The 71,461-nt window shown below is 37.7% G+C and overlaps 6 protein-coding genes across 7 annotated transcripts in view; 5 read left to right on the top strand and 1 right to left on the bottom strand.

The window, feature by feature from the left end:
• LOC122083623 (U-box domain-containing protein 35-like) overlaps positions 1 to 2,741 on the top strand; it is an 8,781-nt gene extending 6,040 nt beyond the window's left edge. Inside the window, exons 7-9 of the mRNA XM_042651489.1 lie at positions 1 to 335; positions 1,419 to 2,171; positions 2,280 to 2,741. The exon at positions 1 to 335 is cut by the window's left edge and continues 94 nt beyond it. Of these exons, the coding sequence (XP_042507423.1) occupies positions 1 to 335; positions 1,419 to 2,171; positions 2,280 to 2,459 (1,268 nt within the window). The 3' untranslated portion in view covers positions 2,460 to 2,741. The remainder of the gene's footprint in view (positions 336 to 1,418; positions 2,172 to 2,279) is intronic.
• An 11,797-nt stretch (positions 2,742 to 14,538) lies between these two features.
• On the top strand, positions 14,539 to 16,360 carry LOC122084829. The gene is made up of 2 exons (XM_042653254.1): positions 14,539 to 15,886; positions 15,975 to 16,360. The coding sequence occupies exons 1-2, from the start codon at positions 14,539 to 14,541 to the stop codon at positions 16,358 to 16,360; spliced, it is 1,734 nt and encodes a 577-aa protein (XP_042509188.1).
• A 3,172-nt stretch (positions 16,361 to 19,532) lies between these two features.
• LOC122083672 (homeobox-leucine zipper protein HAT4-like) lies at positions 19,533 to 21,710 on the top strand. The gene is made up of 4 exons (XM_042651540.1): positions 19,533 to 19,830; positions 20,291 to 20,601; positions 20,704 to 20,783; positions 20,893 to 21,710. Exons 1-4 carry the CDS (start codon positions 19,656 to 19,658, stop codon positions 21,242 to 21,244), a joined length of 918 nt encoding a protein of 305 aa, XP_042507474.1. The 5' UTR covers positions 19,533 to 19,655; the 3' UTR covers positions 21,245 to 21,710.
• Positions 21,711 to 26,361: 4,651 nt separating this feature from the next.
• On the bottom strand, positions 26,362 to 41,148 carry LOC122083274 (actin-related protein 2/3 complex subunit 5A). Its single transcript, XM_042651022.1, has 5 exons — positions 41,122 to 41,148; positions 34,731 to 34,854; positions 34,516 to 34,588; positions 34,311 to 34,411; positions 26,362 to 26,671 (listed from the first exon to the last, which is right to left on the bottom strand). The coding sequence occupies exons 2-5, from the start codon at positions 34,826 to 34,828 to the stop codon at positions 26,536 to 26,538; spliced, it is 408 nt and encodes a 135-aa protein (XP_042506956.1). The 5' UTR covers positions 34,829 to 34,854; positions 41,122 to 41,148; the 3' UTR covers positions 26,362 to 26,535.
• A 2,339-nt stretch (positions 41,149 to 43,487) lies between these two features.
• On the top strand, positions 43,488 to 45,721 carry LOC122083404 (serine/arginine repetitive matrix protein 1-like). Of its 2 annotated transcripts, XM_042651203.1 has the most exons (2): positions 43,488 to 44,289; positions 44,392 to 45,721. In XM_042651203.1, exons 1-2 carry the CDS (start codon positions 43,674 to 43,676, stop codon positions 45,534 to 45,536), a joined length of 1,761 nt encoding a protein of 586 aa, XP_042507137.1. In that variant the 5' UTR covers positions 43,488 to 43,673; the 3' UTR covers positions 45,537 to 45,721. The 2 variants fall into 2 exon arrangements, with proteins under 2 accessions (XP_042507137.1, XP_042507136.1); XM_042651202.1 differs by having other exon boundaries at positions 43,488 to 45,721.
• Positions 45,722 to 54,311: 8,590 nt separating this feature from the next.
• On the top strand, positions 54,312 to 60,818 carry LOC122084699 (phosphatidylglycerophosphate phosphatase PTPMT2-like). The gene is made up of 7 exons (XM_042653140.1): positions 54,312 to 54,785; positions 54,867 to 55,146; positions 56,320 to 56,442; positions 57,720 to 57,813; positions 58,217 to 58,299; positions 58,394 to 58,483; positions 59,721 to 60,818. The coding sequence occupies exons 2-7, from the start codon at positions 54,937 to 54,939 to the stop codon at positions 60,111 to 60,113; spliced, it is 993 nt and encodes a 330-aa protein (XP_042509074.1). The 5' UTR covers positions 54,312 to 54,785; positions 54,867 to 54,936; the 3' UTR covers positions 60,114 to 60,818.
• The last annotated feature ends 10,643 nt before the right edge of the window (positions 60,819 to 71,461 follow it).

Raw genomic sequence — 71,461 nt, 5'->3', positions numbered from 1 at the left:
AGAAAGAGAAACATGAAGCAGCGAGGAAGGAAGCTGAGTACATAAAAGAATGTGCCGAAAGAGAAGCTTTAGAAAAGAAGCAAGTCGAGATTAAAGCCGACCAGGTTGCCAAAGAGAGAGAAAAGCTTGAGAAAGCCCTTACAAACCCTGATCACCCATATGAGATTTTCACATGGGAAGAAATTGTATCGGCGACCTCATCATTCTCTGATGATCTTAAGATTGGAATGGGAGCATATGGTGCAGTTTACAAGTGTTGTTTGAATTATACAACCTCAGCTGTTAAAGTCCTTCACTCTAAAGAGAGTCGGTGGACCAAGCAATTCCAACAGGAGGTAATGAAATTCTTTTTCATCCGAAAACTCTGAATCATTTTCTCTCTGAATTGATCTATTCTCTTCACCTATATGAATATCAGCCTATGGTCATTCATGGGGCCTTTATGTATCACAAGTCACACCCTTATGGCTGTTTGAGTTGCATGCAGACCCTTTGGTCTTCCAAGTTTAAATGAACATTCAATGCTTCAATGCTTAACAGACAACTAGAGTTGTAACACTGTGAGGGGTGAAAGATACAGATCAGATTTGAATCCATTGTAATATGATTCTAAAACTGGTTCAGGAACTAAAAGGTATATGAATTGAATCCCCATCCCCAAGTATCTAAACTAGAAAATCGAAATTTTCAAAATTCATTTTGGAAAGAAAATTTACAGATAATAATTTAGAAGCAATCAATGTATTCTTTCATAAAGTGAAGTCTATGTGAGAAAATGAGGTGGCACTCATAAATCACCATTATTAAGTATGACAATCACAAGTTCACATGGTTCTACCATACTGTGGACACGCTCTAAAATGTTGACAAGAATATGGGAATGGTGTTAGATGAGGTTTATTAATTCCTTAAAGTACTGTTTTACTATTTTACTGAACATATTGAAGCCAAATGTAAAGCTACATTGGATTAATTTCTTTTTTTTTCACCACCTTCTCCATTTGTGCTCAGGAACTCAGTTTGCTTTTCTTATTGATTTCACCTACCCCAGAATGAGTTAAATAGAGATTCTCGTTACCAGAAAACAGAAGTGTGAGCCTTAGCGTGTTGCACTCTGGAGCGAGGCGCTACTATTGAATAAAAAATCCCTTAAAAAAGGGACTCTTGAAAATTTTGCAACTCAACAATCATAAGTTTCATGATATGATTCAAATTATAAATTCATAGTTGCAAGACAGAACATCAGAGGATTTGTTATCGAAAGGGATTCATGCATGTCAAAATTGTTTAGGTTTTTGAAGATTTAGTAAATATGTGAGCTTTAAAGCCTTTTTAACTTTATTCTGCACTGAGAAATCAATGTTTCATCTGATCTTTTTTGAGAAAACATTCATGTATGTTTTGTTCAATGCTTCCAGGTTGAAATCTTGAGCAAAATCCATCATCCACATTTGCTTCTTCTTCTTGGAGCCTGTCCTGATCATGGCTGCCTAGTTTATGAGTACATGGAGAATGGGAGCCTGGATGAGAAGTTGCTTGGGAAAAATAATGCACCCCCCATCCCATGGTTCGATCGGTACCGAATAGCTTGGGAAGTAGCCTCTGCATTGATTTTCCTACACAATTCAAAACCAAAACCAATCATCCATTGTGATCTGAAACCAGCAAACATCTTGCTTGATCATAACTTTGTCAGCAAGATAGGTGATGTAGGCCTTTCCATGTTGCTTCCTTCAGACCCTTCTTCTGTAGCTACCATGTACAGGGATTCGGGCCTTGTTGGGACTCTTTGCTACATAGATCCTGAGTACCAACGGAGTGGAATGATCTCACCCAAGTCCGACATTTATGCGTTTGGCATGGTGATCTTGCAGTTGCTAACTGCAAAACCTGCAATTGCACTGACCCGCATAGTGGAAAAGGCTATAGAAGATGGCCATTTGATGGATATTTTGGATTTGGAGGCTGGGGAGTGGCCAATCAAAGAAACACAGGAATTGGCTGTGTTGGGATTGCACTGTGCAGAACTACGACGTCATGACAGACCTGATTTGAAGACGCAAGTCCTTCCAGTTTTGGAGAAATTGAAAGCAATTGCCGATAAGGCCAGAGATTTGGCACCCACTGTCAGATCATTCCCTCCGCAACACTTCATCTGCCCAATACTTCAAGTACACCTCATACAGATACTTAAATTTGTTTGCTTTTATCATCTTCTCCTTGCTATTATGCTGCACTGGATTGGAATTTTAACATGGGAACTGATTGTTATCTTACAGGAGATAATCGTTGATCCCTGTGTTGCAGCAGACGGCTACACGTATGAGCGCAAAGCGATTGAGAAATGGCTCAAAGATAATGATAACTCACCAATGACTAATTTACCTTTACCCAATAAGAATCTTTTGCCAAACTATTCTCTTCTTTCTGCAATTATGGAGTGGAAGTCCAGAAGATAATGGCACCTGAAGATTATTATTATTATTTTTTTTTATAAATATATAAATTTGTTGTAAATATATAGTTGTATAGATTATTCGTTGGGATAAGGCTGAGTCGAGTTGTATAGAACTATAGATTATGTAGTTTCCAAAGGAAAATTTTGACTGATACTCTCATGTCCATGTAAGTCTACGGGGCTTTGGTGCTTAGTTTTTTATATCATCTACATTTCACACATTGTGATGATGTTTTTTCTCATCGGAGCTTAAAAATATATAAAAAAGTGAGATTTTTGATAATGCAGGTAAAAAGCACTGTGAATTATCGTTTAAGATCCCACCTAACACACCATAGATCTTGTTCTCAAATAATAATTGTCATTAAGGTCCTGCCTAACAGCAGGGATCTTGTGGTCACATAATAAATTATGGTTAAAGTCCCACAATACGTCAGTGATCACATAATAATTATCTTAGGGTTCCACCTAACACCAGGGACATTGTGTTCCAAATGGTCCTATTTCTTCAAATGTAGGACCTATGTATTGAGGGGAGGTTTGTGGTGGAGTTGGATGTGATTATAAACACACCCAGCTTCTCTTAATCCATTAAAATGTAGAAGGCTTTACGTGTAGAGAATCTCTTCACCGATGAAATCTGACCCTTTGATGGCATGCCAACCCTCTCCCCTTTTTATTAGATAGCAGATAAGGGTATTGTGAGCACTTTAACATATAAGATGGGTTTGAAGGGAAAAAAAAAAAAGTTAGACACATAGTGGACCATGAGTTCAACTACAGGCCAACATGGTTTGCCCTAAATATGCTTTTCCACACCTCACATCGGTAAAGAGATTTCTCTCCTATGGTCGATCTCACTGGAGTGTACCTGTGCCAGGAGTTAGCGTTCTCTTACCCAAATTTCAAATACCCTTTGATACATTTCGGACATTTAAATATAGCACGTAGGGTCATTCCTAGATTCGAATGTGTTTGAGAGGATCTGGGATCCAAAGAGAACTTTTAGCATTGGGTTGTGCTCTCTTACTACATTGTGAGATGGGGCCTATTGACATCTTTGATAGAGTAGTAAGGACACACCAGCCACTATTACAAGAAGTGTTATTGGACCGGTCTTCATGTGAACTTGGACCCTTATTCTTGCTTTTTGTAATTATGAAATAGAGACTAATTGACATATCTTTTTATCTTGTAATTTCTCTACAAGAAATCTAGCAACAGGACCTACTGGACAAAGATCAATGCCAAGCATTCAATCTTTGTGATTTACTTATTCCTTCATAATAGACCTTTATATCCAAATCTGATGAGATATGTATCACATTTTATTGCAACATATATAAATTACGACTTTGTAGGGAGTTTGCAAGAAGCGCTGCAAGGAGCTTACTAGGGACTGCAAGGAACAAAAGAGTAGGAGTGGGTGCGCATGATAGTATGAGAAGACTGTCAAGATGTAATTGACTAGCTCATGTAACAGAGTGCGAAAGGGTGGTCATGGGATATTTTTAGTTTGCTTTATGATGTTCAACAATTTATGAAATATCTCGAGTGTGTAAGTATTGTTAAGAAAACTTGGAATGATGTTTTGATTGCTCGTAAATACGCATTCAGGGTTTGCTCGTAAATATATATATATATATATATATTTTTTTTTTTTTTTTTTTAATCTTCCGAAGTATTTGCCTATCCATGGGAAATTCCTTAAGGTATGTCCTATTTAGGCAAGTAGTACTATGTTACCTAACTAATTATTAAAGGTCATCTGCTTCTTTTTATCTTTTTCCATTGTCTCATCTAAAACTGTAACCATATTCACTCCAAGAAATCTAATGGATCTTTCAATCCAAATATTTTCTTGGAACTTAGTGAGGGGCATATCATATGCCTTTATCTTTTCCTTCACACTTGTAGTTGTAGCTAGGCCATACAATTTCGTACAAGTTTGTCTAACCTTTTGTTACAACTCTAGAGTACCCTAACAAGGACTGTCACCATTAAAGAAAGTTCCATTATTTTGGAAATGGTCCCATATAGGGAATTCCAATTTTTCTGGTTAAGAAACAACTATTTTATCTAAATAGATATTCTCCATGATAGTTTCAATAAGGGTTTTAATCGGTTCAATTCCATCTAAACGGTCTGTTTCGTTTGATTCATGATGTAATAGGCATATACGGAATATTATGGCTCCAATTTTTCAAACCAATAATGACTATTTTTTCGGTTTTGGCTATCCATATATTACTTTGTTTTAAATTGACTAAATAATTTCATTGTCAAAGAGAAGAATATACAAGGGAGAGAATGAGGGGAGGGGGAGCAATCTCCGACATGCCCATCGAAAAAAATACAACTAACACTAACAAACAGATAAGTCTTTGCACAACGCCACAAGAGGTCAGCACAAAACAAAACTATCTTAGGGAAGAGCGGCGGGAGAAATAGTGGAAGTAGGAAGGCCATAGGAGACAACAATGAGCTTGTTTCTTGGGATATTGTAGATAGTGCGATGATTGAGGGATCTCAACTTGGAGTTGATATCAAAGTAGATAACTTTCCAAATCATGTCAAATGAGTGAGTTATGGAAGTCCATCTACAATGATCTCTCTCCATCCAAATATGAATTATCCATATTTTTATCTAATTTAAATTCGATTTTAGTCATTCCATTTAATTTGATTCAGTTATTTGATTCAAATTTGATTTGGTCAAAATTTTAGTATTATAGTGACAATCTTATTGTAACCAAATGTGGGTACACAATGCAAAACTACCCAAACAAAGTAAATTTCTAAAGTTTAGTATTGAAGTTAAATTTGATCATCCATCTCTTTTAGTTATTAAAATTCAAAAATTATAATAAGCATTTGTAAGTTTTAGATAAAAACCCATCAAGCAAACATCACATGGCTACAACTAGCTAATTTAGTGAAGATTAATATTTCCAACCAATGATTTTATATCCAGCCTTATAAGCATGCACTGCACATGGGTATCCGTATCACTACATTTGTAATATTGAATGGATCGAGGAGATATTTGCAAGTAGTCTAAAATTAAGTTAATTCCTACTTCTTACATGTTAATTATGACTTCTTAATTAATGGGTTTTGTTGAGAGGAAGAAGGATGGAAGCTTCATATTTACACCTCATTAAGTACCAAGACATGTATCAATCCCATATATTTGCTCCCATGATACTACTCTGATCAAAGCTTTTGCCATATTTTATTACCACTTTACATTTGGATATGTGTGTATCTGTGTATGTGAGTGTACGTGTGCGTTTGCATGTGCATGTCTCTCATTGAGATTTTCTTATATTTCTTAAGTGTGAATGTATAAATATCTTATCATTTCTTTATCTTAGTTGCCCTTTATATATATATATATATATATATATAAAGCTTGTCTTAACATAAAGTTACATTAATTTCTCTTTTTTTTTCAGAAAAAAATGGGGTAAAAATTAAATAGAAAAACCAAACAAATCCCTACAAAAGAGCATTTATATTTTTATGGTTTAAAAGTAAGTAATACAATCTTATTCCAATATTTTAGATAGTTAAGAAAGCACACACCAACGGCATTTGTGGGTAAGGGTGTTAGTCAGATTGGTTTGGATTTTGGTTTGGTTGTGGTTCAATTTTGGTTCAGTTCAAGATACAGCAATTGAACCAAAATTGATGAAAATTTAGAACACTAACATGGTTCAGTTTTCATACGATTTCATAATCAGTTCATTATTCGGTTTTGACACAATTTGTCGCTATTTTAGGTGTTTGAGCTAACATTTTAAATCTTCACAGACCGAAAAAAAAAAAACTATATATATATATATATTTAAAGATTATAAATTCACCAAACTATTGTTTAAAATTTTTATCACTTAAATTAATTAAAATTTTTAAAAATTAAATTAAATTTATTCAATTCACTTCAAATCAATGGTTTCAACCTGAAAATAAAATCAAACTGAACCAAGAGAATATTCCATAATTTAAATGAAAAAGGAAACAATGAGGCGCCAAAAGGATCACTTATTAATTGTTACACTACTTATTACTACTACTGTTACATGTGGGTTCACAATAGGTTCCAAAATTCATTCACCAAGAATTATTAATAAACCTAGTAAAGCCAGAACCCTACCCGACAGAAACAATCAAATAGGAATCTGTTAAATTATAGATCCCTTAGTTGATTGCTAGATGTGGGCCCCATCAAATAATAAAGGGAATTTCCCTCGTATCAATATTTATTAAGAATCAATCCTAACCAATGTGGATATTATCATCATCATTATAGCTTAGATTATAAACAAGCTTAGGAAATGATTAGATAAGAGACAGTTTGGCATATATTATAATACCATTAAACCCTCATGTGCTTCTGCTCATCATTCCCAATTATATCATGGGGGATATCATTAATAATATTGCATTATAATATAAGAACCAAATCAACCAAACATGCCTTCCAAGAAAGTACACTAACACCTTCCCTTTCCTTCCCATCATACTCTCTCCCTTTCTCATTAGTCTATTATTAATTAAGCCCAAGTACCCAGGGTACTGTCTTGATTGAAAGCGTAAATGGTTAAAAATGTAATCTTATAAAAGATAAAATAACTCTAAAAATCTCCGTATCCTACCCCGCACGTGCACATAAGCATCCCATCACGTGGCTAAGGTTTTTTGTGTGGGGCCCACTTGCCAACTTTGGAACCTAGAATATGTGTAGTACAAAAGCTTTGATCGGACGGTTGGGGGGGAGCATGTATGTGGGGACCACATGACTATAGGGAGACCAGTTGGTGCTGGCTGACTAGGCAGGGGGAATGATTTGGTTCACCGACTTCCACCGGAAAAGAAGGCGAGAGAAGAGAAAGAAGCATAGTTTTGTTGATTAAAGAAATGGTGACCAAAATGATTTAGTTACGGGGGGCCCGCACTAGAGTTCTGACCATTGACCAGATCCAGCAGAAAAAAGGTCAGGGGGAACTTTGACTGCCATGTGCACACGTACGGGTTCCGAGATCACACGTTCGCCTCGCTGTCGTAGACTCTGTCCTTCTGGGTTTCCTCGTAGGCTCCACATGGATGAAATTTTATACAATACGCAAGTGGCTTTTTCTTTTTTTTTTTTTTGGGTTAGAACAAGTGGGGGTATCCAAGTTACCAAAATAACCCCATTTGAGTATCACTATCTTAAATACAAGTAAGCTTTGTTTGGTAGGAACAATAATGATGATTTCAACATTTTGTCCCACTTACTATCATTTAAGGTTGAAGAAGGGTATACATGGGAGTTAAAGGGATAGGTTTTGAATCTTCACATGTACGTCTAGGTGAACATATGCGTGTAGGATTTATTTTCATTAATGGAAACCTTAGGAACATTACTACACTATAAATATATTTAGTGCATACATGTACATGCACATACATGTATACATATGTACTTAAGGCCCATTTGATAATGTTTCTGCTAACCATGTTTCAAGAAACGATAGAAACATAAATTTTCATTTTTAGAAACAGAAATAGAATTGAAGGTATTTGATAAGTCATGTTTCTGGAAGTTGATAGTAATCAGCGAAAGAATGGTCACGAGTTATTTTCATAAACGGCGAAACAAGTCTACTTGTTTCGCTTGGGTCACTTATTGAACCATAAATAGATAGAAATTTCAATTTATATTTTTGAAAACTAGTGAAACGAAACAATTTTATCAAACGCTTTTTGTTCTGTTTCTTGAAACGTTATCAAATGAGCCCTCAATCTTGTCCAAATAATTCAAGGCCCTTGTATCACTCTATATCAGGTCTTCAAAACTATCATATGGTAGGATAAATAGGGGCCACAAATTTTGCCTCTAATAGCTTTTGCATAGTGTTATTGCATAAAAAATTCAACCATTTTCATCAATCCCACATCAAGCATCCCTTGAGATTAAGAGTGTTAAAATAGAATCGAAATCGTTTTTTGAAATTGAACCAATTCGTTTACGATGGAATTATGAAATTGCTTAATAAATGGTTTGATTTTAATTTAAAAAATGAGACCGTTTAGTTAATTAAATAGTTCAGTTTTTGGTTTAAAAAATGAAAAAATTTAAACCGATTAAATAAACAGATAAACAAGAGAGAGAGCCAGAATGGAAGATAACATGTATAGAACCTTAAAGGGTAAAAAAGTTAATTCACTACCCTTAAAGGGTAGTTTAGATATCTTAGGGTAGGCAGATTGTATGATTGATGGTGGTGATTGCGATGGGTGGTGTATTTTGAGAGGCAGCATAAGGATAATTTCGTAAATAAAGAGAATGAAGATTAATGAAGGAGAGTGTGAAGAAGGGCCATGGTCACGTGGGAATCACATGCGAGATGAGCCTCGTACGTTGCAACTCTATGGGAGGAAGAAGGAAGAAGTGGGGGCCTGGGCCTGGGCCTGGGCCTGGGTCTGGTGGAGATAAGGTTGTCGGATAGCGAAGCTGATCCATTATTAAGGGGGGAACACGTGGGACAGCTAGCACGCACCTGTGGGGACACTAATCATCACTCGACAGCTTCCCTCATTTTAATGATCCCATCCTAATCCCACTTGTATTTAATCATAATAATAATTATTAAATCCCAAATTACCCCGCTTAACCCTCATGATATGATCTTAATCCTCCTGTGACTGTGACTGTTCTTGTTAAATGACGCATATACCCTCTCTGTTCATGATGGGTGATGGGCTTTTCCTCCTGTTACTGGTCCTCTTTCCCATTCTCCACATCTATATAATGAATGCCGCCAGACAGAAGCCTGCGCTCTTTTTCGTAAATGCCATTATTGTGTCTCCACTGAATTGTGAGAATGTGCCTTCCAAAAAAGAAAAATTGTGAGAATGTATTTTTATCATATCTATCCTTATTGCTCAACTCCTTAACTTCCTCCGCTCCTAATATCTAAGTGGGCAATGAGAGCCTAACATTGTCAACAGCCACATGCACATGATTGCAGGGAAGAGAGGTGGAATTAAATTATTCTTAAGGAAATTTATTGTGCCATCCTCCGAAGAATGCCATAATGATAAGATCACTCATTTTATTTCACCAAATTATTTTTAGATCCTCTACCGTTAATCAATGTTAAGTGTAAAGTTAAAATGATCATTATACCATTATAATTAAAAAACTTTTGTTTTAACCATTATACCAAAAACACCTATATATTCGATAAATTCACATGAGGCGATGTCTGTTGGTGCTCCCAATCATTATTTCCATTTCGACTGGATTCGTGAACTCGCACAAAGAAACAGGTCCTTGGAGCTTTGATTTGAACCCTCAGACTCGAATCCAGGCTGACTACTGGCCTAGAATTGTTGGAGCTTTGATTATTCCGAGTTCTTATCTGAGTTCTCGGTCGTTTTCTTAATCGTAAAAAGCGATTCCTTTTTTATTGTTTTCCATTTTTTAATGGTGCTTTGCACGATGGAAATTATGTCTTCTTGATGCTGCAAGTTGATGGGACTATGCTTACTCTAAAGGGTGAGGAAACCTTTCGTTTTGATTTGGTTCATTTGATTGTGTCTTCTAACTGTCCAGTTTTATTGATTGGGTTTAGGGAAGTCCAGCACTCCAGCTATACAAAAACCTTCATGTACATAGCCCTGTACAGCAGGAATTGAGGTCTCCTTTTCTCATTCATTTCAATTTGAAATAATAACCAACAAAAATGAAAAAAGGTAAATAGAAAATGAACACAAACACAAGCACGCACAAGATCTGCCAGGCCTCTCTCTTGCTGATCCTTCTAATTATGAAATTGCCCCTCTCTCTCTCTCAAGAAAAATCTCCCTCAAAGAAACACTATCTATAGAAAGGCAAGCAACCTCACTCTTCTCCAACCACTTTTTCCTATTTGATAATGGCATTTTGGTATTTAAAAAAAATATATAGTTCTTGAACAATGACTAACGGTAAGGGGTTTGAGAATAATTTGGTGAAACAGAGGGGGTGGTTTTATCATTGTGGCATTCTCTAGGTGGTGGTGCGGTAAATTTTGGTTAATGTTAATATAATTTTTTTTAATAATATAATTATGAGTGTATTTTTTTTTAAGTTAATCCATTTGATAGAGGATTAGGTAAACATCTCATCGGCACAATTTTTGCTTAAAATGAGTAGGGAAAATAAGATAGATTGCAAAAGATGTTATGTTATATCTTATGTTTACCTTCGTTTAATGACATTTTGGTAATTTAATTAAAACTTTAAAACACAGTTTGAATAACTATTTTACCTACTTTAGACTAAAATTTGGCTTCTATTTTTTTAGGGATTAAATTCAAGGGCCTCTTGATCATTGCATAGTAGATTCATGTAGGGGCTAGGCATAGACCTATGGTGGAGGAGCCAACTGGAGCCTAAGACCACACTTTTTGTAAAATAAGGAAAATTGGCCATTGAGATATATGTTGGGTCCTCCATGGTATGATCGAACTCATGTACCATCAAGTAGTAAATAGTGAAGAACTAGGCATAGTGACGTTTAGAATTCTTTAAAAATTATTAAAAATTATTTTAAGGGAGAGGGATGAGTATGCTAGCGTAGTACTTAGGAATTAGGAATGCTAGCGGCATTTTGACCGTAGGATTTGATCAACATGAATTGAACCATTGGATGAAGAGAAAATATATAAATTTTCAATTTACGGTTGCAACACCTTTACTCTCTCTCTTTCTCTCTCTTCTCTCTGGAAAAAGTCTACTAGAACCAGCCGGAGAAAGCGAAGTTGGGTTTTTTTTTTTCCCTTTCTTTTATCGATTTGCAAAGTGCAGTTTGAACCACTGTTAGTTAATACGCGTTTTAAACGCGTTTAAAACGCGTTCGCGTTTTTTTGCCGTTTAAAACGCGTATTGCCGTATGCTTCCCAACAATGCGGGAAAAAACGGGTACGGCTGTCTAAACCGTTTTAAACACGTTTTAAACGCACGTTTAAAACGCGTATGCGTTTTATAAGGGCNGTGTTTTGGTGTGGAAAATCCGGGAAAAAAATATCCCTAAAGATGATCCTCATGTATGCATCCCCCTTGAAAGAAGAGATTGTTAGAATTCTAAACAAAAGTAATAATCTCATATAAGATGTAAATAACTCGATGTAAAGGAATATAAAGACTATTAACTTTTGAAGATGAATTCTACCCATATCTTAACACGATAACCCATATCTTAACACGATAGTCTTACTGTCGATCGCTGTAGCCTGTAAAAGCCACATTACGCATGTCTTGTGGGTTATTCATTGGGGAATCAATGCACCAACGCACTACTGTCACTATAAGCTACCGGAGTTGATACATCAACAACCAGTCCATTCATACTGTGCACCAAAAGCCAATCATGGGTATGGTCAGTCCATTCTGCCCCACTCCGTTAACTCTGTTAGGTATTAACGGTGGTCCATTTGTTACCAATAATATGGTGGTCCATTGCCCATGGTTGGTTGATTTTTATGGCAAATGGGTCTCTTGGAAGCATGGTTCTAATTATTAGTATCAGATCAATCATATCAAGTGATTAGGTCTTCCATCTCAATACCTGGTTAATATCATATCCGTTGAATGATATAATCAAGGATAAAAAGGTAAAAGAATTTATTTTCTTAAGAAAATCAGGAGTATTTCTCTTCAATACAAAATCATTCCGATACTGTATCGATTATGGGGATGACCGATACCTATCCCAATTTCGTGCACCAAAAATATGCTTGGAAGTAAGAGAAAACACAATGATCAATCATATTCTAGTGCTTATCAGACAAGTGAGTGGTTGGGTTCATTGAAAGAATGGTTGGGTTCTTTTACATATAATTTTGACATACATAGAGGGAGTGTGCCATGTGCTCATAGATCGTCATTATTCGGTAATGGATCTCGGATTTGTTATCAGAATCGGCGCTACTATCTCTATTTCCGTTACTCATGTTCACATTGGTGCTTCTTCCGACCACTGTTAGTTAATACGCGTTTTAAACGCGTTTAAAACGCGTTCACGTTTTTTTGCCGTTTAAAACGCGTATTGTTGTATGCTTCCCTATAATGCGGGAAAAAACGGGTACGGTTGTCTAAACCGTTTTAAACACGTTTTAAACGCACGTTTAAAACGCGTATACGTTTTATAAGGGCAAACAGGGAATTTTATCATACTATTAAAAAAAAAAAAAACAAAAAAAACCCAAAACCGAAGAATCCGTGAATCCTGAACCAAATCCCCAAATCTCTTCCCTTCGTTTTCTTCCCCAAATCCCTTCCCTTTGTTTTCTTCCCCAAATCCCTTCCCTTCGTTTTCTTCCCCAAATCCCTTCCAAGTTCCATACCTCCATCTCTGCTTCTTTCTCACGGAGCTTTTGAAGGATCCTTTGATTACTTTCTTCGGCAAACGAGAGAGCATGTCCGGTGAATCCGTGAATCCGTGAATCGTGTCCGGTGAATCCGTGAATCCTGAACCTTCTCTAGGATCGCTTCACCGGGAGTTCTGAAATTGTGCTCCGGTGAATCCGTGAATCGTAGCCGTAGTCCGGTGCTCCGGTGAGTCCGTGTCTCCGTGACTCCATCTCTCCCGGTGAGTCCGTGGCTCCATCTCTCCCTTCTTTCGTGAGTCGATTTTCCAACCTAGGGAAAACCGAGCTAACGGAGCCATTACCTGAAGGCGGCTGCCGCGGCTCACGATTCACGAATGTTGGCCGCAGCGGATTGACGATGGTTCAGAGTTCAGACTTCAGAGCGGCATCAAAACGAGTGAGCAACAGCGAGCAACAACTGTTGAGATCGGTGTGAAGGTTTTGGTCATTAGTAGGAAGCGGATCCATCGTTCAGCGGATCCACAGTTCCACACTCCACAGTCGGCGTGAAGGTTTTGGCCGTCGTCAGAAGCGGCATCAAAACCAGTGAGCAATAGCTGTTGAGAGCCTGAGACGAGTTGCCGTCCTCAGGAGCCGTGGTTTGAGAGGGTTGCTGTTGAGGTACGCTCTTCGAGCCCTTGTTGTGACTTGTGAGCCTTTCTCTCTGTCTCTACTCTTCTTCTTCCTCTTGTTCTGTAATATAGCATCGAAAGGGTCTGGGCGCCAGGGACCAGGGCTACTATTGTATTGGTTCAGTTGTGCTGGAGTGATTACGAAAGCAAAGATAGATTAGCCAGGGACCAGAGCTACTATTGTATTGGTTCTTACCATGGTTTCAAACAGGAATCAGATCCAATACAGCCGATTCATGCCAAGGAAGCCTAGAATCAATGAATTACAAGATCCGAGACCAGCACCAGCTGACTCTACGGTTCTTGGAATAGAATTCATTGTATTTGAAAGGCTGGTTTTTACTTCTTACCCAGCCAATATCTACTTTCGAATCCCATCAAGGTGTAGTAATCCATTAGACAATACAAAGTAAAGCAAATGGTAACCCGAGGAACAATGTATATTAATCCATTAGGCTGTTATACTCAGTCATTGTCATAATTGCATGGTCTTGCCTTATCTAGGGCAATTGTCCTCTCTCAAATACCTCATGATCGACTGTTGCAGTGAGTAAGATATAATTCTGTTTTCTGATTGATTGGGTATTATAATTATGTTTTTCTGATTACTAATCCGATTTGGCATTTTACATCCCTTTTTTTTTTCATTTACTAATCTATGATTAAATTTTTTTGAAAGGAATTTACTCATCGTTCATTCGTTATACGTTAATTATTCTATTTGTTGAGATTGGAAAGGATGTTTTATTATATTATGTAGGTATTTCAAAGTTGAGCTACCTGAGCTTAAGCAAAATGGTGAGACCTAAGGATAAATTTTGGGAACATGTAGAGCAACGTGGTTTGGGCCGTTTCACATGTAACTATTGTGGACTTAATTATTCCGGGAGTGTTTCACGAGTGAAGGCTCATTTAGCTTGTCAACCTGGACATGATGTTCAAATTTGCACCCAAGTTCCTGAGCACATTCAAGCTGATGCCCTGGCAGAATTTAATTTGAGTAGATCTGCTAAGAAAAGAAGGAGTGATTCTCTTGAAAGTGTAATGGGTTCCACAAGTAGCATACCGTCTATGCCTCATGTTAGGGTTGCACATCAACCCACAATGCTAGAGATGGCTGCTAAGCAAGACAAGAAATCATTGGACATGTTGGTAACTGATTTTTTTGTCAATAATAACATTTCCTTCAATGTTATTCAGACAAATTCTTTTATTGAGATGCTAAGGGGTACATGTGCTTATGGTACAAGTTATGTTGTACCTAGTTATAGCAATCTTCGGACCAGTTTGATTCCTGGAAAAAAAGCGAAAATCATGCAATATGTTAGCAGTATAAAGGCGACATGGGATATCACAGGTTGCACAATTATGTCTGATTCTTGGACTGACATAAAGAAGAGGTCATGGGTTAATGTGATTGCTTACCCTCCTGGGGGTGCTGTGTTTTTGAAATGTATTGAGTGCGGTATAAATAGATTAACTTCCACATTTCTTTTCAATGAAATTTCTGATGTCATTGAAAAAGTTGGACCAAAGAATGTTGTGCAATTTATTTCAGATAATGGTTCTAACTTTTGTTCTTGTGGTGATATGTTGTCTGGAAAATGGCGTCATATATGTAGAACAAATTGTGCTGCTCATGGGATTAATCTGCTTTTGAAAGATATTCACAAAAAAGTTAAATGGGTGAGGGAAGTTATAGAAGATGGAAAACTTGTAGTGGATTATATTCACAGGCACACAGGTATTGTAGCATTGATGAGAAAATTCACCAACAATAGAGATATCAAGCAGCCTTGCAAGACAAGGTTTGGTACTTATTTTTTTATGTTGCAGTCTCTTATTGTTGTTGAGAATGAGCTGAGGCTTTTTGTTGCATCATCTGAGTGGAGAGCCTTTCAATTCAATAGAGCTGAAATGGCAGTGAGAACTGTTGGAATAATTCAATCAGAGACATTTTGGGAGGGGGCAAAGGAAGTTGTTGCTTTCATGGAGCCACTTATTCGTATTCTTCGCCTTGTTGATTCAGATGGTTCTACTGCAGGTTACTTATATGAAGCAACAGAAAGGGCAAAAGAAACATTGAGAAAATTTGTGGAGAAGGATGGAGGGAAGTATTTAGCCATAATGGATTTGTTTCAATTTAGGTTAGAGAAGAACATTATTCATCATGTTCATCTCTTTGGTGCACTTTTGAATCCTTCTATTATGTTTGGCGGTCGACTTGATATTGATGGAACTAAATTTATGAATGCACAAGATTTTATAATGGACATCATGGTTCCTTTAGAGGATCGTGAGCAATTCATGCAAGAAGTCATTGATTATCGCATAAAAAGTCCATTGTTGTTCAATATGACAGGACAGACAATGATGAGAACTAATCATCCAAGTAAGTGACTTAGTTAATTAGTTTATTATTGTATTTTTTTTAATTAAATATAGCATTCTTATATTTGTTTACTTATGTTGATTTGTAGGGATTTGGTGGCAATTTGTTGGTAGTGCATTTCTTGTGCTTCAAAATATTGCTTGTAGAATCTTGAGTCAGCCTTGTAGTTCCTCTCCTTGTGAGCGTAATTGGAGTGCTTGGGATGCAGCACAAACAAAGAAAAGAAATAGATTAGCCCCAGAGATGCTAGAGGATTTGGTGTACATCAGGATGAACTCTATGATGAGGGAGAACTATGAAAGCCAACTACATAAAGATTCAAGGCCTATTGATTTAGATAATCTTGGTGAATTACCTATAGTAGACTTTGAGCTTGAAATGGAGAGGCTTGAGCAGACGTACGAGGAACCTGAACCATCTGACACTGGAGCTGATGGAGGATCTACTTCATGTAGTTTAATGTCTCCTCATTGATCTTTTTCTTTTTTTTTATCATTGATCTTTGGACCTGTTATAATGATACTGAATTCTTTAGACATCTTGGATGATATGGATGGATGGTTTTTTTTTTTTTATATATTTTGGACATGTCTTTTTTAATATGGTGTATTATGTATTAATTTGGAATTTACATTGGATGCTATATTTTGGATGATATATGCATGAATGTTTGATGTTGATGTAGTTTAGAACATTAGATGCAGGTATACAGACAATAATCTCTCAAATTACATGATGATATATTGCCGTTTTTTTGGTTTCGTTTTTTTGAAAACTACACGTTTAATACTCGTACCGTTCGTTTCCGTCCGTTTGACGTTTCCTGTTTTTTTGACCGTTTTTTTGACCGTACCGTTCAACGTTTTTATCCGTTTAAAACACGTACCGTACGTCTCTGTTTTTTTGCCGTTCCCGTTTTAACTAACAATGGCTTGAACATCAGCAGCAATTGCGGCGACAGTGGCGGCAGCGGTGTCTACAATGGCGACAGCAGCGGTGGCAGTTCCAGGATCCCTTTGTTGGAATCTGACTCTCTCTCTCTCTCTCTCTCTCTCTCTCTCTCTCTCTCTCTCTCTCTCTCTCTCTCTCTCTCTCTCTCTCTCTCTCTCTCTCTCTCTCTCTCTCTCTCTCTCTCTCTCTCTCTCTCACCAATGTTGCAAAATGAAAACAACTAGTACTACAGGAACACTACTTCGATTTCAAGTGTAAGAACCAAAACAAATAGAATAAAGAGTGTGGATGAAGTCCTTAACTTGGGATTCTTTATTGAACTTGAGGTGAGGACAGCCGGGACTTGGTGCTGGTGCCGGAGCTAGTGACAGCCCTGGAGCCATTGCATCATAGATCGGCAGCACAGGTGATGAACCTGTCGGCGTCGGTGGTGTTGGTTTTTTGAACCGATGGGTTCTGGGGTCGATAGCCGGTGCTCCTTCTGGCTTCACCGCAGAAGTCTGTTGGAGATTTCTCCGGCGGTTGAAATGGTCTTGAACGGATCGGGGGATTAATAGCCGTTCGATCCCGTGAATGACACCGTCGGGACGGGTCACCACGTTTGGATGGATGATCGCCACGGAATCTACCTTCTTGTCGGAATCCGTACAGGTAAGATGAACATGATCGTGAAAAAAGTGTCTTGTGTTTAGCTGACTTGCCGCCGTCACTTCCGTCGCAACCGCAGTTGCTATCGATTACCAGATAGTACCGCTGCAGTCGACAACAGCGGCGGTGCCAACTACTTTGCTTTCTCCGGCTGGATCAGGTGAATGAATGATTTTTTCCAGCGAGGAGAGAGAGAGAGAGAGAGAGAGTAAAGGTGTTGCAACCGTGCATTGAAAATTTGTTTATCTTATCTCCATCCAATGGTTCAATTCATGGTGATAAATCCTATGGTCAAAATGCCGCTAACATTCCTAATTCCTAGGTACTACGCTAGCACACCTGTCTTTTTCCCTTATTTTAATTATAATTAATTATTTATTTTTTATAAAAGTGAAATAAATTTTACACCAAAATATAGATAGGAAATTTTTCATTCACTCGTAGAAGACTATACAAGAATTCACAAACCTGTATAGGGTTTTCCATCCGATTAAAACCAATATGATACATCTGATCCGATCCCAATTCCGATTCCGATCCCAATCCCGATCCCGATCCCAATCCCGATCCCGATCCCGATCCCGATCCCGATACCTATTTCAAAACCCTTGCTTGTGAGCGTAGTGACAACTAGAGGGCTTTTGTGTAATTTGAGGTGGCGTTGTGGGGGACTACTATCTTGGCTGTGGAGGAAATCTGAGAGAGAGAGAGAGAGAGAGAGAGAGAGAGAGAGAGAGAGAGAGGGGGGAGTCCAATGATTGTGAGAAGTGCGTGTCTGGTCATAGAGGGACAACATGACACGCACGGTCTGTGGCTTTGTGGGACCCACGTGTCACGTCTTTCTATATCCTGTTCGTACGTGTCGGAGCAGGACATGCTTCTTCCACGTGAGTTGGGGGCAGCAACGTTTTTCCTCCTCCTCCTCTTTACCCCCACTCCTCCCATCCCATTTGTGTGTTCTCAGACTCACCTTCCCCACGTGACCACCACTCCCCATTGTCTCTATCTTTTCTTTGTTTCTCCCCCAGGCCCCCCCTCCCCTCCCCTCCCCTCCGCCTTCACTTCTACAAACTTCTATTCGGCCCACAGCTTGGGTCCACCCGTGAATTTGAGCTCTTGAATTATAACCATTAGATTGGTATCAGATCCAATATCACGTCATCCCTACGTAAAGAAAACCAAGATAAAAAGTAGTGACAGTGGAAAGATGACAACAGAAGTCATAACCCCGGGTACCCCATCAGAGCCGTCCAATCAACAGTTGATTTATTTACAAGTCAGAGATTCTTTTAAATAGTGTGGGCCCATAATCAGTATGCCAACAGGAGAATGACATGATGGCTGATGGATTTAAGAATGTAACAATGCGAGCCATGGCTCCATTACCAATTCCCAACTCAGAAGTGGTGGCCCATCCGGGTTTTTGGGTCGGGTTATATGAGGACATTTTGGTCACATTAAATATTTGAATCCCCGAAACCCAATATCTAGATATTATCATAATTAAAGAAAGAGTTAAATTACTCGGGAGAATTTAGAAACGCCAATATTCCTCCCAAGGTAAGATTTTCTATTGCCAAAAAAATAGTAAAAATAAATGGCATTTACGGAAGAGAATTTAAGAAAGGTCATTTAAAGCCCTCTCCACTCACACTCCTAGAGAGAGAAAGAAAGAGTCCCCACTCCCGAGAGACTTGTTTTGGACACTGTTTTTCTGCAACTGCCAAGGCAGTTTTCCATTTTGCGGTTTCGGAGTTTCGGTAACGGACGAAAAAGCATGGAATTTGAACCTATCGAACCAGATATAATGAGAAACTGTTGTTATGGTCAACGGTCAACTTATCCAGAAAGTGAGAATCGTGTGACTGTACTACTGTACAGCAGGAGGTTAACCTGTGATTAACTATGATTGGGTTAAGGTAAAGGGTTCACGAGTACTAGAGAGAGTTATGATTGAGATGATGGTAGGTCCGTCCGCCCCGTGGGTAGGCTCAGCCTGACACAATTCATGATTGACTGAACCATACCACAGCTCTATATAAACCCGCTCCCTTCCCCACTGTAATGAAAAAGCTGAAACCGTTTCCAAGATCTCTCCATTTCCTCACTCTACGACTCCTCCGGGCTCCGTGTGCGGTTTCTTTCTTTAGATTTCAGATCAAGAAAGAAGATGATGGTGGAGAAAGAGAAAGAAGATTTAGCTTTGAGCTTGAGCTTGAGTACAACTGCGGATCATAATCGAAATCCGTTGCAGCTGAATCTCATGCTTTCCTCTGTTTCTTCTTCGACTCCTTCCCCGTTCATGCTTCAGAAGAACTCCTGGAATGAGCCGTTCGCGTCTTCAGGTACTTTTAACTCTTTTTTTTTTTTTTTTTTCAATTTTCTCCTTGAATGCATGTTAGATCTGGTTCGGCACATTTGATTTTTCTCCTTCGTATTCTCTCAATCACACAGATCTCTGGTTCGGCTTTTCTAGTCTTTAATCTTTAATGTTACATGCAAAGAACCGCCTTTGCGTCAAATATTCTACTTTTTTCCTCCTGCCTCCCAAAAGATTCAAATATTCTACTTTCAATCGTTCCTCGCCTTTCCGAGCCGATGCGTTGTCCTCGGCGTACGTTTTTTAATGATCGGAACAATAATCCCCTGTTTTCTTTCTCCCTTTCCTTTGTAATCAGATCTATGTGGCCTAGCCGCCGATGATGCTTCTTTACTAACCAAGTTTCAACTCAATCGTGGAGAGATCTATTCGATATAAACTTGGTTTGGATGTCTTTTAACCTCGTTCTGTTTCTTACTTTCCAGATCGCAACTTAGAGATCTTCAGGGGCGAGACAAGATCGTTCCTTAAAGGAATTGATGTGAACCGATTGCCATCAACCGCGGACTGCGAAGAAGAAGCCGGAGTCTCCTCTCCGAACAGCACGATATCTAGCGTGAGCGGAAAGCGAAGTGAGAGGGATATAAACGGAGAAGAGCTTGAGATTGAAAGAGCCTGTTCGCGTGGAATCAGTGACGAAGAAGACGGCGACGGGTCTAGGAAGAAACTCAGACTTTCCAAGGATCAATCGGCTATTCTTGAAGAAAGTTTCAAAGAACACAACACTCTCAACCCCGTAAGTATAAGATCCTTACGTTCCCCTGTTTAGCAGTATAGCTTCTTCTATTTCAGTATTTGACGTCTTTTAACATTTATTCGATCTATTTGGTTTTCACAGAAGCAAAAGCTGGCGTTGGCGAAGCAACTAAACCTTCGACCTCGACAGGTGGAAGTTTGGTTCCAGAACAGGAGAGCAAGGTGAGATATGTTTTTTGTGATCATAAGTTCAACTTGAGAGTGTTCTTCTCTCTAAGGAAAAAAGAAGAAAGTTTCGAAATTTCTCTTAACCTGTTTATGTAAATTACAGGACGAAGTTGAAGCAGACTGAGGTGGACTGTGAGTTCTTGAAGAGATGCTGTGAGAACTTAACAGAGGAGAACAGGAGGTTACAGAAGGAGGTTCAGGAGCTAAGAGCACTTAAACTATCCCCGCAGTTCTACATGCACATGACCCCACCAACGACCCTCACAATGTGCCCTTCATGCGAGCGCGTCGCCGTCTCATCGACATCCTCTGCATCTGCCGCCGCTGCTGCTGCTGCTGCTGCGGGAGCAACCGCGCCATCGACGCCACTCACCGCTATGCGATTGCTCCGCTCCACCATCCCCATCAACCCACAAGCTTCATCTCCGATCCCTCCGCTCCTCAATCGTAATTAATTTCCAAGGTGAGGAAGGTCATTTCAATCATTAATGATTCCATCCTCAGGTCAGGTGGTTTAGCCGTGGGGGGTTGGGAGTTGGGGATATTGTACGGAGAGGAGGAAGCAGTTTTATTCGCGCACTCGCTCTTTGACTAAGAAAAGAAGATTCTGTTGTTGGGAAAAAGTGGTGTAGTAGGGGTTTGGTAAACTGTTAATTAAGAGTTTATAGCATATGATTATATATACTTATGATTCGGTCGTCCCCTTCTCTAGTCATTCTATGGTTTATTGTCGCTTAGGTTGTTTAGTTGTTCTAATTTATCTGGATGAGAGAGAGAGAGAGGTGGGGTAGGGTAGGGATATGTCAAAGGTCAAAATTTCCGTTGATAATTTGCTGCATTTGTAAAGTTGATCTAATACAATTTTTGTTTTCTAATGCAAAATGTTAAATAATATGTGTTCTGTAATGGTTACTATGATTAGATTAATGGCAACATATCTCGGATTTTAATGATAGGAAATTTAATTATTGCTCATGCATTCTTAAAGGATATTGGTAGCTATTCATATTGATAGGGATTTGGATTTGATCATTTGAATATGGTCATCCTATTGATAAAAAAATTGATACTAGTGTCTAATATGGTGATCTGATTGATACATTTGAATATCCGATACCGTGAGTGATATCCGTTGACTGATGGTCAACTGCTATAGTATTGGATTGACATTAGTATCGGATATCAAGGATACTGATATGTATATACAGTTAATACGAATACCTAAATCCTCTATACAGGTCAGGTCTATATCATCTGAAACCTATATTTTAAGGAAAAGACACGGTATGCTGCTGGGATACTTAGATTTGTGTTATCTTTTTTTTTTCCTCTTTTGGAAAAGTCTCTTATGCCTCTTCCATTCCGGTCCTTCACATTGGATGAATTGTTAACTTCAAAGAAGCTGGCAGCATACTTAACCTCTTCCCTACTTTTTAATAGTTCTATTTTTATTATATTATAGGGTGAAAAAACCTTGTCGGTTTGGTGCATGGCCAATAAGCATAGGTCGGAGCATCTTTAACACACAGGGGGCAATGCGGTCTTTTTGTGTTTGCCCATGTCTAGGCTTTTCCAGCACCAAACTAATAGGATTCTTTTTCTTATATAATAATTTAAAAGTAAAATGTGACTTGTCGAGACTAGGGTTAATTTAATACCCGAGTCACCAAGTTTTATCAAGTGTGAGTCAAGAAACAGTGGTTATGAATTAAAATTTATCTCACTTATGAATTTGAGTAGTAATCAAATACAAAGGGGATTGTCTTATTTAAAAAAACATAAGAATAGAAAAGGATAGTAAGAAAAAGAAGATATATTTTTCATGTAATCATTAGAAGTAAAAAAAGAAAGGGTAAGAGAATGCTATGTCCTCCAGCTACACACCAGTGAGAGTAGCCAATGAGAGGGCACTCGCAAGCATCTTCAGTAGGGTTAGTGTGATCTTTTTGCATCTATTGTGTCTTGACACATTTATAGGAGATGGCATTCTTTCTTCCAAAAGGAAAATAGAGAAAGAGAATACTACAAACATGGAGGCAAGTTAGAGAGGATCTTTTTCTAGCAAACAAACACATGCATATCTTGAAAAATTATTAAAAAAAAATACAATTCTCTCACTCCTTTATTTCCATTTCACTATTTTCCCTCAAACAAACAAGGCCTTTAGATTCTAAATTCTTTACTCCCAACATGTGTATACTAAAAATTGGATCGGAAATCTCATTGTTCGTCCACCTCAGGTGTTGAAACTTAGGGATCAATGATATTTTTGGCTGATCTACACATCTGTGCTTTGAAAATCAACTTAAAGCCTCATGTTTGGGAGATCTGAGGAGCCAAATTTTGGATTTGGGAGGTTAATCACATAAACAGAAGTAAAACTCAATTTTTCCTTTGTTTTAGTTACTTTTTGGCTATGAAAATTGACGTATGTTGTATCTAGGTCATAGACCTACATGTTTGATGGCTCGATTTTGTAATCTTTAAGAAATTCTTGAAGAACATCAAATATCCAAATATTTATAAGTTTAAGTGATAAAATAAAAGAAAAGCAATGATATAATTCATGATAAACAATGTACTGCTCTTGGTAATTCAGATTATTATTGTATGCAAAAAATAAATTAATTTGTTTTCTCATTTTTCTTATAAGGCCACAAAATATTCAATAATTAAATAATAACTTTTTGATGATAGGAATGTCCACCCCATTTTCAAGTAATATTGGTTAAATTTGATTTCTTATTTCATCCAAGTTTGCAACGCGATATTGACATAACTTATAATTTTATATTGATATATGAATTTTTTTTTCCATTTTCTAAATTTTTTATATATTTTTGCGCAATTTATAGGTCAATCAAATTTTTATAAATCAGTTGGGAGAATCGGCTCTGTCCAATTTAAATATGGATTTAGGGGAGTTGATTCAAGTCCCGATCGAGTCTGATATTTAAAACTTTTGGGAAAAATTTTCTTACACCGTAGGTGAAGAAAAAGTACATCCATCTAGGGTCATAAATGCTCTGCCTTTATAGTAAAAAGTTGATAATACCCCTCCCAGCTATTCCCCAATACCCTCTGCACTCCATCCAAACCCCTTAATCAAGGGATGATCATGGGTTAAGGAAAAAAGGCTCTTATAAACTTTGGTATACTATATTATAAAACTGTGGACCGCTTGGTCTATAGCCTTTCTTTTTGTGGTGGGTGGGTCGGGCCATCCATGTCCTATCTACATAACTACGTCTAAGGATGTTAATCGATTCAATTTCAATTAATCAATCTGGATCTAATTCAGTTCAAAGTATGGAAGGAAGAAACTAGATTGAATCCTTTACTAACCGATTCCAATATCCCAAATCAGAACCAATTAATAAAAATTGGCAACTCAAATGATACCCAAATTAGGCAGGATTCAACCTCACCCCTTTTATTGTGACAATTTTTTAGTGTGAAAATTGTTTACAGCCACTGCACTGTGCAGTAAGCATTGGGTGGCTAGGAGCCCCTTAAGGCGTGTATTTAGATGCTCTCGAGCTTCCGATGCTCACCACACCTTACCGCTCACTGCAGAGGATGTGAACTCCAATTTTGATCTCAATAGTCTCTTTCACATTACCCAAACAAAAGAATTTTTGGGGGGGGGGGGTGTTTTAATAAAACAAAGAGTAAATTCTAGACCATTGAATATACAACATGATGGTTCATACTAAAAATTAATCATAATTATGTATGGAAAAGTGGAAAATTTTATTTAAGAATCTATCAAATGTACTGTTGGCAAATTCAACCCTCCAAGACCCAAGTGACAGATAAAATTAACAACTCATTTTAAACAAATATTTTTTTGTTATTGAGAAGTGGAGAAACCTTTTTCCTTATCATATGAGTAACATCAGATAATTTAAATTTTTTGATTGATTCCGATATGGAGATTGGGAATGTCTTAAAAAATGAATGTGAAAAGCTATGTTACCCAACCTATGCCTCCTATCACATGGTGGGTGGGTGGAATATCTCTGTTTAGTAATGGAGAGGAACCCTAGATACATATGCAGCCAGCCTATCACGTGGTGGGTCTTTGTATTCAAAGACATGTGCTATGTCTTCTTTAAACAGGAAAAGCTGCAACTCATCTCTCAACCCCACTTCGTCATGTCCCATTTAATTCCTCTTAAAAATTTAATGCACAGCTGCTGTTGTTCTTTCTCTGGACTTTTTCCACCTTTAATTGTATCACTCTTTACAAAACTGTAAGAGCTTAAAGGAAGATTCTGTCTTTAACACCCCCTTTAGTATAAAAGACCAGCCCCATTAGGGCCTATAAACGACACACTACATAGCAAGTCTAGAATTACCACATCACTAATCCATATGGCAGCATTAAGTGCTTTAGGGAATTCTTCCTTTTGGCCTTCTTTTTTTTTCCCAACTATGACTATATCTCTATCTCTTCTTCTTTCTCAAGCAATGATAGTTGCTAATATAAGTCAATCAGAGAGAATTTCCCAATGTTCATTTTTCACATTCACCTCCCAGGGTCACTCCTGCAAGTATCAAACGCAGGAGTGAAGATCTTGAAATGATATTTAGATCAAACACAGGAGTGAAGATCCTGAAATGATAATCTATCTAGATACAACCCACTTTCCTGCTCTATTTGAAAATTCAGTCATCGGAGGTCATTTAGTTGGGATAAGGCTAAATTGAGTCAAGAGTTATCGGAAAGTTGGATCTGGCTCTACCTGTCTACCGACACAAATACGGATCCTCACCAGTATTAGAGGCTGATAACTCTCTGTATTGGAGGGTGATATCATAGGCTCGATCTGATCCAAATGCTTAGTGGTATGTACAACCAAAGTCCCAGAGGACACTGTACTAGCTGGACCTGCAAACAGAAAAGATGTCAAGACTCCAATATGAGTCCAAGATCTCAAGTGATAATTATGATATTGGTTCAATTTGTTGGTGCAGGAAATCTACTGGTGCTACGGATAATATCCATCAAGAAATCTTTCACTTTTCCTAAATAAACAAAAGTACAAATCATAGGACCACAGGAAAAAGACTTACCAATCACACAATTCAATTCCTCAAGGAAGCTATTCTAGGCAGGCTAGTACACAACCAATCCCTTTAAAGGCAAGAACCAAATGTCCAGTAGAGGAAAGACAAGACAGAGTAATGGCCCAACAATATTGATGAGATGAATTATTGGATCCAGCATCATCCTTGTTCATGGTAGGAAGCTGTATCCATCTCTTTGTCACTATCACCTTTTCATTGATGAGCTCCAAAGATGATGTGATATAAGAAGTGTATCCGATATCAAAACAGGGTGAAACCCACACTGTTGCTCAGATCTCTAAAAATGAATTATTGAATGACCCACTAATATATGTAGTGCTTTAAACTCACTGGTACTGGGCTCCTTACTCTTTCTTCTGCAGCGTAGATGTGGGACTGGACCTGGGAGTTTAGTGTTAAAGTAGGAATATTAGGAACTCAGTGTTGAAGTAAAAATTACGATAAAATTGAACTCCAGCAATTATCAGGGAACCCAGTGTTGAAGTAAAAACTACATTTTTTATTAAAATCATTTCTACAAAATCATCAACCTTCAGACTGCAGTCTATTTGACACAAATAGGTGAAAGCTGTATGTAAAAGAGAGGGGTAAATGACTAAAAATGTTTTTGTTATCTACATTGTGTCTAAAAATCCTGAAGCTCATTCAAGTATCAAACTATGTTGACGGAGTCAGAAAGGGCACGCAATATGCAACCCAACCCAGCTTTCTCGGTCAGCTTTTCATGAATCCGGAGGCACTGGTCACATGTAGGACGGTCTCCAGTGGCCAAACCTCTATACAAGTACCTGCAAATTATTAAAATGATCGGAAATAGTTACTTCGCAAAATTACAGTTCACAAAAGAAGCAACCATCAGTAAACTAAAAAGAATGATGGAACATGAATGGTGTAGCTGAACCAAAGTAGTTAGGTATAAGTCTTATACTTGTTTTAGAAGAAGCAACCGTCAAACTACGAAAATATCAAGGTTATTTCTTTCTTATTTTCAGAGTCGCAGTAAAAAAAGTTCATTGTGTGTGCATGAAATGAATAAGTATACAAGCATTGGCATCGTGGATTTAAGGATCACGATCGGATTGGCTGTATTGGCTTTGTCATATTAAGATCAGTGTGGAACCAATACCAAGTTGGCTTTACGATCTCCCCAGATCTTAGTTGTAAAAGGCTTGGATACACCTGTTGAATTAGATCAGCCAAGGACGAAGAGAAGATGGACCAGCCAGCATAGGCCCAAGCCTAAATGATCCTTCATGGCTAGGCCAAGGATTAAAGTATCGGTATCTGTCGCTGTATCGGTCGGCCAAAATTAAGATAAGTTTCAAAGGGTATCATATCGTATTGGAGATACGCTAAAGATACACACATAAATGGATAGAAAACATTTTTTTAAACACTTTCGCATAAAAAATTTGTTAAAAAAAGCTATTGATAACATGCATTATGCATAAACACTAAATTGAGGGTATCGCACTAAGAATTCAAGGTTTGTAGTTGTCCCATAAATGTAAAATCCTTGTTCCCAACCTTGATTTCCACTTTAGTTAGAGAGAAATATGGCTGGCAGCAACTTTGGAACAAAAACCCCTCAAAAAATCGTATTTTTCTGAAAAATTACCCATTTTGGCCATTATATGATCGTAGCGCACTGTATCGGTACATACCGATACGTATCGATCGATACATACCGATACTCACCGATTGATACATACCGAAACATAGATTTCACCTCCATTTTATATTTTTCATAGAGTCGTATCAATGCATATCGTATCGTATCGATGTGTATCAATGGTGTATTGATGCATATCGGTATGTATCGTAGGATATATATCGATACGAAAGGATTTTAAAAATTCCATGTATTGTATCGGTGTGAATCGTATCGGTCGGCTAAATTTAAGATACGTATCGGAGGGTATCGTATTGGTATCGGAGATACTTTAAACCATGGGCTAGACTTAGGCCTAACACTACATATTAAGTTGTCCATGCATGGGGGGTTGTTAGAAGATCTTATCATTTGTTTCTACTACATGTTACTGGTAGTAGCTGAGTTGGCAAGGGACCTTCCCCTCAGGAAGCGTGTGGTTCTAAGTTCGACTCCTCTTACCAGCTTGGGGCCACTCACACGGGGGTGTTTAATGCTCTTCATTGCTTTCAGTGATAGTTGAATGGTTCTCATTCAACCCCGGTATGACCCGGTCCATGCGGTTGTGGCGTCAGTATGGGCCCGCGGGACTAGTCAGGCCGAAGGCTTGGATACCCGTCGTTAGCCAAAAAAGAAAAAATGTTACTAGTAGTTACTATTTTAATAGTTCTTTCTATTTTGTAACGTCTCTAGAAGTTTGATCTTAAATAAAGATTAGTTTCTAATTTAATATTGTACTATTTTGTAAGGGTATGCCTTCTCCACACAAGGGAGAATCCTAGTTGCTGTTATTAATAAAAAAGGGGCTGCTAATACACCCAATGATTTTGAAGTTGAAAAACTTAAGATTGGATTGAGCCTTATTTGCTGTGAGCAAGGTTTCAAAAGGGAATCGTGGATCAAGAATCAGTTGGAATCAGCCAGTATCAGCCGAAAACAGAGTAGAATCGACTGGATCAGTCACAGCCACTTCCAATCTGAATCGACCAATTCCCCAATCCAATTCCCGATTTTTAAAACCGTGGTTATGAGAGACAGATCCGGGGTTTGGAGACTCTATTCGTTGGTGAGAGATGGTCTGTCCTCCCAGTACTGATACATAAGAGACAGAACAGCATTCTATCCTCCCACTGTGACACAACAGAGAATCAGATCCAAACCTGGCCTGAACCAAAATGGGCCAGACCAGTCATAGGTCAAAATGTCCAGTCAATGGGTCCCCAAGTCAACCTGACCCGGCTTCTCATGTGCATGCCTAGCTGGCACATGTTAGCAGACCACAAATCCACACATTAGCATAAGTGACGCATGTTAACGGTTAGGTGGCCGGTGCATGTTAGCCCAACACATTTTAATAGGCCCGGGCTCATGATACCTTATGCAAGTTAATGGCACACGATAATGAACCCAAAACACCGTATTAAAACTGCTAAAAATTTGTCTAAGGCTACTGCTGAGAGGCCTTGGTCATATCTCTAATCTTATTCACTGATTCTGAAATCTTCATACCTGTGCCAACTGTTACTGTGGTGCTTTCTTGACCTTGTTTTGTTGCGGTTAGAAGGTCACTGATGATAAATTGCTGGATACATGTTGTTGTTGCATCTGAAGATTTTTGCCACAGATTAGTGCTTGCGGGTCTCTGTTTTGAGCCTCTACACTGTGATAATAAAGGTGTTGTCATGGCTCCTCTAGTTATCTGACCATGGTGAACTTTTATTGTTTCCCTGTTCAAAGCCTTCCTCTGATTGTATTGAGGGACTGACTTAATCTACGGTTGGACTACTTCTGTTGGTTACTAATTCTGATGTAACGTTGCTATTTCTATTCCTGTTGATCAGCAAAATTAAGGTAAAATATACCCTATTCTGGTCATCGATTGGTGGTAAGTTTTGAAGCCTTATTTGTTGGTTTATCTCTGCGGTTGGAGAAGTACAATTGGTTACTAATTATGTTGTTAGTTACTACTTACATGTGGGCATTGATTTATGCATTATGGCTATTGATTTACAATCGATTTTATGTATGATGTCCGTCTTATGAGTAGATAATCTATTGTTAATTTGGAGTTGAACTGCTGTGTCGATGCGTGGAAATTGTTTAGTTTCTAATTCTAAACTCATACTAATTAAGAGCTCTATCAAATCCAACCATTAGATAGGAGCCATACTTTGAAAGGTTGAAGGTCTTCAGGAGACCTAGTTATCTGATTAATTTGGTGCAAATCAGACGTGTCGTTTGGGAAATATCATCAGTTTATTTTTCTGGTTGTGTCCATATGTAATCTGCCAATGGGAGGATTCTGAAACCTGCTAAGATGTTAGCTTAAATCCACCACCTGTTGTCCTAAAACTCAGCCAATCTGGCAAGCATCGGCTGAGTTGATTAGGGAATGGCATGGACAATCTGATATCCAAGTCTACGTACTAAATCCTTGACTAGCATCCACCCTCCCATCTACTTCCATACACATCACGCAAATAACGTAGTTTGTAGTCACCATGACCTGGGACTGAATCCCACCTTTACATGGGGCGGATGTGGGCTGGGGGATATGGCTCTCTTTTTTCTTTTTTTGGGGTGGGTGGGGGGGGTGGGGGAGATAATAACAGACAAGGAGTAAGTTCATCCAATTAGATTAGAACATTTGTTGGTGGGAACCAGGAACCAAACTCTCTGTCTATGCAACAAAGAATGCATAGGCAAGGCTGCAAGAGGGAGAGGGAGAGAGAGAGAGAGAGAGATAAATATATTGTGAGTGGATTGCTCTATTACATAACTATATGCAATAAAGATTATACATATAAATATATAAAGATGCACATTTTAATCTAAGCAGAAGAATTCCAGACAAGAAAGCAGTTTTTTGAATATCATATACATTTCGATGTGTTAAATCAGAAGCTGCAAAAAGCATATTCCTGAACATAGCACTTCATTATATCCATCCTGCCGAGCCAAAGACCAAACCTGCAGGTTCAGTCCTTGCTTGCTTGTAAATAGGACTTAAACTAGACCTCAACATTCAATTTTAAAATTACTCCATGAAGCCCTCAGTGTGTTCTTATATCTCAGACCCAAACACAATGCAGATTCAAAAAATTGAATTCTGTCCTTAGGGTTGTCAATAAAGTCACATTGGATCAGATCACAATCTATCCAAAATGGCTGAAATAAGGGCATCATTCAGTCCTAGAGCACAGATAACTCAATCCATATCACATCCTCCTCAGACCATGCATACGAAGAGCTTCTTGAAAGGCCCTCAAAATCTTTTCTCCATTAGCTTCTTAAATGAGTCTTAACCTTCCTTTACCATAAGTTTCAACAAAGGTTATGACATACTCCATTCACTATTAGAAGAAGTTATGCAGAGTTACTCAATAGGGAGACCAAACAGAGGCCTATTATTAGACCTCCATTGAAGCTAGACCCAGATCAACCTTGTATGCAGAATAGTGCGCTGTATTTAGTATCCTCTCCATAAGGCCTAGATAGTAACAAGATAGACCATCTAAGCAGTAAATATTTAAGAATTCTTTGACAGTGTGGGTTACTTACAAAATTAACCATACCCTCTCTAGCTGGAAAGATGAAAAGATGGTTTACATTAAATCATTTCTCTGAGTACTTAGCCAAAAATATTGACATATATGACAGATTTTTTTATTATAAAATTAAAGACAATATGCCTCATGTAAATTACTTAGAGTTTCTATTTTAAAGGTCATCCTCATACTCTCTTTTGGTTGTTGCTTGAAGAGAATTAATATTGGTTTGTTGTTTCATTTTGTCATGTAGACTAAGTGAGATTAAACTTTTGCAAGGGAGATCCATTACTTCCAATTATTTGGGAAATGAGACCCCAACTACACTTCATCCATTTTTAAGCACTCTCAATAGAAAATCATTATCTCATTGTGAAGAGATTATAGCAGTGCTTACACCATTGATTACAAATTCTCCTAATGCCTGTTAGAGTTATGGTTGAAATCAATTTCCTTGAACTCAGACAAAATTAGCAACTTTAACTGAAAGATAATTCCATTGAAGCTTAAAGGGATAGGACAGATTTCTTGAAGATGCGTGGAGCATCCCAACATGCAAGGGAGAAAGAAAATCCCAATTCTCTTAGTAGTCTTGTGCTAGAACCATAGGTCTTGAGGCCCAGGAAACTTAAGAAGAACCTAAAATTTTAAATAACAAATCCAAAACAAGAAGCCACCAAGAAATCTCTTCTGATAAGCTAAAACTCAGGTTAATCCAGAATTCAGGATAAACACTGTTTTTAGAGTAACCAAACCACCTCTAGGGTTTGTTATAAAGTAAAGTAAGAGAAAAATAAACTAGCAGAATAAAGACGTAGTCCTGCTGAATTTCACATGAAAGAATAACTATCAGAATGACCAAATTGTTATAAGTTCCTCGAACAAGGGCTAGGTCTAGCCTCGGGGACATAAATCAGAATATGTACATCTTTGGATCTTCCTCCCTGTGGACTTGCTTGGCTAGGGTGTTGTTCAAGTATCTGAGATTCAAAAATATTCTATCCACTCCTTCCCTTATATGGGAAAGGATCAGATAGGGATGTTGCCACTATGCTCCCCTTTCCCATTGTCAAGGGTCTCCTAGACCAGTTAGCATCATACACAGACCAACAGCCATCCCAAGGAAGCCTACCTCATGTAGGAAAACTTGCAATGATACAGCGTCAACCCTGCAGTTAGGGATTTTCAAAACATAGATAAAAATTGGCCAACAAGGTTAAAATTTTTGTAGGCTAAAAGGACGGAGCTGAGACTGAAGAATACAGTTCCAGTTTTCAACTATAATAAAAATATAATAGAGTGAGTGACATCTGAAAACACAACTTACAATTATAAGAAAATAGGTCAATAGGTGAGAAAACTATATTTCTATAAGATCCATTTGTTTGCAGGTAAAAACAGCATAAAAGGGAAATTTTCAAGCAAAATCCAAACTTTATGTACTCATTTACCAGCAAATTTCCCTTCTGCATGGTTTTCACCCGGAAACAAACGGAGCCAAACTGTAATAAGGTTTTAGATTTGGGGTCTGGACTCAGGTTCATTAGGTATTTAAAGGCTGATACCAGAGCTGAATTTAGTTCACTTTGTGTTTAAGAACATGGCAGATGAGCATCAAAAGAGGGTGAATCTAGGGTAACACGGAAGAATAATAAGAGGTCCATTGACTCCATTCGCAGGTTCACAAAATGCTACTGCAATGAAGCTTAAGTATCGGACAAAGAAAGCACAAACAAGTTGTTACATAGAGGAGTAGGGTGCAGCCTTGGCCAATTATTTCACTTAGCTTCTAACAGAAACCATCTAAACTCTACCAAGGCTTAACGCCTCTAGAAAAACTACATCTTAGCAATCCACCTTAACATTTTCGTTTTCCTTTTTCTTTTCTTTTCTTTTCTTTTATCTTTGGGGCAGGAAGTTTTCTCCTGCACCCCAAGGAGATAGCTCAGTTGGTAAGTACCAACATTTCACAATTACGAGGTCATGAGTTCAGCTCTCCTTTGGGGCCTACCTATTAAAAAAAGAACTTCTCCTGTACTACGTGGTTCCGCAGATTTCTCCTTCATAGATAAGAATTGCAAGCTATCTTTGGAGCTTTCAATAATTAGACACTCTAGATACTTGGTTCTTGTCACTTGGGACTTCGACAGTCTAGGTACTGTTTTATTTCTTAACAAATGTTATTGCAGTGAGAAGGGAAAGGAGGGGGCTGTAGTGTTACTAAACACACTAATGAAGAGTAAAGAAGTAGCAATGGACACAACAACCACTTAACTTTTACTTCGTACAGCATTTCAAGAGAACTGGAAAAGTGGTAAAACCCAACCAACTGTGAATGCACTCAACGATCAAACAAGAACAACACTTCATTGTTTACATGTCCAAAAGTTGAAAATGAAAATCTTAGTGGTGGCACACTGATTTCAAAGGCCTTGGTGACTACAACAGGTCAAAAGGGGAGGGGAGGGGGTGGGGGATGGAGGTATTTTTATATTAAGGAGGTGTTATCACATATTGACAACAACAAAACCTCTATATGCAATTGAACCCAAGACATAAGACAATAAAACCTATGTAAAGAGAAAAAAAGAAATATTATCAATGTGCCAAAGTAGAAAAAGGCAGCAGAAATTACGATGAATAACGATAATATTATGGTGGCTGAGTGTGAAACTTCAGAAAGAGTTTTAAAAATTAATAAATAAATAACAAAGTCAATAGCCCCATATCGTAGAACCCCAACTAGTTGTACCAATTTTAGGGGTATTCAGAGTCAGACTCAAGTCATCAACTAAGGACACCTACTGAGCCTAGTAGTGCTCGACTTATTCATGACTCACTCGATCCATGCTCAAGAAGCCTGGGAGATGCTTTCATACACTGCCTTGACCAACTAAGTTGGAACTAAGACCATATTTTGCCCCTGGTAGAAGGATGGCATTGCTTTATAAATATATATGGAATGAAAAAATAGGATTTACCATGCAAAGCAGAATGAATCACAGGTTTAGAAGTTGATACACACTAGCCTCCAAGTATGTAAATCGATTACCCTCCCCTTACCCCACTACGTGATAACCCAATTAGTAGTTGGAAACAAAACCAACCTCTCAAAATAAAACAATAAACAGATGACCACCACCAAAAATGAAAAATTCTAATAACTGATCAAAACTAAATAAGGGTACAAAGCATGAAACAAAAAGAGTAGGAAAAGAGCAGGCTCACTTCATGAGAATGTCATAGTACTCAGGATCCAATGCAGAGAACATCCCATCAACATCTTTTATAGCCATCATAGCACGATGCACCACAATCCAATTCGCAGACTGAAATTAAAAATTAAATTCCCTTTTATCAAAAATCGAACCATTGAAAAAATTATAATTTTAGTCGGAAGTAAATGAAAAAATGAAGAAATAACGAATGGTACTTTGCATCTTTCATCTTTGGTCTTCGGGGGTGCGCCTTCAAGAGCCGTTTTGAGGGCCTCAACTGGTTTGGACCTGGTGCAAGGATCAATCTAAGGTTTCAGAAAGAGGAAAAAAAAAAAATTATATAAGTAAAAATTTTCAACAATTCCTGCAACAAAAGAAATAGGAGAAGTTAATAGAGGGGAAAGATAGGGAGAACAGCTAGTGATCATACTGTTTGAGTAAGCTTTCGATCTTGCGAGACTTGTGTTCAATTCTAACGATGATTCCCTCTGTATTGTTTGCCTCCACAAACCCTTCTTGCCTGGCCATCTCTCTCTCTCTCTCTCTCTCTCTCTCTGCCCCTTTCTTTTCAGGTGGAAGAAGACAAAGAACGAATCCAGTCCAATTCGGAAAGTGTCTATGTTGTCCGGAGACTGGACCATCGGCTCTCCAGGTTCAAGGAATCGAAATCGGCCGGAATCGGTTAAAAGCCTAAAAAAACAAGTTGAATCGGCCGGTTTTTGAGTATTCCGGAATCTGGATTGCGATTCAGATCGACCAATTCAAATGGATCAACCATGGAAGCATTTAATCATGTTTCCAGCCAACTTCGGACTAACTCAGGATGGGCTTATGGTATTTTTGTGTCAGGGATATTTTTATTATGATTGAATTAGATTATATGATGATAGGGAACAACTTAGTCACAGAATTAAAGTAGTATAAATGAAGTGGAAATGAGCGTCTGTAGTGTTATGTGATCATTGTATTCCTCTATGATGTATAGTGCAGAATGTTGGACAATTGGAAAGCGTAATATAAATATGTTGAGTGTGGAAAAGATAAAAATGTTGAAATAGATGTGCAACAAAAACCTGAGAGAGAGTGAGGAATGACCAGTTTACAGCTAATTTGGAAGTTGCTCCAATTCAGGATAAGTTCAGAGAATGTTGGTTATGATGGTTTAGACATGTTCAAAGGAAGACTTTGGATACCTCAGTACAGAGGAGTGACTAGATTCAGATGGATGGAGCTAAAAGAGCTAGGGATAGGTAAAAAACAACCATTGATAAGTGGGTAAAAAAAGACGTACAAAAGATAGATCTTCACCCTAATATGGCATCTAATTGAACTGCCTAGAGGGCAAAGATCCATGTTGCCGATTGGTCGTAAATGGGATATCCCAGAGTTTTTTTTTTTTTTTTTTTTTAACATAAATCTATGTAACTGGCCCATTTAGTTAGGATAAATCAAAAGTGTATTCCGGGGCTTTCAAAGGCTGCCCAATTAGGATGGAAAATCAAGGAAATATGGTTGTCTCAACAACTGCTGCAATTGTTCCCTAAACCAGTCAACATTGTGTGGCCGTTGAAAAAAAAAAAAAAAAAAAGGTGTTTAGCATCTCATCATAACAAAACTTAGGCAACTCTAGACTGGTCTTCTACTTGCTCATTCTTTAACTTCGATTAATTTCCACTATACTCCTCAAACATGCAATGGCTACTGATTTCCTGGCAACAAGAGCCTCAAAGTTGAAAATAAGTTTGGTGAAATCCAACCACCCACTCTCTTGTAAACCCCTTTTTTTTTTTCTGGGCTGAAAATTTTCCCAAGCCACTTTCATAGAAGTAAAGCTTAGTTTCAATTCAAAAAAAAATAAAAAATAAAAAATAAAAAAAAATCCAATAATATTTGGATGCAAAGAAAAAAAAAGTTGATTACTTCACTTTCACTCAATCTGCTTCTAACCAAACGGTATTAAAGTGGAGGAAACACTCATGATGTTGGTAATTATATAGATAAGAATGTATGGTTTGGTTGGTAATGATCATTAAAGGCTTTATTCTTAGGAAGCACTTTTCCAAAACATTCATTACACACAAATACATGGCTTTAATTTATCTACATTGTCTAATAAAGGGAAAGAAAGCAAAGTTAGGTTACACTAACGGGATAACTCAATTGGGAAGGACCAATACTTCAAGATTAAGAAAGTTAAATTTGGCAACCTCCAAGGGGGATATATAGCTCAATTCGCAAAGACAAACACTTCAAGATGAAGAAAGTTAAATTTGCCAACCTCCAAGGGGGTATATAGCTCAATTGGCAAATACCAACACTTCAAGAAAGTAAAATTTGGTAACCTTAAGGGAATAGTTAAATTGGCAAGAACCAACATTTCAAGAAAGTAAAATTTGGTAACCCCAAGGGATATTCAATTGGCAAGGACCAATAGTTGAAGATTAAGAGTTCAAAAGTTGAAGTTGGGACCTATCTATCAAAAAATATGGTAAAGTTTGATGAAATAAGATAGAATTATATAAATTGGAGCAACTCTTTGTAGAAACATGACCCTAAAATAATACAGAAAATGAATGGAAAAACAATAACAAGCAATCACACAATGTACATAAATTACTTCCTGGGTGAAATAAGATCATATTTCACTGTCAATGGAGAAAAGGGTTTCAACACTCGTCCTCAGTCCTCACACCTATCTCAGCTTGCTTATAGAGAAAGAAAACCTAGTGCTACAAGTTAGGTCCCGGCTGACACTGAGAGGGGGTGAATCAGTGTGTCCAAAAACTTTCCCTCAGCTGGTTTTTTACCAAGTCACTAGCTGATGTGGCTTACTCTCAATCACAGTCTACTGATGTTGCCCAAAGCTACTATGTGAACTATTGGTAACTCTCACTGCTGAACGAAGTTACTCACATAATATGTATTGCTGCTGAGAGTTGATCCAGACCCCACACGACAATGACTGTCACATACATAGTCGTATGCACATCCACACTGCACCACCAACTGGTCAGGTCTACCAGATGTACACACCCATCCTGCAGACACACACTCTAATCCACAATACAATACTAGCATGCACAATCACAACATAAGAAATACGTGCTTTGGCCAGTTGCCTACATGCACGGAGTAATGCCCACTGTCGAGCTCAGCATTTACTCAATACTAATTATGACTGCACCCACAGCCAAGGGAACACGTTCCCAGTTTCCACCCTTGACTTACAAAGGCTAAGTCTTCACCTCAATTTTTCAGAATAACCTGAGAGGCGACACCCATGGCAGATATGTTTAGATAGTGGTAACTACCAAGGAACACACTGTCCCTATGTCCAGCACCCACTGAACACCAATTACATAGATAAGGTTGGGCTTATAACTATGCCCTACAATGATATCTCACATAGCATAGGTCTATGGCAATATAACCTAGCTAAGCATACAATGGAAGTACAGTAAATCAAAAGCGCACTCAATGAGTGTAGAATAACTTACAACTCTGTAATGTCTCTGATCACTGGTTTCCGAAGATGGGATCGAGAACTCTGATAGTCCACTAGAATCTTCAATCTCCCCTAAGTTAATGAAGAAATTTGAATCTTCAAGTGCATTTTAGAATCCAAATTAGTCTGTGTCTGAAACACTCTGGCAGTGAGTGTGTCATACAGATACTTTTCCTCTTTTTCTTTTCTTTCCTTTCATTTCCTTTCATTTTCTTTTCCTTTGTTTTCTTTTTCTTTCCTCCTTTGTGGAAGGTCACCCTAGCTTCATCAAGGCACACCACCTCTCATCTTCTTTCTTCTTTCTTTCCACTTCCTCTCTTCCTTTGTTAGAACCCTAATGGCTCAACAATGGCTCACACAAGCATAAATGGGCTTCTTCTCTCTTTTCCCTTTCTTCTTTCTCCTTCTCTTTTCTCTTCCCTTTTCTTGGCTACCACCAATGAAGCTTGCTGCCTTGTCTTCCAACAGCTTCTCAAGTCTCTAATGGAGGCTATGGATCAAGTACAAGAGACTATAGGTTTTGCATTCAAAGCCTAAGCCTTCTTTGAGCTTCAACTCAAATATTCGGCCACTTCTGCAACTCCCCTCTTTGTTTTCTTCCCTTAGGCATGTAGAGCTCGGAGAGATGAAGAATCTTCAACTTGAATCACCCAAATCCAAGTTAAAATGAGAGAGATATGACCATTTGAAGTTAGAGTAATGAGATAGGCCTGAAATAAAATCTTAGTAGGGGTGGCGTAAGCTACACCGGCGGCGCGTGCAATAGGGGCGAAATATGACTGTAGATCTCATATAAAAGATCTTATAATCTAATCCGTCTGATTAAACCAACGGACAATAGATCCAAACCATTAGATTTGAATCTTGATGATGTCATCATGACGTAGGAGCTGACATGTCAGAAGTGTTGTCGACCACGAATTGGCTATATCAGCGTATATTCCCGATCTATGTCGGCTTAACTCATAAAGGAGAATCATTTATAGACCATTAGATCTGGATCTATAAGATCTACTTGACCCAGATCTAAGGGATTAGAATCTAAGTTTCGGTGATGATGCACATGCGACACACACTAGTCAATGCAATATGGTGTAGCGCCAGACCATCATATCTAATACACTCCACCAATGAGAAGCCTCGGATAAGCATCTTCAACGCAAGCTCTTGTACGAACCGTCAGATCGGAATCTGATCGACGTGACTCAATCTCAGCCGTGTATTAAGGATCCCTCTGATTCTCTTATATGCACATAAGCCCCTGTTTCTATAAACTTTAATGCCAAAAACACTAATCAACTCAGACCTTTTAAAACCTTGAAATTGCACAAAAGCCCCTGAAATTTCAAAATTAAAATCCAAAAAATCCACCCAACACTGAGAGCATCTATTGATTTTCTAGTTCGGATTTTCGAACCGGCTTCACGAAAACACTTATAACTTTTTCATACGATATCCGATAGAGATGAAACGAAGTGCGTTGGAACCATAACTAGACGTTCTACGACTTTCCAGAAGACTTAATCATTTGACTCAGTCATATAAAAATACCAAAATGCCCCTAGACTTTTCCAATGACGCAACTTTCTCATACGGAATCGAAACACGATGAAATCTGAACCGTTGGAAAGATTGAAATTTTGTCGTATTGTTACATGGAGAACATTTCCTTTAAAAATTCATCTTCAATGCCGTAACTGCCATCAACTGTCACAAATGCCGTAACTTCTTCATACGGAATCAGAATGTGACGAAATCAAATGCACTAGACTCGGTAAATTACAATCTATCTTTTTCATGAAGAACCAATCTTTCAAAAATTTCATTTTCAATACCGAAAATGCCCCCGAGCATAAATAGGCCAATTTTTTTAGTTTTGACCCAAAAACCCGCACCACCTATTAATGATGTATTAAACCACTCCATGTATACCAAGCGGTTCTATTATCTCATTGGTGACACTGGACACTGCCATTTCATCATTTTTATCCATGTCACCCAAACTGACCACGTCATTACCACCACGTGGCCAGGTTACCAACAAGGGCAACTATAAAACAACACTACAAATATATAGCGAAACCCTATATGAAAAATTTACAGAAATACCCATAAAACTTTAGAAAATCTAAAATTTGTCCCACTTTTGCCATAAATAGAATTAAAAACATCGTATCCCCAACAATCTCCTATAATGATGTTGAGTTCACTCAAGTCTTGTATCATAGTCGGCTAATTGATCTGGCCCAAAATCATGCCCATAGTTCATAAAGGCAACCCACAACAATGTCACAGGACATCCACAGAAACAATGCATATTACTATAAATCAATTGATTCAAAACATTTGAGTTGTCACATCTCCACAAAAAAAACCAGGCAAATGGAAGACGATTCTAACCAGACTCAGTCTTGGTTTCTCAACCTCAACCTATGAAATTAACTTAATTTTCTTAATTAACACAGTATGTAACATGGTTTAGGTTGGGTGCATTTCAAGTTTGGATTGGGTTTTGTTAAGTTTGTCTCGAATTCTTGACTCGTTTCGAAGATTGACCCGCTCCAACATATTTTAGTGGCGATCAGAATGGGAAGTTTTTCTGAGATTTGTGATGGATCGGCCCAACCCCGGTTCGATTGGATCGACCGGGACTCAATGGATTGACCCGCAACTTGGAGTATATAATGTATTGTTGTCTTGTTGAGCAAATCATTATAATTTGGGGGTTTTTTCGAGTTAGGGTTTCAGGGCAAGTTTTCTCGCCGTTTCTTGGGTATAATCTCTCTTCTGCATAGTAAAACATCTTCTTCTTCGCCCGAAGACGTAGCACACCACACCGATGTATGAACCTCGTTAAATCTCTGTGTTGTGCGAATCTATTGCCTGTTTATTTTAGTATTTTCTTGGTGTTTGCTCTAATAGATTTCAATACTGTTACAAAACTTATTAATCAAATGCATGAAGTCTCCCCACAACTCTCTCTTAAAAACATCAAGAAGTTAATCACGGATATGTAAATGGAAAATGGAGCAACCCAGGAATGAACTAATGCTTTGGACTAGATTGGTATTGGTTGGAGGAATGAAGAGGAATCATAATAAGCTTAGCTTAAAGAATCTAATCCAAAGTTGCAAGAAATAGATAGAAAAACGCATACGTGCCTATGGGTTTGTGTATCTCTAATATTATACTACTATTAGCACAAATTAAAAAAGAATCAACTCCCTTGTTCACAAGTCTTCCCTAATTCCTACGCTACTTTCGGTCACAAAAATTCTTCACGTAAAGGAGGATGCATGGATATATACCTTGTCACCTCTCTCTCTCTCTCTCTCTCTCTCTCTCTCTTGACACTCCACAAGTTCTAAAGTTGTCCACATATATATATATATATATATATATACCATATATATCCTATGAGGACCGAGAGGATGGGTACAGAATTCTCCGGAGTGGCCAACTACAAGAGCACAACTAATTACTTATGGGTGTCTTTCAAATCTTTACAATAAACCATTTGTACTAATTATCTCCCTCTTTCTTAGTGGGTGGTCTTCCCCTTTAGAATACTTTAAGGTTATTGGTAGGGGCATCAGAACATTCTAGGGCAAGATAGAATCAAAGCTGATCCTGATCCATAAAATGGTCCTTCTGTATTAGAGGACCAAAACCCTCTGTGGGGGGAGGTGATTGTCAACAAATAAAACTCTCTCTCAATTACATAGGAATGTATGATTAATATCTGATAGCCTTGGCTTAGGTTTATGCATATACACCAGCTGAGTTGACACTTGGGTGCATCTCATAGGCACCTCTCCCTCCCCCCCCCCCCTTCCCCTTTTTGTTATTTTCCTTTTTTGATGAATTCAAATATATACATATTAAAAGAAAAGTGAAACAATATAATGCCACATAGAAGGGCTAGAACCTAAGAAAGGCCAAATGAAAAAATGGATTAAACCCTAGATTAGGGAAGCAACCAAAATATAAGGGGAGGGGAAAAAAAAAAAAGATACAACAAAACCCATGGGAGAAGAAATAGAAATCACAAGGAAAGTAAGCGGAAGATGAAAACAACGATTATGTGGTTTGACCATAGCCTACACCCACAAGGAGGTCGAAAGGCATTTACATTTTTTCTTTTATTTTCTGTATATGGATTCTCCATGCTAGATGGATATATATACATATACATCTTCATCCACCAACCTAACCTCTTCTCCCTGATATGGGTTATGACCCTATACAACTCAACAATAACTATTTCGAATTCAAAACCAAAAAGAATTTTCATTTAAAAAAAAAAAAGAATAAACCTAGAAGGATTTTGATCTCCAAGGAATTAGAGTTTAGATAGCGAATCCCTAATATTGTATGACATGACTATGACCTTAAAATTCTATCACTTTGAATTGCTGGTTGTAATCTCTCTCTCTCTCAATATATATATATATATATATAAATAGATTTTACTTATCAAATGTATGCATGCCATGTGTTTTAACAATGGTCCCTCTATCGGATAACTTACCACAAGAGCATCTAACATTCTTTCTTCTCAAAAATACATTTCAAAGATGCACCTTAAAAATGTAGAGAAAGGGAGGAAAAGCGTTTTCTCCAAGCACACCCACTTTGAGAACTAATGCCCCCAAAAAAGAATGCGTAGGCACCCAAAAGAAGAATCCAGACCACATCTCACGCTACTTGACTGTCCCCCCATCTTTTTCCCATATCCCAAGTTTGTCCCTCTTTCATATATTTATGACTCAATCACACACTAATTACCTATATAATTAATAAGCTATTCTTTGTTCCTCATATGTACTATTAAGAACAAAATATTATCTATAACCCCAACAATGACCAAAGTGGTTTGTATCACAGTGGTTCATTTCGGAGATGATTAATAACAATGATTCAAAGCACTTCTTTATACATTATTTCGAAAACCTAAGGACTTAATCATATGGAACAAAGGGTGGGAGATCAAGAAAATTTTGGGAACAAAGAGTGATCTGGATTTAGTACATATCACATTCAAGATCTATTTTTTTTGATAAAATGGTAAAAACTTCTAATGTTTTCCCTCCAACTTTTTTACGAAGAGTTGAAGATCAAGAAATGCTACCAAGTGTACTCCTATTTTGCAAGATATTGCTCCATATAAGGCTATGTGAACACAAAAGGTTTTCTCTTCAGTGCAGTCCATGGTTTTAGAAATCGGATTGAAATCGGTCACTTCAACTCAAAATGAATTGAACCCTAATTGTGATTATGCCGAATCCTATAATTCTCATTTGAATCGGTCATGAATGTACATAGATCTTCATTTATGGGTTTTTCCTTCTTTTAATCAGTAAAATAGTAGAAAATTGATGAACTTATTGTTATTATTATTATTTTTTATAACAAGATTTACAAGTTTTTTTTATTGAAAAAAAAAAATTCTTCTTATCAATTCCAATTTCTAGGGTTATAACTAGTTCCAAATTGATTCTGATCAGATTTTGAATCGAAATCCATGGCAGACAAAGGAAGTGATATTGTGTGTTTTGATTTTCTTCCTCCAGTAATCCTGTAATCCAACATTTATTAAAAAAAAGAAAAATAATGGAGGCAAGAGGTTATTTGTGTCATTTTGATTCCAAACGGTAAAAACAAGGAACCAAAGCTGCAAAGCAAAGCAAAGCAAAGCTTGAATCTGCTCTCTCATCTCTTCTCAAACTTTCCTCTCTGCTTTTCCATTTTCCTTAAACCTTAAGTCTTCTTTATCATTTCTCTTCATCATCTCTTCACTCATTCGTCTGTGAGAAAGCAAAGCTTCAATACCCAAAACGAATAAGAAGAGCTTGTCTCTCTTCTTCAATGGAGGATGCAAAAGATTTCAGCAAATCCCAACGGCTAGTTTCAGACATGGGCTATCCAATGCTACAAACCCAACCAAACCCAAGTAAGTTCTACTGGCATTTCCTGGGTAAATCTGTTCTTGTTACAGTTTTGCTCGTTATTCTTCCCCTTTTCCCTTCTCAAGCTCCTGAGTTCCTAAACCAATCTGTTCTCACCAGAAGCTGGGAGCTTTTTCATCTTTTATTCGTTGGTATTGCTGTATCTTATGGCCTGTTCAGCCGTAGAAATGTTGAAACAGAGAAGGAAAACCAATCAAAAATCGATACTGCACAAAATTATGTCTCTAGAATTCTTCAGGTATCGTCGGTTTTTGACGATGATGTCGATGGCCAATTTGGGTCTGATGAAAAGGTTCAAACTTGGAATTCTTGTTACTTTAGAGGGGAACCCATGATTGTAGTTGAGCAAGAAAGTCCAGTTGATGATGAACAGAGAAGCACCGTTACTAAGATCAGTAACAAACCTCTGCTTTTGCCTGTTCGGAGCTTGAAGTCGAGGGTTTCAGACTCAGATGCTTCTGAATTCTCTAGAGAACCCCGTGGGTTCTCTAGTTCTCTTAGTAGGTCCAGTTCTGGTTCCAGAAGTTCTTCTAATGGTTCTTTCAAAACTAGGAATGGGGATATTGGGGCTGTGGATCTAGACGGGTTCTCTAGTTCTCTTAGTAGGTCCAGTTCTGGTTCCAGAAGTTCTTCTAATGGTTCTTTCAAAACTAGGAATGGGGATATTGGGGCTGTGGATCCTCTAGATTTGGAGGAGAGATTGCAGGAAAATGTAGTCCTTCCTTCCCCAATTCCTTGGAGATCGAGATCTGGAAGGATGGAAATGAAAGAGGAATCTGAAGGTGTTACCCCTCCTCCTTATTCTCTTCCTCCCTCAGCTGATGAAGCTGAAATCGACAGGGACAGGCTCCGCTTTCGATCTTTTCGATCTGTGTCATGGACAGCTCGGACTAATTCGACATCACCCTCACCTAGGAAACTCTCTCCTTCACCTTCTCTTTCACCAGAATTGCGAGCCAAGAACGTGGAAGATTCAGGAAGGAAGAAGAGTTATTACACATCGTGTCCCCCTCCTCCCCCTCCACCGCCTCCCCCCACTTACCGTAAATCTCCACTGATCACATCGAATTCTAATCCAGTTAGTAATGGGTATTCTTCTGGGAATATGGTAATGAAGAAAAGTTTCAAAGATGAATTGGAGGATTTGAGTAAGAGCAATAGAGTGGACATCAGGAACAAAAGAGATCCTAGCCTGGACACCTTAAGGGAAGAAGTGAAATCAAGAGTCCATACCGAAGCGATGGCCAAATCCGTTCGAACAGTTAGAGCGAGTGAACCCAATGTAGAGGCCAGGAAAGCAAGAGAATACAGCGGAGAGCGGCTGGAGGACAAAAAAGGGAAGAGATGGAAGGAGGTTGAAGCAATGTTCATGACAAAAACTGGAAGAAGAGCAGGAGGGTTCGATCAGTGGCAGATGAGCACTGAGAAACCTAGTCCAGAGAGTCCCTGCCCAATGCCAAAGTCACCCCTTTCCAAGTATCAGATTGAAGAGAAGAAAGAATCCTATGACAAGGTTATCGTGGAAGCTGATGAAGACTCGGATGGTGAGACTGAGGCTGATGCCGATGCTGATTATGATGACACTCAAGGAAGCTTAGACACTGAGGAAGCTGTATCCAACACTGGCACTGATGCAGGGGTTGATAGTGAGGTTGATAAGAAGGCAGCCGAGTTCATAGCCAAGTTTAGAGAGCAGATCAGGCTTCAAAGGATTGAGTCAATCAAGAGAGCAAGTGGGAAAGTCAGTAATAGAGCCTCTTAGCAGTAAACCCAATACTTTGTTCTGCTTCCAAATAATTCAAGGAAGATGGATTTGTAGTCGGCATTTCTCTTCTGTTTCTTTTCCTGTTTATCTTTTCATTTTCTCACTTGAGTATCAAAGTGTTTTTGGATTAAAAATCTGGTATATTGGCATATGGAAATCTGCATGTCTTACAGCCTGTGAAACCAGCAGTGTCATTGGAGAAGTGTTGCTGTAGTTGTTCTTCATTTTCTTGAAGCTGGCAGCCTCAATGCCTTAATATCTTTGTACTTAAATTAAACCACATCTTTTTTTTTTTACAAAGCATGTGGTGGCTTATTAAGTTGCCCTCTTTCAAAAGAGACTGTTTAAATGACTCTGTGAAGATGTTGTGAATGTGAATGTCTACGTAGTAGGCATCTTCAGCTAAAAAAAATTATCTACTTTGATTAAAAGTTAGATCTCTACTGTTATAAAACTGCTAACCTGTTTGCTTTCTGGTTACAATAGGAGGAAGGGATCCCCCTTCCTGGCATAGGGATGGATACATTCAAGAGGATCATAGAGCATCACAATTCATGAGGACCCCATGGATCATACACTGAGTTGTCCCAGCTATCAACTTATCACAATAGACAATAAGATTAGTAGTGCATCACATACATGAGGTTTAAAGATACTACGTGAGCAAAACCAACCGTATTTCCGACAAAAGAACTTGTAATTCCTTCAATTACTTGTAGTCATCCATCAAAAGGGAGGGAAGCAAAGAGATTAGTTCTACCAATTCTCTTGTACATCTAACGAAAATGATTAAGGCTATGTTTGGTATGTATTCTCGGAATTGATTATAAGTGTAGAACACATCATGAAACCTGATTATTCTTTATTTTCTCTCTTCAGGATGTGTTCTAGACCCAAAACCTATTCTGAAAATACATACCAAACACAGCCTAAATAAAAGGATCTATCCATCAATGAAAATAAGATCAATTGTATATAATTCTCAAAGGACCAATGACTATCCTAACTGCACAAGTTAATAAACCATAATAAGTCATCCATGCACAAACCTGGGTAAGCAAGACACATCATTCAGAAACCAAACCAAACCAAACCAACCCAAACTAAACTAAACAGAACCTCATCAGAAATTGAGTTGCATTAGTAATTATTGGCATAGATACAAGCTATGTTATAATCCACACAAAACTGATGTGAATCACTGAATCTCCATGGAAGGGAGAGAGAGAGAGAGAGAGAGAGAGAGAGTAGTCTGAAAGTAGAGATTTGTAGAAAATGAAAGGGTAAAAGGGAAGGATCCGGCTCCTCTCCATAGAGTGAAGAGAGTCCGGTGAGTCATCCAACAGCTGGGAGGACCTGGACACGCATCCCCAGTCTCCGGAGAGAATCGTTTTTTACCAAACCAGATATTTGTCCAAATTTAAGTGGTGGGGTTACGATTTGAACTCTGAACCAGAGATATGCCTTGGTTATCCAGCATTTGCCATTTTCGGTGGGACAAAGCTAAAAGGTCCAGAGAAGAAAAAGCTGGTAACAAGATACTAAATACAAGAGCACAAACTAGTAATCTTACTCATGTGGGGTTTGTTTCCTCTGTTTTTGGACACAAGGTTTAAACAACCAGAAATGAGCATGGGACTAAGAGCTGGTAACAAAAGACTAGACATAAGAGCACAAACTAGTAATCTTAGTCATGTGGGTTTGCTCCCTCTCTTTCTGGACACAAGCCTTTAAAAACCAGAATTGAACATGGGATTGGTCTCAATCTCAGAATAGGTTGCAGGAATACCCAATTCCCAATTGGAGACCTGCTTCTTGCGAGATAATGCTGCAAAGCATCCGTGGATCTGTGCATACATGAATGGCTGGGATTTTCATCTTCATGATCCAATGTGGGCGTTGGGATAGCATTTCTCCATGAACATGGATCTGAAACTTGTCTCCTCCAACTTTACAACTGACCGTTGACTTGCTTTCCTTCTCCGAAAATGATTGGTTAATTCATTGTTTCAAACAGTTCATAGGCACAAGGGACCCTCTTAGATTTCTTAATGCTAAAGTAAAAAAGCGAACGTAGTAGGCTGAAAACATTCATCATAAAAGAGAGGACGAGATGGCAGACACATGCAACCCTTCAAGAACAACCACAATATTTTACCCAAAAAAACAGAACTACCACAATATCATGTAAAAAATTCCATCGCATAAAAAAAACCTGTAGTGCTAGCCTTTCACCATTCATCCATTTTAAAGTAATGAGGAATTGTCACGCCGCTCCCCTGAACTATAACTAAATATCAAGTTTTCCAGGTTTTTTAAAATATTTCACTCTCTTCCCCCCTAAATCAAAAGATCCTATTAATCATTCTTAGGCATTAAAAATTGCTCTTAAGTGACTGTTTTTTATTTATAATTCCCAAAATACCCCCATTCCTTTAGGTAATATATTTTATCATTACGGATTTAAGTTAAACATGGTATTAACATCAGGGGAAAGTGTAAAGTGCCGGGGAGTACAATTTACGTGCATGTGCGAGGGCCATGGAAGCACATGAGGAAGGATTAATAGAATAGTCATTTTTTCTCCATGTGTATCTTGGTACAAGAACCACACTCCTTCACAAAAAACATTTTCCCTAAGACCCTAAATATTTAATGGAGAAAAATGAAAAAAATTAAAAAGGGTGAGAAAATTGAATTTATTTCCCACAAACTATCACAATTATGAGTGTTTGAATAAGTGAGGTGGGAAACTTACGAGATAAGTTATTTTATATAATATATTGTTGTGCGTTGATGTGGCACTTAACTTTTTCCATCCCACTAACTTCCAAAGTCCTACCATGAAATTGTTATTTAATATAATATATTGTTGTCTGATTATATGGCACATAACTTTTCCCACCCCACTCTCTTTATCTTTTTCCTCCTCTTTTTTTTTTGCTACTAACGGGTATTCAGGCCTTCGTCCTAACTAGTCCCGCGGCCCCATACTGACCCCACAACCGTATGGACTAGATCATATCGGGGTTGGATGAGAATCATTCAACTTTCACTGAAAGAAGTGAAGAGCACTAAACACCCCCGTGTAAATGGCCCAAGGTGTGCCTAGTGGGTGTCGAACTTAAGACGTTCGAGTTTACGGCTCGTACCAAGATCTCTTTCCTGCTCTTATTTCCTCTATTTCTCATGGAGCTCCACTCCATTTTCGTTTCCTCTCTTTCATAGAATTTCGACCCACTATGAATTGCATATTATATTATTTCATTTTCTTCCATTTTCTTACTAACCCAACTCGCAATATGTGAGATCCACCCTTATGAGTTTTGCATCTTTTTTTTATCCGTCAAACAACGGATCTAATATCAATTGGCTAGTTCAACTATTTTTTGGAATCGAGAAAAAGAAGCAAAATAATTCTGCAAATCTTTGATTTTTTATTTTTAATTTTATTTAGAAGACTTGTGAATATTGTTACAATAGGTTTCATTGAATTTTTTCTATTTTGCTAACTAAAATAATAATAATAATAATAATAACAAAAAATGAATATCAAAAAGCATTATGATTCCAGAAAAATGTTACAAGAATTAGCATGAGATAGAATCAAATTGCAGTTGATTTTAGGAGGAAAATAGATAATAATTTTTTGAAGAAAAGAATAGAAGAAGTTAACATGATCCCTATGTCTAGACACAATGGAATGTGAAATGATGCCCACCATTTATGAAATGGAGAAATCTCACCCTTGTTGATGCTCCTATTGACCCATGCACTGGTGTAAGGACCACATTACCTTTTACGGAAAACCCTCTCCTTATTATTTTTTATTGCCTGAAAATTTTTTATCATCAACTTGAAGATCAAGAAAGAAAAATTGGTCAATTGACCATTCAACTAGGCATGAGCAAGGCCTAATCGAGTTGAACGACCCTATCCCAAGTAAATGATGCTAGGCTTGGCTTGGCATCAAAATGGATTGACTTAATAATGGAATGTGTTCAATGATTGACATATGGCGCTCTTATTAATGGGAAAGGGTAAGATCTGCACAAATATCACAAAGGCAAATTGGACCGAATTTCCCTATACCCATGGGTGGTGAAGAACTGAAGACCACTCGAAAGAAGAGGGGGAAGAGTGGGGAGAGGGAGAGGGAGAGGGAGAGGGATTCTCCAACCCTTGGTCAAAGGAAACTTTTGTCTAGGCAAATTTGTTTCGGTTCCTTGGTTAATATGTAGTGAGACTTTTGGTTACCAAACAATATTAATTTTTTATTTTTAATAAAAAAAGGGAAAAACTTATGATCATTAAGATAAAAAACAAAAGAGTACACATCTTGCACACAAGTGGTTAACTTCCTAAGTTTAGTTTTCGTGGTCAAGTCATTTGCTACAATTACTACAAATCTATCACGCTTAAAAATATCTTCAAACTTAAAAGAAGTTAAAAGTTTTCAAAACTATCAGATAGCACAATAAATAAGTTGTCAGAGGCCATCCTTTCTTGCTATTCTACTAATATACTACTTGGGTTGTGGAATTTTGAGGTTATAAAATCTGGTTGAAGTGAGCAAATTTTTTATATCTTTAGCACTCAAGATATTTCTCACACATTAATTAGGCACCGAACAAATAATGTTGTCTTATATGATAATTTGAAAGTGATTTATTTTATTTTTGTGTCATTGTTTTGTACTTTTTTTTTTTTTTTTTTTTTTTTGTATATGTACGTATGAAATGCTATGATATTATATGCATTGAAAGAAAAATGTATTATATTAAGGGTTAATCTGTTTGTCACTTTGGCGGTTACAATAGAAGTTGTAATCTCTTTTTGATGTCCATCAATAGATAATCATTATTCTTGTCACTTTAAGAATTAAACTGTCATTTCACTTTTCTTGAATTGAATGAAAAAATATTAAAAGTTTGTATTTTATGGGTATTAAGGTAAATTTATCGTCATAAAAACAATAAAGAGAGTGTCGATTACTCACTTTTCGCAAGTGGAGAAGAACTTCTTGTAATTTACACATTAAGACATGCTTCTTAATTATTTGTTTTTTATACCGTATGAATTACTTTATTTATAATTTAACTTCAGTTTATTTTTAAATTTCAAACACATTCCTAATCTATAACAAATTACATGTGAATCAAATATTAGTTTTGCCTCTCCCAAATAGATTGATTCTTTCACCAAGAATTAGATATCAGATCGCCTAATCGTTTGATTTGGATTGGAATTAGTGGTCATAGATATTGATTTATGAGCATAACAAATCATGACCTAGATTTCATTATTCCGAATAAAAAGATAGGATGATAGCAATCAATCATTTTTTTATTGCAATCTACATATATCACTAATCTATAATTGTTATGTGAGAGATCTAAATTCACCCATATCACTAATCTAAAATAGGTAAAATGTTATAATCAATCCTCCTACCATACATATCATTTCCTTGATATTAGACTTAAATATACTTTTTTTGAATTGGATTTAGATATTGGGAATTTGGAAAGACAAATCATGTGAATGATGCATGATCTTAGTAATAGGTTGAACTCTCGCAATATGAAATCAAACTCAACGATTCTCTTGTGTAACTACTGCTTTTCTCGATCTCCTTCATGAAACACTCGATCTTCTTCAAAGAAAGTTCAATCTCTGATTTTACTGCTAAGATGAGTTAAGCATATCATTGTTTTTTTGGTGAAAGAGTTAAATTAGGAAAGTGAATAAAGAAGATTGGGATGGGATCTTGGGGTCAGATTTCCTAATATACCTTTGAACTAAATGAATGAATTTGGGGAAAGGAAATCAATAAATAGTGGTCAATTAATATTATGAAATTACGTCAATTACCCTCTATTAAAATTGAACTAAACTATGTACTAGGGTATCTAATGTCTGATTACAAATTTTGTTTGTAACTTGCTCGGTTACAAATAGATGAACACTTATATTAAAAGGAAAAAAAAATTCTCAAACCTTGATTATGACAAGATTATTGCTTCTTTTTTTCCCCCTAATCTATCTATCTTCCCATTGACATATTCTAAACTTAAAAAGTCATATTACAAAGAGGGGATTATAGGAATGAAATTACATAAGTTGTTACGTTTAGGACAAATAGCATCTAGAAACAATGACTTTCTTCCACAATTTTTTTTTTATACACTCTAATAAATCTCTCAATATTCCTTGCATTTCCAATCCTCGCTCTATCTTTTGTTGACCCAAGTGGCAGATAGTTAGATCACAATTGGACAATCAAGGAACATGAGGTCTCAAATTGACCTAATTGGTTTGTGGGGTAGGGTAGTTTTTTCCCCACCCATGTGTTTGGACTTTTACGTAGAGGTACACGGTTAGGTAGCAATCATTTTCTCATAAAATAATTTGGATTCCGCTCCTCTCTTTAGACCAAATCGCTTAGGTCTATCCCATATCTATTTGAGGCGGGCGCCACGTGTTCAGATAATGATCCAACGGTTCTTAGTGTCTCATTCTCCACACCTCTCTCAAAATGTTGGATCATCGCCTTGTCACTGGTGCTCATCCAAGTAACTATGAGCCAACTTAAGAGATGGACACTAAGAAGAGGAGCTGGATCTAAATAATACTACTTTCTGAAACAAATACACACCAACAAAAGTAACCAATGAAAGAACACACTTGAACATCTTCAACACGGGCAACACAATCTTTTTACACTGGCAATACTAGAGCTTTCTTTCATGAAAACACTATTATTGACTATAATGACACATTAACAATACGTCAATTAGTAGTTCCATAAATTTTTTTGGTAGGAGGTCGGAGGTTTAAATGCTTTTATGACAAATGGATCTAACCGTTCCTTCGAGGAATCTAGGAAAGATGCGATTTGACTCTAACCGCACACATTTACAAATGAAATTTTCGTACGTCACCACCTACCAAGTTGCATTGTTGCGTTTATGTATCAACCATTGGCTTCAGATCAACTCTTAGGCCCCGTTTGATAACGTAATCAGAAACGTGTTTCTGTGTTTTCTTGTTCTTAGAAACAAAGAAACGACATAAATACAGTTTGGTAAAAGTGTTCTGTTCCACTTGTTTCTTGAAACATAAATTGAAATTTATAACAATTTATACTCCAAGAAACATGAATGATGAAACAAGTTTTATTTGTTTCGCTCGTTTCTCGAAACAAAATTGAGGTACAAACAATCGATCGACCATAGGGAGCTTCACTGCTTCTCCTGCGTGAAACGTTGCAGAACCCCCTTCCTCTTGAAACGTTAAAGCTTCACTACTTCTCCTGCGTACCCGACCACGGGGAGCTCTGCAACTACGGACCCTTCTTCATCTCGTTGGTGGAACACCTTTCATCGTCACCCTCTTCATCTCCGTCGCTGCTCGATGCGGCTACGAGGAGCTGTCGAAGACTGCTACCGCTTAGACAAGAAACGTTCGTCTCCCTCTCTTTGGCCTTACTTCAACCTCATGGAACGGATGGAATTTGGGCCATTCCCGATCGGGGCCCTTCCCATTGCCGCCATCGATCTGCATCGTAACAGATTGGGATGGACTGGGGAATTGCAGGGAGGGCGGAGGTGGGAGCAAGACCATTGGAGTTGGGGAGCCCTTTGCTTATGAAACTAAACCTAGTTCAGAGGGTGGATTCTTCGTCTCCGGCGCCAATGGGGATCTCAAACTCAGTTCAAAAAATGGGTTCTCGATCTTTAGATCTGACAGCCTTACGGCTGACTCCGCCATGGCATCCGAGCCTTCCGCAACCCCTCTGGCCAAGCTTTAGCACAGCCCGTTGCAGGCCCTCATAGCCAGCAACCCCCTTACCCGTTTCACTTTCTCTCTCTACTCTCTCTCTCTATGGTTTATTTCATATACAAAGTTCACACGCGTCTCTGCAAATCAAAACTCGAAAGGTAAAGGAACTACAAGTGGAGAATCTGTACCAGTACAATCCAGAGTTATCCGACAAAGGAAGCGATGGAATCCGACAATTTCAGGAGTATAAGAGGGTAAGATTTGCATCAGGAAATAGCCACACACACAAAGAGAGAGAGAGAGAGAGAGAGAGAGAGAGAGAGAGAGAGAGAGAGAGAGAGAGAGAGGATATGGTGAGGTGGGGGTCGCCGCAGATTTACAGCGGACGGGAAAGTTGAGGTGAACGCTGGGTCAGGGGTGAGAGCGAGAGAGGGAGGGGATGCAGACTGCTTGCGAGCCTTATGGGTCCAGAACCTCATGGTTCCAGAAACAAGAATTATCAAACACCTCTCTTACCTGTTTCTGTTTCCAGAAACAACAATTTATGTTTCTGCTGTTTCTTGGAACAGAAACGACAGAAACATTATCAAACAGGCCCTTAGATCTTCGGACCGGACAGGCGAAATTGGTAGGCCACGGAATACCAAATCAAGCTCACTAATGTGATGATGTTAGCTTAGGACCCACATGACGTCATTACTGAGAGATGGTCTATGGGAACAGGTATCAACCTCTTGGGATCCGCATTCAGTGACATAATATAATTCACAACGGTCAGATTGGTATAATCAGAGGACTGAGATCCTAATCTGACGTACAATTCATAATAACTCACATGAGAACGCTGTTATTAAACCACACTGTCATGTGGGACTGGGATCCAATCGCGCGTGCTACCATGCGCTGGCGTAGGGACAATAAAGTAACTTCACCTCTCATGTCATCGTCTTCTCCGTTTCCGTTTGTCCTTATTTTATCATTTAACCTCTACTTCTCTGCTTTGTCGATTGAGATTCGAGAGTCGAGAGAGGGAGAAAGTGTGTGGAGCTTGGTTGTTGTTGCTTGTTGGGGAGCGCTATTTTGATTTTTAGTGTTTGTTGGGAAAGAGAAAGGAATGTAAAGACAAAAGTCAGCCTGACGAATCGGATTTTTTTTCAATTTTTAAAGCTTTTGAGGTTCGATTCGATCGATAGGGGGTTAGATAAGGCATCGCTTGTTGAAGAGTTGATCTTTTCTTTTGGTTCGATCGTGCTTAGATCTGGTGTAATCTGGCGAAGAATATGTTCTGTTTTCACATCGATCTCTCTTTGGTGAATCAGAATTTGATATCTTGTCAACACTTTAGGCTTCGTTCTTTGATTCCATCGTGATTTGGCTTGGTTTGGTGAATTCTGAAGTTTTTTGACTAAGAAGAGAAGCTGACATTGAAGGGAAGGGAAGAAGAATCGGCTCCTGGAAATTGTGAGTTTTTTATTTATTAATTATTTTCTTTTCATGGAGGAGAAGAAATTTTTGATTACTTGCAATTCGTGGCTGTGGTAGGAAATTGGGATACTTTTTGGTTTCACGGAAATCGAAGGTTGATCATCGTTGGTGCAATTGGATCGGAAGTATGTATATTGAGGAATTGAAGAAAGGGGAGCTGGAAACTGGAGATGAAGCGTCGGTTGCTGATGTTCCCCGTCGCGGAATTGCTTTTTTGGATGCGAAAAGGTCTTTGATTGGTGTAGGAGGTCGTGCTCTTTTCTACCCAACTCTGCTGTATAACGTTGTCCGGAACAAGATTCAGTCGGAGTTTCGTTGGTGGGATGGGGTTGATGAGGTACATGATGCATGAATTTCATTTTTCCTTTTATCTGTGTATTTTGACTTGACTTCTTGCTTTCTCTCTCTCTCTCTGTCCTCGTGTTGTTTCTTGTGCTAAGGATATTATCTTTATATCACTGTATCCTGAAACTATTAATTATATTTTGCTCCTTATGACCTACACACTTGCAGTCGATTTGCGAAGAAATTGATAATTTGTAGCCATGAAGAGAGCTTGGGGGTGGGGAAAAGTCATATAATCTAAACACATTGATAGTTCAAAACCATGAATAAAGAAGTGAGGATGGAGAATAATCAAGTAAGAGATCCGATGCCAGTTGATGGTTCATGTAGATTTAGAGAAGACATCAGAAGTGATCGGTCGGATCTGTTCAATATGGTCATGACCTAATGCTAGTACTGTTACTATCTATGCAGAAGGGTCAACATGTAAATTTCCAGAGATTGCCCCACAAATCAATTAAATCAACAGCTCTATCTTCATTGATGAGGTTTTATTGGCTTCATTCAAGTTTGGCTTCTAGTCCCTTTCTTTGCTACAGCTGATAAAAATCGTCGCTTTGGACGATGCATATGTAGAAAGTCTAGTTTTTTTTTTCCTCTCTCTCCTAGTATTTACTACTAGATTTGATTTTTCTTTTCTTCTTTCTTTCTATAGTGGAGATAGTTGCACTTAATGACAGATCACGATACATATTGTTAATAAAAGTTTGTGGTAAGAATGGGTTTTGTTCTAGTGCCCGAAAATAATATTCTAAATGTATGATGCAAACCTGAAAATTGAATGCATAAAATGAACTTTGCTACCAATAAATATAGTGTCGAGTTTGACTCTGAAAATAATGAATTTTTCACTGGCGTTCAAGCATTAATTAGAGTCTGTGATTTTCCCATTTGATGTGGTTCTTTTCTTAACAGACATCCATTTCTCACAAGCATTTTTTGGTGGCTTTGCATGAAAAGATCTGCTTCCTTATTTGCTTTTCCATTTAATTTTTTTTTTAATCATTGTTGTAGTGTAGATTCCTGTTTTTGTGGGTTTAGTATTTGAAACTCTTCATTATTTCTGGGACATCCTGTGCTCCAGTAAATCATGCATTGTGCATGTTGAGAAATATCAACGTACAAAGCTATCCTCTCCTAGTTTTGCTAATTTATCATTTATCAGTTTATATTGCTAGGGGCTGTTCCATTTCCTGCGGATGTGCCCCGCCTGAAGCAACTTGGTGTTTGTGGAGTGATCACGCTGAACGAGCCATACGAGACATTGGTTCCCTCTTCACTGTATCATGTGAGTATTTGTTTTTGGTATTTTATGTCATTTCATCTGAGATACAGTTTTTTCTGTTCCCAGTTTTTATTCAACTAGTTCTACCTACTTTTGAGCATGATCTGTGACAGAACTTGTCTTGCGTGTCCTTAAATTTAGTCATTCTGTCATGACTTACTCTATGACAAATCAACTAAGCCCTTATCCCGACAACATGGTGTGTTTACACAGATCCTATTTCTCCATTAAACTCTATTCAAAACCATATTTTCCTAATTATTTTTGTGATAACCTAAATGACGTAGGTGGTTCATTCAGACTTGACCTGACGTTAGCACTTTGTATGTTACCGGAAATAAAGTTTAGTTTACCCAGTCACCATTTTTTTTTTCTGCTGAATTTGATAAGCTAACCTCTTTCAACCATATTACTTAAAAAGATCAGCAATCGTTTCCGATCCATACTGGTTTAGTGCTTAAATCAAATAAAATGTAGGGTTAATATAGCTAACAGTAATTGATGCATTATCGGGTTTTACAAGTATTTGCTATCTGGTTATGCTTGGTAAGAGGCCTTGCTTCAGGCCCTGATTTTTTTTTGTTATGTTTATTTTACTCTCTTTTTTCCCTCTTTAATACCCTATTTGATGACGGTACAAAATTCTGACCCTGCTTGATTATCTTTTTTACCTTATGTTTTTAGCTCACTGCCTTTAAAGGCGGGGATTCATGTAGTATTTATTCTGCTTCATTGTATCTTCTATTATGAATGTGCCGAGTCCTCAGTCTCCCGATCATTTAGTAAGTGGACAGCAGGGTTTTCCTGCCTTCTTTAATTAGGTACTGTGTCTTGCAAAATTTAGATTCATACATATAGGTATATGGATAATCCCTCTAGATGCTGTTTTGCTGAAGGTGTATTCATCTGTCCAGTGATCACAATGATTTCAGTTTGTTGAAAATGAGTTCTTATTAGACAGAAGTATTTTAATTCTCAGCTTAGTAAATGGATGAAACTTGTCTAAGATTTATGGACTTCATAATGCGCATGTATCATTGGGGCCTCTTGGTTGTGGGTTTGAGTCGAGAAACAGCCTCTCTGTGAAGCGCGGGTAAGGCTGCGTACATTATGATCCTCCCCAGAGTCCTAGACCCCACAGTGGCGGGAGCCTCATGCACTGGATATGCCCTTTTTCATAATACACATGCATCATTCACTGTGGATTATTTTATCTGTTTCTAATGCCAGCTGCTATTATGGCCATTTTATTAATGCATTTTCTCAATAAGTTATTGTAGGCTCATGGAATTGAACATTTGGTGATTCCTACTAGAGATTACCTTTTTGCTCCATCGTTGGGAGATATATGCCAAGCTGTAGACTTCATACATGGTGAGTGTTGTTTCCTTCTTTTCATTCTTTCCTATCTGTTCTCTTCCAAATAGTTTTGGCAACATAAACACATTCTTTTCTGCCATTCCACTCAGGAGTCCTCTACCCTGACCCAGTTCCTTCATGTCCTTTCCTTGTTTAGCTTTCAACCTTGCATCATTTCACTTTGACTTATCTCCGTATTATTTTTGCATTCTTTTATTTATTTATTTTTAATTCAAATTATCCTCTGAATTTTCCATGAGGTTAGTGTTATTTTCACCATTAATCAGAAGCTGGGGGATGATCTAGACTGAACAAGTGCAATCTTGGAATCATCACATGGGCTGTCCATAGATAGCCATGTACATGCCCATACATAAAATGTGCTCCCTTTGATTTTACTTGTTTGTCTTTTGTGAAGAGAATGCTTCATGTGGGAAAACGACATATGTTCACTGTAAAGCAGGCCGGGGACGTAGTACAACTATTGTTCTTTGTTATCTGGTCAGTGCTACACCCAAATGTCTTCATTAATGATTTAATAATTTTAAGTTTTTTGCAAGAATGTTAAGTCTTTACTTTCCTGGTGGGTATACAGGTGCAGCACAAGGAGATGACACCTGATGCTGCATTTGAATACGTGAGATCTATTAGACCGAGGGTGCTTTTGGCATCTTCACAGTGGAAGGTATGATAGCTTTACTAAATTTTCCACCTCATATTTTCCTTGACATATAATTGAAAAGTATATGGTTTCCATAAATGTAAAGTCATACTCATAGCATGATTAGACTGTTGCTAGTTTTGCACATGCTTCATTTTACACATGTGGGGTTATGAAATGAGTTTGCTCAATTATGCTGCATCTGGTGAAATGGTTACTTTTTTTTTTTTTTGTCATGCTGCAATGCTGCATGTTAATACACATGCTGGTGCATGTACAAACAGTCTGATTAATTATCACAATCTTAGGCATGTGCTTGGTTGCCACCTGGAATGAAATGATTTCCCTATGATTGCCTTGGCATCTGACTACGGTGTTCATGGGGATGGGCTCATTTCTGTTAAAAAAAGAATAATAGTTAGTGATCTCATTTGCTTCGAGCCAAAATGAGCCACCTATCATTGAACAAACCAGTTTGAGCTTGATGAATGAATTGCTGAAGCATTACTATATGCATACAAATGTTACGGGACTTGAAATGAAGTTTCAGTTTATGCTGCAACAGAAGTGCCTTAGTTACATACAATGTATGAAAAAAAAGGTAAACTGTGCAGGACAATCACTTGTATTTTCAAAGCTAGGATCATCTTGTGAACTTTTAAAGATTATACAACAACTACTCAGCCTTTTCCTAACTAAATGGGATTGGCTACATTGATCTTCGCCCTCCAAACAATTCTATTTGAGGTCATATTAGAGGCAAACCTAGATTCTACATGTCTTTCCTTGCTACTTCTCTTATGGTCATTTTAGGCATGCCCCTAGCTCTTTTAACTCCTTTCCATCTGAATCTGATAACTCCTCCTTACTGAGGGGCATCCCAAGGCCTCTGTTTAACATGGTCATACCACCTTAAATGACTTACTCGGAGCTTGTACTAAATTGGGGCAACTCCCAAATCGGCTGTAATCCATTATTCCTTCTGTTCTTATTAATATAGTTCTTTCACCCAGCCGCTTTTTCTTCCCGTCTGTCTTTTCTTTTTGGGTTTTTTAACCTTTTCAATTTGATAAATATAAATATAGATTATATCTTTTATAGTTTTATAGATTATAGATAGTAATAAAAGGATTGGATAACCCATTTGTTTCCAATTAATGGCATTTATTGTCTTCTTAGTGCTAATAATTTGGTTGATGAGTTTCCAATTAATGACATTTACTGCCTTCTTAACCCTAATAATTTGGTTGATGAGTTGCAGGCTGTTCAAGAGTACTACCGTCTCCGGGTGAAGAGTGCCTGTGTTCCTAGCTTCTTGTACAATCCAATTGTGAAAGCATTACCTTCCCCAGTGGCAACAAAGGACCTTGTAGCCTTTGATGACAGCTCTGTAGTAATAATAACCAAAGCTGACCTTGATGGATATGATGCAAGCTGCGACTCTTGTATTGTTGGCAATGAGGTATGGGCCGAGCTGAGCCTGGTCTATAGGGTTCAGTTTGCTGGCCAAGGAGCCCTGGCAAGGCTTTCATGTCTGTGGCTTTGCTGCCACGCACGACAGAAAATATCAGGTGAGAAGCTCAGCAGGGAAAGCAGCTGCTCTGTCGGGGCCGACAATTTGCAAGGGGTTGGTGTAGACATTCATGTTTATTGAGTTGCTTGCTGCTATGCTGGTGAAGGTGTACTTAGATTTCATAGGTCTTTTTCTTTTGGGAGCAGGGTCTTGGCACGTTCTCACCTGGAAGTAAAATAGCACGCCCTACATTAACTGTCATGTAGCAGTTTAGGTGGGGCTGAAGTTTTGTGTATAGATGGACCCCAAGGTCTTATGCTCACTTGTCAAGTTCAAGTCGAGCCCGAGTTTGTCAAACGGCAAAAAAAAGGTATTGACTACCTATGGACTACAGTGGGGTGTGGACGTTATGTCTTCATACAAGGGATCTGGCTCTACTTCTTAGTGGTGATCGCCTAGGTTGGTCCATGGTTACCTGGGCGATTGTTATGTATTTAGACGATGATCCAATGGCGCCCAATGAGGCACGGAGAATAAGGCATTGGGCACCATATGATCGTTGCCTAGATATATGGTGATCGTCCAGGTAGCTATGGGCAAGACCTGAGCGATCAGGTGTCAAATCCTCGATCCTCGTACAAGAGGATACATTGTTTCCAGTATGAAATTTGACGTCGTAAATTTTCAGATCACCCTTCTGCATGGCAAAATATACACAGGGCGTATTGATCTGCTTCCGGGTGAAGGCGTGCTTGAATCTCTCCCCTTTTTCTTCGTTTTTTGTTCTCTCCTGAAGGTTGGTGTAATTATAAGATGGGCAAATAATAAAGAAGTCCTTTTTTTGTATTTGCAAGCAAAAAGATGGAACCAAAATCAGGTATACAGATGGCTGATGGTTGTGGCCTGTGGGTCTCACTGGACCCAGATTCTCCTAGCACGTCTCGTGTGCATCCGATGGCTGGGGGAGGGGGCATTGAGTATGCTCCCCAGCTATTAAGCTATTAAATGTGCACTGATGCACTGGGGAGGATCTGGTTCCCTTATTTCTGCCTCTAACCCCAACCACGGGTTGTAATGTTGTGAATGTATACAAAAGAGGACTCGTTTGGAAAGCAGAAAATTGGAAAGAAACGAAAAAACCCTCTTGTTCTCTTGCTTTTTAGTTATGTGTGGTGGTAGAAATGAAAAGAAAATTGAATTTGAGGAGCGAAAAACACATAAATCAATCATTCCATCGTCAGGATTGTTGTTGGAAAGTGATCGATGGAGCTTCTTTGATTGATCAACGAAGTCTCTTCAGTCCCACAAATGGTTCTAAAAATCAGATCGATGCAGTCAGGATTGCGGGATTGTCCATATTGGCCAAGACCAGTCCATGATACTAAACAGATCTATACCAATCCATTTTAACGTATAAGGATACAATGGCTTAAAATATTATTTTTGAAAAAAAAAAAAAAAAAGAGTAAATCTATCAGATCCAGTACGATCCCAAATCGATACCAATCTAATCTGTATTGGTGTTGGTTGATATCGATTCTAATATCTATCGTAAGTTTTGAAACCTTGGCCCCACGTGTTCATAAAAAGTCATTTCATAGGGTTGGTTTATTGTGCCGTTATCAATGGAAAGTGTTTTCTGTGAGGGAGGGAGTGTAGCCCTTGCATGTATGCAAGGGCCAATAGGAGTGCGTGCAAAAACATCCACCCAGAGATACAATTTTGTATTTTATAAAAGATGGGATGGTTATTTCATATCCCAATGTGTCTGACAACAAGTCAGACTTCTCCCCACAAAAAGTATTTTTCTTTATTTTTATCATAAGGAAAATACTATAGATTAAAGTTCAATCTTATCAATAGAAGAGGAAATCAATTATGAATTATCTTCACCTTCTTGCAGATTGATTGGAGAATTTTAACAATTTTCTCCCTTCTTTGGTATTTTCTCAATGGAAGAGGAACCCAACTCCAAGCAAAACCTTAAGTTGTGGAGGATATATTTCGTTTTTTACATTTGTGGGTTCTGGATGGTTGCTTTCCTCCTCTTTTGGATTTTGTTGATCGTGTGCTAGTTGTTTTGGCTTAGGGTGTATGAAAGAGGTGTCAATTTAGAAACATAAGGTCAAAGTGGTGCAAGAGCACCACTGATTTGGTGAGACTTTGGAAGGGAGTGAAGTGGAAGACACAACAACAAACAAGAAAAACCTAACTTAAAGATGTTGCTAGGGGGCTTTTCCACCCCACTTAATCAAACATCTCACTTTCTCTTGTTTTTATAAAAATAAATACTATTCTCCACCTCACCAAAACCCCTCTATACAAACAGGGTTAAGAGTACAAATATAAGATTAAACCATAAGTTATTTGAACATCCTATACCAACTCGCTTACATACAATGCTAAGCAAATCATTAAGAACAAGAAGGATTGTTTTCCAGATCAATGAGCCCCTTTTAACAAGAAGGTAGTGAAGGACTCTTGCCCCATAAGGAAGAAGAATTAGAAGACAATCTATAGGCCAAGATTCAACACCAAATCTTTGTTGTTGATCATACTCCTTCATTGTATGCCCAATCCACCCACAGACTTGGGGTGGCATATGGAATCCTAAGACCTAGGTGAATAACCCTTTTTGTTGTCCTCACCCCACCAGAACCTATAGAGCATAACCTATCAATTTTCATACAAAAAGATTGGAGGAAGAGAATGTGGGAAATTTTTTGTTAAGGTCTTGCTTATTCTTAGATGCTCTAATTTTGATTGGATTCTAGAATTTTGCTTCTTTGATTAGATAGAGAACAAAATGAGGTAATCTTACTTTATGGTTCAAGAAGTTTCCCACTTATCAGAATTTATTCCTTTTAGGTATTACTTTAGTACCTTGGCTTTTTTGCTCCAAAACTCATAGAATGTAAATGGGATAAAATCAACCTTGAAAATGCAGTTTAGTAATCAAGTTTTCAAAACTCTATCTTGGCTAGCCAGCACACCCAAACACACCTCTTAGCCCTGATTTTGGTGTACTTGTACTCCAACAATTGGTCAAAAGAGCATCCAATGTAATTTTTAATTTAATTATATAGTTGTAAGAATATCTAATTTTACTATTTTCCGCTTAGTTTCGGTTAAGCTAACAAATAGTGTATATGCTTCTCTATTTGTGGGTTATGAAAAGAAAACATCTTTTGTGGAGAATGTCATCTTATAAAGAGTTGTAAGAAGTTATTTTCCATCCCTGTGATCCTTTTCATTAAGATGAGAAGGCCATTTATAGGCACAATACAAAGCTTTGTCTTTGACACGTGTCCTGGACATGTACACGTGACTACACATGACTAACAGACACCTTTCATAGGGAGGATGAGTCTGTTGAAGACTATGGAGTTGAGCTTCAAGATGTCTAAGATGTTTTTCTTTTTGTCCAATAAGGGCAAAGGCAGTAGTGGTATCTGCCACACTTGAAGCAATTCCAGCCAGTTCCGCATGAATTTGATCAATTTCTTGTCGTAAAGACTAGAGAAGATGATCATGTTGAGTCAGTTTGCCTTGAGTTTGTTGAGTCTGAGCAAGTATGCGCTCAAGGTATTGATTTTGGACGACAGCTGTTCTAAAATTATCTTTTGGGTACTTGTGTGTAGAATTACTTTGCCAGATGGCACTCTCATGGAAGGCAAGAAGTGGATATCAACTCCCACAGACATTGCTGAGGAGATACCTATGAGTTTGTCAGCAAATGCGTTGATATGTAAGAAACAGTCACCAGGCACTAGGTATAAGACTTTGACAAAAAAAATTATATTAATTGAAATGCAATTACAAGTGAAAGATGACTTACTTTTTCAAACAATCTTCTGAAACAGTAGCAAAAATTGTCCCTCTTAAGTAGAGTTGAGTTGCATACATATATATATATATATATATACTCTCCTTAAGGTATTTGAATGCCTCGTATAAATGTATCCAACTGGGTTGACGTACGTTCTCACCTCCAAGATAAAACAACTCCCCAATTCGTTAAGGTGCACTCCAATAAGCAATTCCCACAGGTATGTCTGAAGGTAATACTCAGGTATTCAAAGAAAACAGATAACAGAACAAAAACAGTGAACAAAAGCATTTTCCGTAGAACAGTGAACAAAACACTCACACTCACAGTACGTATTTTCATATAGTATTCTATATATATGGAATGTAGGCCTCTGTATAGGAATGGGTATATCAATATAAGTACTTATACGTATATAGGTGTGACTCTATGTATGTAAGGGACAACGTATCCATACACTGATACGCACAGGTACAAACAAGTATATGCATTGGTACTTGGGTGTTCAAACAGGTACGTGTATCAATGGTGTCCCTTGGGACAAAAACATGTAAGGGTGTGAAACTTTCAACATGTAAAAAGTAAGTTCTCTAAACCACCCACACCCGAACCCGACCTTGGCCACCGCCTAGCTTGGCTCGCACGATTCAAAAGCACTCCAGGAACCCCCACACACACATGACAAGGGAGAGTGCCTCTCCAAAGGGCTTGCACCCTTAACAAACATTTACACACACATATATATATATATATATCTCCAAGTTTTCTTTCATCCATAAGCAATGTGGGACTAAATTTTTGTGAGTTGTCTTTACCTCATTCACAACTCCACAAATGCCAAAGACAAAAAAAGTAGAAGAGACACTTTGGAGGGGGAAAGCTGAATTCTCAAAAAAGACTTTTGAAAAAACCAATTTGACCATAGTTTGAAACTTAAATTCATATCTCAATTCTCAAGGTGCATATCAAGTCTCTTTTTTTTTTTTTTTTTCTTGATAATGCCAAAAAGAAACACACACCACATCTAATTATACATATGAGATAGTGTCCTGATAAGCGGGTAGTTGTAGTGATCTTAGCTAACGGTTTAGTAGATATTAACGCCTCATTGTTTGGCCTGCGCTTAAACAAAATATTAGGGTAAGTCTTATATACATGCAAAAACATTGGGAGAGTGCTGAAAGGCCATAAGGTTGGGTTAGGTTAGTTAAAGAGGAGTGTTCCCAAAACTTCATCATCACTCCAAACCTCTGCTATCGTCCAGCCTCTTTTCCTAGCTTGGTTCAGCCCATGAAGGAGAGCCCTCTCGCTGGCTTCAGATTGGTTTTCTGTCATCACATAATTGGCTATAAAATAAATATAATTAGTTTGATGAATTATGCAACAAGCCCATCCATAGATAGTAGTCTGTTCATCTTTATGGGTGGAACAAACTAGCATGTATTTGTTGTGGATTTTGGTTGGTGGAGATACCCGATGGTTAATTTCTATAGTTGGGTTCAGGCTGGAGGTGGCTTTGTCAAGATGAGTCCACATTTGGAGATTATAAATGATTCCCATTGGATTTGGGCGCACATTAAATCTTTTGTTTGTTGTAGTATTCCTCTACTTCTTTTGAGTTTTTCCTTTATATAAAACTCTCCACAAGGTTCTAAACAATTGTACCTTCCAGTGCTAACGTTTATGGAGTCACCAATACCCTTTGGCTGCTTCCATGGTTCAAATCTTTATGTTGTACCTTGGGTATCAGGGATCAAGTATTGGAACCACAAAGACCTAAAAAAAAAAAATAATAATAATAATACATTTATGGAGTCTGTTGTTCTTGGAGCCCTTTACCTCTACTTCATTTCTACACTGAAATGAAGAAGATTAGTAGCTTTGCAAAGAGGGGTCATTCAGTGCTCTAATTTGATGGATTACCCTTTTTTTTTTCTGGCTAGAATTTGATGGATTTACTTCTAGTCAACTTTTTGTGGAGGATATCGTATGTATTTGTCTTCAGTAATAAAAGTTGAATCTAATTTTTTCTCTACTTGGGCTTATTCTCTAATTCCTTCCCACCCCCCATTGTATTACTAATCCTTTCCTTTTTCTTTTAAAAAAGGGTTGAAATCGTCTGCAATTCCGATCTCGTACAATTCCATGCAATACCACCTTCAGGCGGTGACACGTGTATTGATACCAATACAATGATCCAGATCTTGTACAACTAATAAAACATTAAATCAGTGAAGAGGTATTTAAATCAGATCTAGACCATTGTGTTGGTATCAATCCACGTGTCACCCCCTGAAGGTCGTATTTCACAGAATTGTACGAGATCGGAATTGCAGACGATTTTTTTCCTTTAAAAAACCCCTTTTTGACACTTAAGCTCTAGTCTGCAGTGAACTGGATTTCTCTACCCTCATATCTGTACAAAACTATCGCACCCACATCATGTACTTTTTTTGTATTCTGTCAACATTTTTTTATGGTAATATTTATCAGTACTTATGAATACCCTACTAAACTTCTAGAGAAATATTCCTGCTCTCATTCTCTTCAATTTCCACATGTAGGTTAATGTAATCTTGATAAGGTTATGTTATTCTCTCTTGCTAAATTGTTTCTTTTTCCCAAGATATCTTGGCTTAATTGAACTATTGGAATTTCTTTTTTTGTGGCAGTCTCTTAAGCAGCAATATGGATGCAAGCTTTGCATTGGACCCTGTACCACTAGAGGGGAGGTAATGTGTAATAGAATTATGTTTTGAATTTTTTTCATTCATTGGCTTTGACAGTTCAAATGCACTATCTGGTTTTTGCTGAATACTTGATCATACCTGTTTCTGCTGGGCTTTTCTTTAACTAGTATAACACTATTAAAAAAAATAAATATCTGTGGCATGTAGTTGAAACACTAGTAATGTCTCTGTTCTTTCAATCCCATTCAGATTTGAACCCATACCCAAGCAAGCCCTAGAACAAAAACAAGCAAAACTCACCAAAGTACAACTGCAAAAAGAGAGAATAAGTTTTAACTGCTCTAACCAAGGGAGAGGTTGTCTACCTATATACCCTCCCAGAACCCTACCTAAGTGCGGAAGCCTTTGTGCACTGGGTAACGGCCTTTTTTTTTGCTCTGACCAAGGGAGAAGTAGAACTTGCACTACTATTCCCACTTATGTGTTTTCCTTAGAGGTACCAGCTGTGTTAATGTATCAGTGGGGTCACAATGATTTAGACATTGGTATTTCAACTTGGATGGTTCCTCAAGGATACTGATCAGAATCTTTATGGAATAGACAATCAAAACAAAGGATCTGCTGATCCAGTGAAGGAAATCTCCCAATACTGCTAATGCCCAATCAAACACATTTCCTAGTTTGCATGGTAGCTTCTTTCCTTCCTCTCATTTATTCCAAAGAAAATCTGTATCTACCTTTTCGAAGCTTAAGCTTCAAAAAATATAGATCTAATAGAGAAGAGAGTGTGTGATCAAGCTTGCTAGCAAGCCACATTGGCAGTGGAAGAAAAACTTTTGGACTATGCTGGCAAAAATCATCTCTTTCTTTTCCACAAAGTGATGTTCCTTCCCCACCCCCCATGAGGAGTTGAGGACCATTGACAAAAGCTGATAAAGCTTGCTTATTTTTTTCCTGTTTGATGGTATTATAAACTCTCTTGTTTCTGATTTCTGGGTTACACATCCTATATGTGATGTAGAATATCTGTGTTGATTTTTCTTTATTGCATGAATTGTTTGCTATTTATTGTTTGGAAATTCACATGTATGCTGTGCAGCTCTCTTAAAATGGTTTAATCTCCTCTGACAGATTTTATTATGATGCATTTTTCGGCGACCTAGGTCTGAATGAGGATCACTTTGAGGAAATTGAATCAGGGGCAATGAAAGCTGTTGCAGTATATTGAGGGAGAAATGTTTCTTTTGCTTCTTTCATGTAAATATAATTATGGTCTGCTTGTTGGCTTTTGAATTTTTTTTTTTTTTGAGAGAGAGAGAGAGGGGTGAGTTCAGGGCAAATAGAGGATTCCATTTTTAAAACTAACACCTTTCTCACAGTGTTAGTTTGGGTGGATTTAAATATAATAAATTGATTTTTAGGGGGAGGATGTAATATAGGCAAACGCCAGGGGAGGTTGATGTAAATCACCCTAGAATTATTCTGTATGTCTTTTAAGTTTTTCTAGCTAGAAACATTTGCATTCTACGAAGTACAAACTTTCTAATGTTGTTGCTATTCTTTAAACTTCAGGATGAACAGATGTTTTCTGATAATAATTTTAAGGTGTTTTCTCCTGACAGTTTATTTATCAGTATTTCTTCTTTCTTGGCTCTTTATTTCTCATGTGGATGATCCTGTTGACATGGCTAAGAGACTAACCTTCTTATCCAGATTGAGATCATTAATGAATTATCTGAAGACCAGACCATCACTGTATACAGATGTGGGCCCCTAGTTGATATCTGACGTGGACCCCATATTCCAAACACTTCTTTCATGAAGGCATTTGCTTGTTTAAAGGTGATAAAATCCCTGGGCATAGAAGTGTGGAAACATTAGCTACTTGCATGTGCTGTTTGTGTTAATTGTGTTGTTGCAATCTCCAGGGTTCTTCAGTATACTGGAGGGGGAAAAAAGAATGTGAAAGTTTACAGAGAGTGTATGTGATATCTTATCCAGATTCCAAGTCTCTGAAGTTAAGTTTTTTTTCAAGTTTTTTTTCTGGGGACAAAAATCTCTCTTAGATGTTGGGACTCTAATGTGAAGATGGACTTTTTTGTGGAATTGGGAGTCTTTGTATGTGTAACTTTCTTTCATACATAGACATCACTGTAAAACTTGAGATTTTTTCTGACAGGAGTTAAATATGACAGGAGTATCAAAAGTTTTTCATTATTGCTGTTGTAAATTTTTTTATGACATGGGAATTATTTTATTTTAAGGTTATTCTAGTACATTTTCCCCCACCTCATATTGGGTTATTCAACTATGTTCTCTCCCCCACTCCCTGTGTTGTGCTTTACAAAATGATCATTCTAACTATTAACAATAGCATTATGATGGTCCATGACCATATTCAGCTATTCAGTTTTGTATTCTCTCAAAAAGTCAATTAGACCTCATAAATAGGTGTCATTGACTTCTGTCTTTGGTATAATGGTTCTTGTCTTTTTAGTTGGAACCTTCTGTTTTCATGCAAGAGGAATGAATACCTTACCCAGCAGGAAAGAAGCAGAGAAATATGAGCACAGATTATTGGGGGCAAAACAAGAGCTTTTCTTTTGTCATCCACTAAGGTGATGAATTGAATCCCCATGGTGAGTCATAAATTTTGCTTCTTTTAATTGATTAACTAAGATCAGTTCAAGAATCAAATCTATTTAAGGCAATAATGTTCTTTTAAGCAAAAGATATTGTGCCTTTTTCACTTCTTCATTTGAAGCTATTCTTCTCTTCCCCTTATCCTTTTTAACACCTTGAAAATTGCATGATATTGCTCTTATTTCTTCCTTAATTTCATTGATCAGTTTTGCCTTATGTCAAATCATGCCACTTTACTTTCCTTCACCCTGTTGCCAATTATTGCTAGTCCTGCAAAAATGAATTCACTTTTAGTCAATGCATTTCACTTCTAGTTCAGCATTCTCTAATACATATTGACTTGTTCTATCCAAAAGCTTAAGGCTTAAGCTATGAGGTGTATAAGCTCAACTAGTAAATGAACTTATCCAAAGGTCCCAACCTTAGTTGATAATGAGATTGTTCCCAATCAAAGGATATGCAATGAAGAGTATGTAATGGTTGATTGATGCTTATACTCCACATGGAAATTAATTTCAAATGAAAAAAAAAATGTAACGGAGAGGGGTTTTGAATCAATTTTCCTAAATAACTTAGGTCACATTGCTTTAGGTCCTTGATCTGTTGGCTCAATTGCCTCAACCAGTTGTCAAAAAGTGATTCGGGATTTTGGAGACTTTGGGTTATAGTCGATCAGTTCAAAAGTTCGCATATGATTAAATTTTAAATATCTACCACATGACAACTTAGTTAGCATTCAAAAATATAAAATTACTGAGAACAAAAGTCCTTTTATAAATACCAAAGAATATTCATCACTATTTATATTTTTCTTTCTTTCACCCATGTTAAAATTGTTGTTGGATGGGACTCCTAAGAGCACAAACAACTTCATATAAAGACTCAATTTCCCTACATCGAAGCCATTCACTTGCGCACATTCACCGTCATATGAGGGGAAGGGGAAGGGGTGGGGATTTCTCCACTCTTGGATCACGCAATGAACTTCATTGCATAGTCAAGTGGGGACAGTATTTATGACCTAGAATTTTTTCCACCATAGGTTGATAAAAAGATTTCCCTTTTTTCTTGTCCTGTTTCATCTCGGGATCATGGTTCTAAGTATTGGATTCATATGAACATATCAAACAATACTAGCCGTTATCACCATAGTCTGACATGATATCAATACTGATACGAATCAGGTGAATCAGTTAAAAAGTGCATCAGACCAGCAAAATCATTCCGATACACCGATATAAATATCGATCAAGTTTCGATATGGACACCGATACCGAGACTTACAATCATACTTGAATTGATCCTAGTGTGTCAATTTAGAATTAAAAGCAAAAAACCAAAACCGAAACAGCAATTTAGAAACAAACCGAACCAAAGATAAATTGATTTGATTTTAATTTGAAAAATGTGGAATCTTTTCTTGAATCGGTTTTATAATTGAAACTGTCAAACCGCTTTATCCATTTTCAAAACGGATAAATCACTTTCTTTTTTAATATTTTAGTCAATATAAATTGATAAATTCTATTCTTTTTAATATTTAAAAAAAGTTTAGTAGATTATGACTCCAACAAATAAGAATGTATAAATTAGCCCAAACACTTATAGTAAGGCCAAACCGAGTACAAATCGAGTCAAAAACCCAATAATGAATTGAATTGAAAAACCAAACTAATTTGATTTGGTCTGATTTGAAAAATAGTCTCGCCATTAATATCTATTTTGCATCTTGAATCAAACCAAAATTGAATCAATTGACACTGTTTAGTGGCTTAATTGGCCGAATTTCACAATTAATTCTTGGAATGCTTAAGAGCCCATTTGATAACGATTCCGTTATGAGAATGTCATTCTTCGGCAAAATCATCTATTTGTATTATCTCATTAAAAAATAATTTTTTCTATTATGTTTAGTCATTTGGTAATCTTGTTGTAAAACCGTTCTAGAAATAGTTCTTGAGTGAAATGGCATTTGGTAAGAACTATCCTTCACACATTGTTTTTTTCATTTCAATATTTACACGAACGCCATTAAGGAATCAACGATCATTCTACTATAGTGTTCTTGCCTGAAATCTTGGCCCCACCAAATCGTATCTGATTTGTTTACCCATAATATCAAACCACTAAATTTAAAAAATAATAATAATAAATAAATAAGACAGACCTGCCTCCAATAAGCTTTAACCATCAGATTAGTAGTGTGCCTTCTCTTTAACACACGTTTATCCCAATCTAACGCTCATAAGAACCCCGCTGACGTGAACTTCTGCTTTCTCTCTCTAGTTGTCCGTTTTTCTTCCTGATCCTACCCACTATTAAGGATG

The sequence above is a fragment of the Macadamia integrifolia genome, chromosome 7 (genome assembly GCF_013358625.1).
Source record: "Macadamia integrifolia cultivar HAES 741 chromosome 7, SCU_Mint_v3, whole genome shotgun sequence".
NCBI classification, from domain to species: domain Eukaryota; kingdom Viridiplantae; phylum Streptophyta; class Magnoliopsida; order Proteales; family Proteaceae; genus Macadamia; species Macadamia integrifolia.
This window is presented reverse-complemented; position numbering and strand designations above follow the sequence as displayed.

Excerpts from the sequence above, each read along its gene's own strand:
- LOC122084699 (XM_042653140.1), top strand. The coding sequence starts at position 54,937 with ATGTATATTGAGGAATTGAAGAAAGGGGAGCTGGAAACTGGAGATGAA. Across the intron at positions 57,814-58,216 it reads AGCTGTAGACTTCATACATG|AGAATGCTTCATGTGGGAAA; the intron begins GTGAGTGTTGTT and ends TCTTTTGTGAAG. Across the intron at positions 58,300-58,393 it reads CTATTGTTCTTTGTTATCTG|GTGCAGCACAAGGAGATGAC; the intron begins GTCAGTGCTACA and ends GTGGGTATACAG.
- LOC122083404 (XM_042651202.1), top strand. The coding sequence starts at position 43,674 with ATGGAGGATGCAAAAGATTTCAGCAAATCCCAACGGCTAGTTTCAGAC.
- LOC122083672 (XM_042651540.1), top strand. The coding sequence starts at position 19,656 with ATGATGGTGGAGAAAGAGAAAGAAGATTTAGCTTTGAGCTTGAGCTTG. Across the intron at positions 19,831-20,290 it reads TGAGCCGTTCGCGTCTTCAG|ATCGCAACTTAGAGATCTTC; the intron begins GTACTTTTAACT and ends CTTACTTTCCAG. Across the intron at positions 20,784-20,892 it reads TTCCAGAACAGGAGAGCAAG|GACGAAGTTGAAGCAGACTG; the intron begins GTGAGATATGTT and ends TGTAAATTACAG.
- LOC122084829 (XM_042653254.1), top strand. The coding sequence starts at position 14,539 with ATGGGTTCCACAAGTAGCATACCGTCTATGCCTCATGTTAGGGTTGCA. Across the intron at positions 15,887-15,974 it reads GATGAGAACTAATCATCCAA|GGATTTGGTGGCAATTTGTT; the intron begins GTAAGTGACTTA and ends GTTGATTTGTAG.
- LOC122083274 (XM_042651022.1), bottom strand. The coding sequence starts at position 34,828 with ATGGCCAGGCAAGAAGGGTTTGTGGAGGCAAACAATACAGAGGGAATC. Across the intron at positions 34,589-34,730 it reads ATCGAAAGCTTACTCAAACA|GTCCAAACCAGTTGAGGCCC; the intron begins GTATGATCACTA and ends TCCTTGCACCAG. Across the intron at positions 34,412-34,515 it reads CCAAAGATGAAAGATGCAAA|TCTGCGAATTGGATTGTGGT; the intron begins GTACCATTCGTT and ends TTTTAATTTCAG.